Source organism: Rosa chinensis, chromosome 7 (genome assembly GCF_002994745.2).
Source record: "Rosa chinensis cultivar Old Blush chromosome 7, RchiOBHm-V2, whole genome shotgun sequence".
NCBI lineage: Eukaryota > Viridiplantae > Streptophyta > Magnoliopsida > Rosales > Rosaceae > Rosa > Rosa chinensis.
This window is the reverse complement of record NC_037094.1, coordinates 11,779,121-11,850,807: the sequence shown is the minus strand read 5'-3', so window position 1 is coordinate 11,850,807 and position 71,687 is coordinate 11,779,121. Positions and strand designations below refer to the sequence as shown.

Below are 71,687 nucleotides of genomic sequence, written 5' to 3'. Positions count from 1 at the left end.
TACCTGATGTCCAAGTCCAACTCTTTCACTTTTGGCTCTTTTCCAAAGTTCCTGGTTTAGCAAAATCTGGAATTATAATAGAACAGTATCTATCAGTACTAGCGTACTGCTACTGCTACGTAATTGTTTGATATAACCTTTCATTGTCTAACTTCAAAAAAGAGGAAGAAAGAAATGAAGGAATCTGCTTTATACAATTTCCAATGTTTTAGAGAATTGGAGCTCAGCTAGCAGCTAGCTTTTGCAGTGGGATTGGCTCTGGGAAAGAAAAGAGAAGGACAAAGGGTACGAATTTGCAGGTGATGAAGATTCAAGACCAAGACTAATATTTCACTTTCATGTGCTTTTGTTGCCTAATGTGGAATTCATAGTCATACAATTCATCTTTTGCTTTCTCCCCTCTCTGTGTTATCGGCCTTTAATTATAGGGGACCCGGATCAAAACTTTAACCAAAGAGCCACCCCTGTATTATTAAAGTTTTCCCTTTCATTATGAGAATATAATGAAGAAGAAGACATATCCTATGAAGAAGCATCACGGAAATGGAGTTTGTAGGTCTATTGTACTGAGATTCTGGAGAAAATAATTTTATGTGAGTATTTAGTTACCGACTTATTTTAGATTTCTCGTATAAATTGAATGACAAAATAATTATGAAGAACAAAATGGCATAGAGTGTGAATTAGTATTGAATTTATATATAATACAGTCCAAAAAACCATTGTCCATGATATCGGCTTTCTTTATCTTTCCCTGGTGGGTTTACAATGGGATGATCAAAGTCAAAACTACATGACATAATCTAGTTTGGGAATGAAAAATCAACTTGTGATGATGTATGATTGTGTAGTTTCTTATAAATACAAGCAAACTAGCCTAACTTGCTAGTGAATAGTCTTTCTCGTGTTAAACTTTGATATTGACTTTGTAACTTAGATTTGTATTGTATCAAAATAATAATTCTTTTAAGTTTGAATGTTTGAATAGTGGAAAATCCAACCACTATTTATGCCCTTTTCTTGGAGGACACCCTTCACTAGTTACAAGCTAATCAATTTACAATTAAATTCTTTTTCTTGCCCTATTTTTAATTAAATGAAGTAACATGCATCTAAGGCAAGCATTCCACCTCGTTTATTAAAAGACAGATTTTGGGTTCACATGCACCCGATGCTACCAACTCTATTTGATTAGCTACTTTAATTATCAAGCCTAGTCATTGACCTACAAATAAACGTTATCCTCATCCTCCGACAAATTGTACTCAAGGCATTTACATTTCTATAATATAGATAAAGTATCTCCAGATATTCGAGCGTGTATTTTCATATGTATAAAGAGTGAATTCTTTTTCTTTTTATCGGTTTTGTTAAAATGAGCGATTTTGTAACCTTCCTAAAATTATGATATTTTATTTCTATAAAAACAATGTGTATTTAATTTGTTATATAAAGTTTATGATCACATCCCATCAAAACCAAAAGGAGACACAGACAAGCGTATCTATGGCTCTTGTTTTCCCACCTTATCCTTCCAGCAATTTCTTTACACCTTTAGTCACCAATTAGTCATATGGATCATTCTCATCACCCATTAAAGTTTTCACACATAGGTAATAGCTTTAATTCTTGGAAGCTTCTACAAAAGACAACAGAAACGCGTGATGTTTCATTTTTTTTGTTTCCTTAAACAATTCATTATTTGTTAATCGAACTAACAATTAATTATTTATTAATCAAAACTCAATATTTATTTACTGTTGGATCAAACAATTTAAAAAGAAGAATTTAAAGAGTAAAAATTGACATAATATATATAATATATTCCACTAATAATTTACACAAAATGAAGAAACCAATTCTTTTGAGTTGATTAACCCAAACTATTAACTAATTAAAATTGTCTCCAAAATCACCCTAATGAAATTGAAATCCCAATAGAAACTCGCAAAGCCAAAAAGAGCTGAAAATAGTCATACATTTTTTTTTTTTTTTTCAGAACGGATGCAAATTCCTACTAAGCCCATTCACATTAGAGAAAAACCCCACCAGGTCCTGCCTGTATGGCAGAAACGACCGCCGTTTATCCCCATCAGCCACTGCTTTGCTGCTCTTCCCTTTCCGCGCGACTACGACGTTACTGCCCTCCTTCTCTGCGGTCTTGGTCGTCGTCGTCGGAGCAAAAAAGACGAGAGTGTCCTTGCCGCCGTCGCTACTGCTCCGAGAAAGAAGGTCCCGAAACTTCCACCGCTTCGACGACCCGGTCGAGCTGCTCTTATCGCAACCGCCGCCGCCGCCGCTTCTTCTGGAAGCCTTGGGCGGGGCCCACACGCAGTAAGTGCCAGGTGGCAAGTTCTCCAGGTCGTCGGCCTCGGAAGACGAGCAGGACGCGGCCTCGCGCTCCTCCTCGATCATGAGCATTCGTAGCGGCTGACGGCGCGGCTTCGTAACCGTCGAGGCTAACATCTCGGAATCTGTATTCACGGCATGAGAAGAGTCGGATTCAAGGTCGTCGTCGTTTTGGAGAAGCAAGCTCTGGTCGAAGACCGGGTATACCGGCCTGATCTGGCCGTTATAAAAAACCTCCTCCGCCGCAATCGGCGACGTCGGCGCCTCTCCCTCTCTGCACACAAAAGCGAACTCAAACTCCTCCTCCTCTTCTTCCTCATCGGCCGCCTCCTTTACGTGGTCGTTTTCAGCCTCTTGTTGAGCTTCCAACCGCGGCGGTGAGAATTGCGCGTCGTTGTTGTTATCATACAGATCATCAATGTCTTCCAAACCTGCCTCATCGAGTTCTTGACGAAACTCGCTGACGACGCGGGCGGCGATCTGAGCGAGGCTGTCGGAGGAAGAGTAGGCGTTGAAGCTGGGAGAGAGCGAGGTTAACGAACTCGCAGCGGCGCTACTGGTCTGCATTCTGAGGTCTCTACCTTCTTCTTCTTCTTCTTCTTCTTCTTCCTCTTCCTATATATGCAGCTTTTTTAGGAAGAAGATATGAAATTGAGAGAGAGAAAAAGAGAGAGAGAGAGAGAGAGAGAGTGAGAAGCGGAGTTGGGTGGAAATGACACAAAAGTATGGGGGTGGGGCTTTTTGGCTCTTCGTATTGGATTTGGGGCTCCTATATATAACAAAAATATAAAATTGCCAATAAAAAAGAATAGTGCCAGTGGTTGTGGAATTTGGGCTCCAATTTATTTCTTGGAATTCTGGCCAAAATTAATAAAATAAAATATTCGCTTTCAAATTTGCATGTACGCGCTTTCTACGGTGGGATGCGCGCGCCAAAACAAACAACGGCTCCACCATTTTGTTCATATTTCCGTTTTTTTTTAGAATATATTTATTCAATACTAATTATTATGACGTCATTACCCAGCCCCTAGGTGGTCTAATGACGTACGTAGAAACAGGTAAATTCGGTGACAAAAAATCTAAATTCACATAGACAGCCATTTTTGTATTTTTTATATATTTTATTTTATAATTGTTACGTATACTCAATTTATAAAATATTGAGTAACGGAAACAAGAATTTTTACAATTATAGAATTTCTTAACGTCTACTTGTATAATTACCTTTTACGGTCATTGTGTAAATAAGGTATGGGCAAGATAGGAAGGGCGGTGGTTAGCCAGGGCTACCTTTGATGATATCAATATCATGCGAAATTAAGGAAACCTGTTTTGTGTTCTTTCTAAAGAAGAAAATAAATTGGTGCACCAAATCTGTAGATGGAGAGAGAGCTACTAATTGACATGTGTTAATCAGGCGGACCTCCCACTCATCTGATCGAGTTATAATTATCTGCCGCGAAAGAGGTTGTTTGGCACAGCTGAGAAAACAACATAAAATTTGCTGGCCGGTTAGTTTGTTGAAATTGAGAGTTTTCTACGTATGAATCTTCTTATATACGTATCTCACAATATAACGTGGTTTTTAATAAGCAATGAGTTAATTAGTTTAGAAGTTCTTAATCCCGATTAACTGGGTTAAGTATCTGTGTGTGAACAAGTGAATACATATATGAGGGCGACGCGCGCCTGTGGTTCTTAATCATCAGAACAAATTAGCGACTTGACTTGTCTAAACCAATTAAGTTAATTGATATTTAATTTGCTGCAGTACTATTAATACTCTACTTCTTCTAGAAAGAAACAGATATCTGGAAATATCTGCAGATGGCAAGACCCTTGATTTGGAAAGGTGTCCAACCCCTTCGAACACGACAATCTTTCTAGTTCGTAAAAATATAAGGTACAATATCACCTAAACCCTAAATACAACCTGACATATTATTATTATAATTGTACAATCCTTTGATGATGATTTAATAAGCTAAATAGAATGAATGTTAATTCCTTTCTTCTGTGTCTTTGATGTAAGTACCTACCAATGAGGATCTGGCCAAACATGGACGGATCTAATCAATTCTTACTTTCTTTTTGGTTACTATGAAATTATTAATCCTAACAAATATACTTGCTAGCTAGTTTTTGGTCATTCATTGTGAATGATGTTTAGGTTTTGTCCAGTATTCTTCCTGACAGTAAGTTGTTACATATTCATGCATGATGCATTTCTTGCTGGCTACTACTTAATTTACCTTTAATTAATTACATATTTCTATGCAATTGCCCGCAAGCAATGTAAACGCTAGCTAGGTAACACGTTTAGTATTTTCTTTATAGATATTTATAGGGACTTACCAATTCAATGACTTTGGCAGTACTGGACGATCTCAAAATGGGTACTATTGGGTCAGGTGAATCCAATAATTCAATAATATACGCCCGTTCGTTATATGATTCACTCTTGGTGTAAATAGTTAGGTTGATAATTACCAAGCATAATAAGTACGTAGTGCATGCACAAATTAATAAGAGCTAGCTAGCCTTTGGAAGCAAGTAAAGTACAATACCCCAATTGCAATTATATGAACAGCAAGCTAGCGTGATCGAGTAAGTAAAGCTTCATCGATCTTTAAGGTATATATTTGCATTTTAATGAATTAGCTCTAGTCAATTATGATTAGCTTTATGCATGGTTGGGTTGGGTTGGCCTAGCTAATTAAGTATAATTCTTGTTGCACCTAGTCATAATTATAAATTCTTGAGCAAGCTATTTATATATAATTGCAATCGAATCATTATTTCTCTAATCTCATCATATATATCATGCTATCTAATTTTTTTGGTATTATGAACATGAACATTAACTTAAATGACTGCTATCCATTCTTTTTTGGATTCAACATATTTATTGGGAAATAAATAATTAGTATATATTAGTGAACGTACATTTCTATATCGATATGGGAATGAAGCAATGAATCTTCAAATTTGGTTGGATTTCAAATCGAAAGATAAAAATAAATACAGATATTAAGAGACAAACAATTCAATCCCATTCGACATCAATCACTTTGTGGAGTTCTAGATAAGTCAATGAAATGACCATTTTATTGCTTTTCATTCTAGAATTTATATTATCTTAGAGATCGATGTAGTATTACACTACTACTGGTACTGGATCAGCGGGGACCCTTGTTACCAAAACGAGTTGTCGATTCTACTATTTATATACACTCTGGACCGACCATCCTTTGAAATATAGCACAAGTTCTTAGAAAATGAAAGTGACAAAATGGGTAATTTTTGGATGGCTGGCCACGTTCATCGCGACTTTCATGGAAAATTTGAAGTAAAATCTTTTCGGGTTGTGGTAAGCTCACTGACAGTAAACATCATTGTCTATCACTCTATCCTAATTGTGATTCATAAATTTTCGGTCACTTCATATATTGGTGATTGAACTAGTCATTTTCCAATCACTTCAATCACTGCAATAATCAATTAATCGGAATCATTTAATAGTTTAACAGTACAAAATCAATGAGCAGTCTCAGTAAGTATTCAGGTTCTCATGATAAGTTGTCCATTCACTTGTTACGTATTGTTGATCATCTTTCACTTAGTTAAATTATTGTAAAAAATTCTTCAATGGATAGTTAGAGGGGCAATTTCGATTATATTTCTAAGATTCATTTTTCACAAATAGAGTGTACAAAGGAGGTTCACACATCGATTTCTATGAAGGGGCCCTTTCCACCATCACTAACATGACTCCGGCCCAAATTCTCCCAATTGTGTGCTATACAGTTCTATTCGATTTAGACAAAGGCCGAAGCCCAAGAAATTAACCATGTAGTTATACGCTTGAACTTCATTCTCTATTTGCTCACTCTTCACATATCCGTAACCCAAATCAAGGTGCAAATGAGATAAATTCGTCCTTGATACATGTTTGTGTTCATGTTTTCCTGCTACAAATAGGAAATATGGAATCCGCGGCCAACTCCAGGCCCTCAGATGTTTTCTGGTCGAAAGAATCAAACTTTTGGCAGATACAATCATCTCCGAAGGATCAAAATGAATCATTAGCTTCCGCTTTGGCTTGGGTTCATCAGCAGGATGATAAATCTTCGGAATCAGGAAACAAATCTCACGGTGGTGTTGAAAGAGTTGAGAGGAAAACACAGGAGAATCAACCTGATCTTGTTAACATCGTATTTAAAGAGCCCGAGAAGAATTCACCCTACTGGTGAAACTTGTTCCTCCCTGAAAGTGCAAAAAATACTAGTGAGTACTACATTGCCTACAGTTTGTGATGGCAAGGAAGTGCTATTTTATTTTTACCTACGAATTCTGATGTCTCATTTATGACTAACGCTTGTCAAACATGAAGGTTTGCTGGGGAAGCCTCAGTTATGGATTCAGACATTGAAATGCAGACATTGAACGAAATTCTACCTGGCCGAAACCAGAGTTCGACTAAGAGATGGTTGGATATCCAGAAGAATTATCTCGTGAATAGGTGACAGTCATCTCCAGAACATCTCGCCCATAAAATTGAAGCAGAACGCACTATTCAAACTAATTGGAAGTTTTAAATTATTAACAAAAAGAAGGGAATGTTTCTCTTGTTAGGAGCTATCTCAGTAAAGGAATGGCAAAAGGCCGAAAAGCTCGCACCAATGGTAGTTATATTTTTGCGGCCCCGTTCAGAAGTTGATATGAGATGTTGAAGCTGAACAATATGAAACTTCAATGGAGGTCAGGCCCAAGTTTCATGTGATCAGGGACAACGAAGAAGCAAGAAGACAGAATTGTCTACCTCATTTCAAAATCTGTAAATATATCTTGGTATTCTCAGGATCTGTAGACTTAGACTAGAAGTTTGGTTTTACGCCAAAACATTTGTCCAAATGAATCGTAAATAGGGGTAATCATGTGTTTTGGACCTTAGAAGCATTCATTCTAATCAAAGAATGGAACAAACACTCGGAACCTATCCAGTCCAACAAGCAGCGGATGCTCTTTCTTTGGTGTCAAGCCATTGGCCTGCAATATTCTATGAAATGAGTTCAAAGCTATATTTGACCTGTGGGGAATATTTCAAGGTAGCTCTAAAGAGACAAAGGGAGGTGGAAAAGGAATAACAAAACAAGACATCCTCATCAACCATTCATGGTGGAGACACCATTTCAATGTTCAACCAGTACAACAACTGCGTGATTAAAAGAAACTAACATCAGATAAAGCACTAAAACTTTGAAGTGCTGCAACCCCTCACTTGTGGTTAGAATATGTCAAAGCGATCCACCACCGTATTACCCTCCGCTTACAAATTAGATCTGTTTTAAGTTTACTCCAAAAAGCATAGGTCCGTCTAAACCGCCTGCATTGTTTTTGTACTCCATCGCATTCCTGCCTCCGTCCTGAGAAACCCCTTGAGAAGGTTTGAGTTGCTGCAATGAAAGATCTGCAATGAGATATGATTCCAAACAAATTTGCATAAAGAGAACCAAAATTGAAAAGGGCAGAATACAAGATGCTTGTCAAAAGCCCATTTTGCTCATGGAAGCTTAGTACTTAAGCTCAACTTCAGAGAATATAGCCAGTTGGGTATATGCAGAAAAGGCCAACTAAGCATGAGAATCAATAAAGTAGAGACTAATAAATAAAAAATCAACAAGACCAGGAAGGCAGCTTTTACACATATCGGCTATAATAGCATACTTTTTATTGTTATTGACAAAGTCTACTTTTGCAAAGTAGCTCTCAAGCCTTAGGAGGCAAGTACACGGGAATAATTGGCAAAGGCTCCTTTCTTGGAGAAAAAGATTCAGGTTTAGCAAATCACATGAAACCAATCAGAATAGTAGGCGCATGAGGAATTCAATCATAGCCCTATTTCGCAAAATAGTATACAGTAGACGAAACTATATCAACAAATTCTTTGATTTTTAACAAGACATCAATTCGATACCTTGATTCTGAAAGATTTGATGATTGTAGCCAGCAACTTGTCTCCTGCTATTTGTCTAATTCTCTGTATTAGTTCACTCCTTGAGATCTTCGTTTCCTAAAACAGAGAAAAGGATACACAAAAATAAGGCCAATGTCGTAATAAAAATAGAGAGATACAAATGCAAGGAGGATTGGGGAGCAAGTACTTACTCTGTGGGCTTTATGATACTTGATGATCAAAGCAATGCTAGGCTGAGGCAAGAACTTGGAAAGCACACTGATTAGAGTTGGAATTGGCATCCATGGTGAAGTTGGTTTTCTAATTGGTTCCCGAGTCTTCAAGAACTCTACAACCATGAATGAAACAAACAATCAGAACACAAGTTACGTACGAACTCAACAGACCCAAAACAAATGTCCAAATGTGAAAGTTTTGCATACCTTTCAGGCAAGTAGGAGCTCTGAAGCTGATGACATACTCCGGCAAGATATGAGTGTTCATGTGAGTACTCCACACTATATACTTCTTGGGAGCGAAAAGCCTGTCCACACCCGAATCAAACTCTTGCGAACTGGGATGATACTGTTCAGAATTACCAGGCAGCACAACTTCCGGCTTCCCCAAAATCACACGGCAAAGCAAAAGATGCCGAAGACCGTCTTCATCTTCACTCAAGTTTTCCAAACTAACAAAACGCAACCAAAACAACGTCAACCCAAATTTGAATAGTTCTTCCCACTAGAATAAGACCAAGAAAACTAAAAGGCAACGGAAATTCAAACTTTAACACTGAAAGGACGAAAAAGTCAAAACTGCGCCACACAAAAAATTAAAACTGTTCACATAACAACCAAGAAAACGTGACACTCACCATTCCAAAGGTGAATCATCAGGAGCAAGATAGACACCTCTACCATAAACCCTGTTGATCTTTTCACAGTGACCAAATCCATGGCCAATGATCTTCGAGATCTCGGCTTTCGAACTCGGAGAATACCAACCATATTTCACATTGGCGTTTCCACCACACTTGTCCTCCACAGCTTTCAAGTAAACCCGAAACGCGTGCAGCCGCGCTTGACCCGTAAAACCCGAATGGGAGTTTCTATTAATCGCCGTAACGGTGACGTGCGCTCCAAGCAATCCCAAACTCACAAGAAACCTTTGCTTGATGAGGTCGTGGACTCTGTCCCCTTCTCCAAGTTTCACTAACCCGGCGTCCAACACCCGGCGACGGTCGTCGCCGCCGCGGCTCGTGACGCTGCTTTCGCAATCGGAGACAGATGATTCTTGATCGTCGGAGCTCCCTGAGGACGTCTCTGTGGTGACGGAATCGGAAACCTGATCGGAGAGTTCGCAATCGTTAGGCGGCTGAGGCGGCGGCAGCGAGGCTGTGAATCCATCGGAGAAAACAGAGGATAACGGACGTTGAACACCACTGTGTTCCATTGCAACAGGACCCGGAAGAATATTGAGGCTGTAAAACTAAATGTACTGGGATTTACAAACCGAAAACAAAGTATGAAATTGGGATTTGAAACATAAAAGTATGAGGGATTTCGTGGAAGTTACGAAAAGTAAACCATATGGATTTAGAGGCAGAAAGTAAATTGATCTGAAACGGAGATGAAGGATGAAAGTATATAAGGGGATTGAAGAGAAGAGTCGGCAAATTTTAGACAAGGAGGCGAAAGCTAGCGGCTATATAAGTCTATACATTTCTAGTCGGTGTTAAGAGAAAGAAAAGGGTCTTGAAGAAAAGCCTAGAACAACTAGAAGTTACAGAGACGTGAAGAACCCAGCAAAGGAATTGGCATTAAGAATGAAGAAGAAGCGGGTATCATGCAAGAAGCTTGTACAACTTGACATGGGTGTAATTTTAACTGGCCGGGGAAGTAAAATTGAATTTGTATATGTGAGTGTTGTGTGTGTGTGTGTTTTATACGAAGGGACTTGTTTCTTGGAGAAGAGGGATTTCAACAATAAGAAGAAGAAGAAGTAAAACTAGAAAAACTAACGGAACCGCCTCTGAATTCGATCGTTTTTTTTTACAAAGGCGGTGCGGCGCTATTGGTTTTGCGAGGGATGCCAGGACTATAAAAAACCCAACCCCCATGGTATTTCATGCCTTGGGTCAATTACCATAATGCCCTCACACGTATGTCTTCCCTTTTTCTCTCTCTCTTTTTTTTTTTCCTGAAAAAGTTAGTGACTCGCTGACAAGGTCGGTGTGAGATAGAGAGATAGAGACGAAAATGTTTACTCAAACCGTCATGGGTTAATGGTTTAACAGATTTTTTTTTTTTTTTGTGGGATTGGATTTAGAGGGGATGAGTATGAATGATATTTTAATTTTGTGTATTAAAAATAATGAAAATTTTGTCTTTTATGAATTTAGGGTTTGAGAAATTTATAGGGACACGTAATGAACGTGTCCTGATTTGATCACGATTTTCTGCATATCCAACAATGTGACTGTGCAGATAAGAATTGGGTCAACTATGGATGGTTTTTGCATTGGCTTTTGTGCTGGCACCAGATTTGATTTTCGCTGGACGAGTAGGAAGACAATAGGGGGATGAATGATGAAGATCGAGTTATATAAGAAAAAACTAATAAGAGAGATCAAGATGACCTTTGGAACCCAGAAAAACTGGTGGGAGAGTCTGAGACTATGTGCTCTGGCCTCTGGGGTTTACCAGGCCATTGCTGGAAAGAGTAAAAGAGCTAGAGCTGCAGTAAGCTAGGTTGCCATTATTGGGTTGGGTGGGAGGGGGACCTTAGGTTAGGTAAAGCATGGTGGCTTAGCTATGGCCTATTGGTAGGAAGATACGATTCTTCTACCATTTGTGTACCACCAGAATTGCATGATGCGTGTTGATGCTACACACTCAGAGTCTCAAACAAGGGGAACTTGTGCTCTTCAATGATAAATTCGTTTTTGATACCAAGCTTCAAATATGTAACAATTTGTCTTTAAAGATATGCTTCGAGGTGCAATTTGTCTTAAGCTTGTGACCTTACTCTTTTCACATTTTTAATGGAACATTGTTTGATCCCATCATTTAAGAGTTTTTCAAAAAATTTCTTTTTTCGAATTAAAACTATGATCTATAACAGTATGAGATTTTTAAATTGAGTTATTTCAAAAAAAAAAAAAAATCGTTAGCAGTTGCCTAAATTTTTAACATATCTACACAAGAACAAAGAATAATTACTATTCTGTAATAATAATTTGATCTTATTAATTATTCTATAAATTTATTCTAAAAAAAAAATATTCTATAAATAAAAGGAGCAAAACGTAATTTAGCTCCATATCATCATAGCATACCAAACAAACATAAGTTTGGGCTCGTATGCATACGGGGGTCAAGAAACTGTGGGCTGTTCGTTCTCATCTGCCTTGAGGAGAAAGAAAAATCCATCTTGCTTTAATTCTTTTTCTTTTTACAAGACAACTATAAATAGAAAAAACTAGTTGCTTTAGCTCGGTAGCTCCCACTGCTTCGATGAAAACCCGAAACAAGCAACTAAATCATGACCCGTCCAATTAATTTGAAATATGTCAACGTTATTATCTCTTCTAAAGAAAAAAAGCGAATCCAATAAATGATTTCATCATGGGGCAAGTACAAATTGTTTTTTTGGTAATTTCTTGGCCTCTACGTTTTGAGGAACATGAAGCCTATGTACGTTATCACCGCAAAGTTAGTTTCTACAAGCAGCACGATCTATCATTTACTTCCTTGTAGATGAGGGAAAGCCTAAGCGATAAATATGTTGATGCGACCCTTTGTGCGAAGGGGCCTATTTTTTGAGAAAACTAGGCCTCAACATTAATTTATGTTTAAAGCAATAAGATTGATGCGACTATACATTATTTGAAACATTAGTCGTATACGTCTCGAGATGATTTATTTTGTATGATAAGTTTAAGAGAAGTTTTGTTTTCAATTCAAAGGTGGTTTTTATTAGCCGTCAGAATGATCTTATGTCATGATTTAATACCCGGTAAACGGTCAAATATGTATCCACTTGGAGCCATACATTTGTGCTTAGCATTTTGTCAATCTTTTTATCATTTTTAGTTTCTTATGATGTCTGTAAGGTGTTGTTAAAGTTTTCCTTTTAATTATCTATTAGTTGATATGAGCTCTATAATATTGGCAACGTGAATGCCAATGACGACGTGAATATTTGAAATTTAAAAAAAAATTGAATAACACAGCAAAAATTGTACAAATATTTAAAGAACTATTTCACTCACTCTAGACTCTAATTATGCACGACACAACGCAAAACGGATAGGGAAAGGCCATATGGGACTCGTGGAAAAGCCCCCATGAGCTCCTTCAAAAGGCATGATCCAGAGTGATTCACTTCACACCAGTACGGTGTTACAAGCTACCCGTAAAGGCCGTAGGAATGAGGTTTCAAGATCTCAAATAGGTTCATCATCAAGCAAAGCCCAATTAAAATTTGGGCCCCGGCTGGAGACAATTTTATGAGGGCCTTAGTAGTGTGATCTGCCATGGATACTCTTCATCAAAATGTTGGGCCCAGTTCATTGACTCAAGCCTTACAATGATTTGGATCCGGTTAATTTTCAGCACTGCAAAAAACTGAGGTATCAACTCCAAGAGAATTAAAGAGTTGCCAATCTGGTAAGAAAAAACTCAGTCTTGGAAAACCCTGAGACGAAGTCTTTCGACGTTTATACAAAATATGTTTCAACAGATCGAAACGAATTTCCACCACGTTTAGTTCAGTTTATCTTGGTTTGTCATCAAATTATGAGTCATTGTCCAAACCCTAGTGTGATCAAGGCAAAGGTCGCAACAACAAAACAGGGAAATTTGTCTTGATTCTGTTCTGATTAACGTGTTACCCAAAATATACGAGTCAGTACTTATAATATGTAATACTATACGCTTTTCAAGTGAAAATTTAGAGAATAGTAACTCAGCATAAGCCCACTATGAATTTTGATGTCTGACATTTCAAAACTATTACATTGATACCTGACGTTGTCACAGTTTTAGCATATGAATTGACATAATCCATTTAATTGATCGTTTAGATAGATCTAAGTGTGTTATTGGGAAGTTTTCCAGACTTTGGAAACTTTTGTTAATTTTATTTAATGAGTTTTATTTATGAGTCTCAATTGACCCTCTTGTGATCCTACATGAGGTGTAGGATAGATATAAATTGGACGTCGAAAATCAAATGAACATTGGTTATGGAACAATTTGTATGATCCAATGATAATATTCACTTTTAAAACACACACTGTTCATGAACACTGCGACCTTTGAATTTATCGACAATGTCAGCAAATCTTTGATAGAAACTAACATCAAAATTCTCATAAAAGTACGTAAGAATAAACTAAAATATACATCAAAACTAATTTTCCTAGACTCTTAGTAGCATTAATTTTTAACTACTTGAACAATTTCTCTCGATAAACATTTTATCAGCATTTCGTGTTCAAATTGAGTGGGCTAAAAGAATTATTATGCCCACTTGTTGGAAGTGGTCGCGATGGGGCTGGTGGGCGCGTAACTTGCTCTGGCGGAGTTAGTCTGGATCATTTGTCTTTTGGGGTTGTTGAAGAAGTCTTATTGGCATCCGTTGCTCGATACACTTGTGAATTATTTGAAGAGCTCATCTTACTTAAATTTAGCTAAAACAATGAATGTTATTGAATAAAATAGAGTGTGTTGAGAATAATTTGATGACCAATGACCCCTATATATAAAGGTTGTTTTTCCTTTCCAAAATACTTAGGGCTGTAAATAGGCTTGATACAGCTTGTTTTTCGACTCATATTCAGCTCTCGATTTTAGTTCGTTCGGCTCGTGAGTTCGTAAGTTAAATGAGCCGAGTTTGAGCTCAATATTTGGCTCGACAAAAAAACAAAGCGAGCTTAAATAAGGATATATTCGGCTCGTCTAGCTCATAAGTAGCTCGCAGGGGCGGACCCGTCATTCGGTCTGACGGGGTCCGGACCCCCCCTCAGCTTTTGGCATATATATAATATTATATGTCTATTATTAATTAAACTATTGATTTATGTGTATGTGCAACGGCTAACCCCCCCCTAAAATTGAATTGTACACATAAATATATAATATTCTAACCCCCACCTCTCCCACTCTCTAACCCACATGGTTGTCACTTTGTCAGGTTAAAAATAAAATATTAATATTCATTTAATTAGGAATTTAGGATAAGACAAGAAAATCAAAACAGAAATTAATAAATATATGAATCATTAGGATTTTGACAGCTTTTATTCTATATATTGGGGTTGGCGGTTTGCAAATTCTGTAACCTAATTTTTTTCTCTCTCGCACCGGGCAAAGCAAAAAGGTCTGATACCTATATTTATTTTTTGTTATATTATATTTTTGTCCATTCTTTCATTTTGCTTTGTTAGATTGATTTTAATTTTTTTTTGGCTTATTTTTTCACAATTGATTTTGTTGAATACTCATTGTTTATATGTATTTTTTTTTTCTTTTGATTTGTAAGTCATCCACACAAAAAAACACTTGATACATGGTTTACTAAAAGAAAAATGCCCGAAAACTCTGAATTTAGTACTACCTTACTACAATCTGGTGTTAAGACTCAAGATTTTTAAATTATTTTTATACTATTGTTTTTTTTTTTTTTGACTTTCAACTTACGTTATGTCTGGACCCCCCTAAGATCAAATCCTGGTTCCGCCACTGGTAGCTCGAGCTTGTTAAAGTTTTGACGTTTGTTAAAACTCGACTCATGAGAATTTATAGTATAAATAAAAATATAATTTTTCTAATCTCAAATCTTTTCTTTTTGTTACCTTGCTTTTCTAATATGAGAATTTACGTAAACTATATTACAATAAAGTCAAAATTGATTTGTGTGATGGTTAGACATCAAATTTTAGATTATTATTTTAAATTTTCTTTCTTCCTTTTTTATTTTTTGAATTTAAAGTCAAATGGGTTCATTTGAGCCGATTCAAGCTCGAGCTCGTCCAATAAATCGAGCGGAGCTGAGCCTAGCTCGGGCTTAAGAAAAGTATTCAAGCTGAACCGAGCTTGTGCATGGAAAAAAAAAATTCAAGTTTTAGCCCGACTCAAGCTTGATAAAAAAAACAAATGAGCCAAACATGATCATCCTAATATTCGCTCCAGCTCGGCTCATTTATACCCCTAAAAATACTAAGGGTGAGGCTATTGTCACCCTATAATTTTCTTTGTTCACCCTACTTGCTCATTACACCCTACATTTTAATTTCAATTATTAGATTTACTTATCCAACCCATTTCTCTTTCCAGAAATATAATCCATCATATGACATATCAAATTAAAAGAGAAATTTTGTTTAACGAAAATTTCTCATTTAATTTATATCAATTAAAAAAGGTCCTAAAATATATTAAAATTTCCTAATAAAATCCAAATTTTATTTACTTCCATTTTTTTATTTTTTCCATTCAGTTTCAATGTTCGTTTATTCAAATCCATATTAAAAAATTAGTAAGTGCTACTATGAGCAATGAAACAAAGGATTGATTTTTTTTTCGTGTTTTAAATTTTTTACTTTCGGTGTTTATAAAGGTATTATAAAGATTTTGATGAAGTTAACACTAATGGTTTTGTGAATTGAATAACGAATTAACGATGAGGAGGCAACAAAAAAAAATTGTAATAAATTGAAATTTGGATGGAGAAGATGAAGATTAATGTTATTAGAAGAGAAATTAAGTAGTTTTGTATTTAATTAGTTATGTATTTAGTTTTCCTTAAAGATTTAAATTTTAGAAAATTAGTGTACTTATTAGTCATTTTGCATTTGGGTAATATAGTCTTTCAATAATTTAAATATTTGTAGGGTGAACAAAGAAAATGGTAGGGTGGCAATAGCCGCACCCAAATACTAATTCAATAAGACTAGGAGTACAATTTTCAAAACATATATAATAGGAAACTTTCTTAGGGGGGTGTATTGTATATGGAATTAGTGGAACTTTTAAAGAAATCTATGGAATTTAAAAGTCTGGGTGTATTCAATATAGACTTTTAGCAGTCCATGAAAGTCATGAGGTATTCAATTATGATTTTTAAAGACTTCATGAATTCCACAAAAATCTAGGGGTATTCAATTATGACTTTTAAAAATGAATAAAAGTACATAGGTATTCAAAATATCATTCATACTTATGGAATTAGAAAATCATAGATAATTATGGACTTTGTAGTGTTAACTACACATACCAAACTCCAATAATTTTCCAGCTTCAAGACCAAAGATTTGAACAAGTCTATCAAAGTTTCCTCTTAAAAAAAAAAAAAAAGGTCTATCAAAGTTCTTCTCTCTACTCACGAAGAAGTTGGTTCTTCATCATCTCTCTTTCTTAATTTTTTGTCTTTTCTCTAATTTTTATTATATCAATGTTTTTTTGATACCCAATATGTTCATTGTAGTTGTTGAATGTGATTTTTTTTTTCAATTGTGATACTTCGAACCCTAATAGCAATAAAATTATTTAAGAAACCCTAATATTGTGGCCTACACCCCTAAGACCTTGAACAGTATTGCTATGGCATACTAAATTTTATCTTATTAATTAATTATTCTCATTAATTTGAATTTATATTATGGTTCAAAGAAAGGTTGAACAATTGAATTTCAATTGATTGATTATAGATCAAGACATGCATTGACCAATATTGCTATAATATATGTTAATCGGCAAAAACAAAATTGATAAGAATAATTAACCATAAACATCAAGTGATCTATATTGTATAGTTATGTTGTTGGGAGATTAGGAATGAGAACAAACTCTCTAAACAGACTAACAATCATTCATTTGAGTCAATTTCTATTAGAAGATACTTGAACATTGAAGAGGCAACGAGTTATTAGTTTGTTTTGTGTTTGGGCTGCATTTTTTTTATATATATTTTGTACATGCTAGGAAATCTGTAGAAGTCATTCATAATAAAGTATATAGATTTTCATAAATCAATAAAAGCCTGTTCCTAAAATCAATGGTTTTAAGAAATCCATAACAGTCTATCAACTTTTTAAAGAGTCTGTGGACTTTTCAAAAAGTCTGTCATTTAAAAAAAGTCTGCACAAATCCAAATACAATACACCCCCCTTAATCCAAAAGGAAAAAAGCTTTGACCCATATTACAATAGGAAAAATTAAAGGATCCATTTATGATGTTGGTTGAACCTCTTGCAATGATAATTTTGTTCCAAAAGACTTGATTTCTTGATTGTTTTCCTGAACCAAACAAAGAAGACTCTTCAATAAAAGGGATCAGCTGATAATTAAGAAAAACCTAATTAATTATTACCATTTCCAAGTTTGCCAGGTCAGGGTCTCATATTCAGAAAAATTTGTGATGATTATTATGCATACATGGAATATTGGTACGGTCACTACTACAAATCCCTTAATAGGCATCGCCTGATTGACATCAAATTAACCAAAATCTGATGTTATAAATATTTTAACATCGCATTCTCTTATTTCCGATTTCGAATATGACCATACACATCAAGTCTTACATCGACTGATATATAAAAAATAATATAAAAAATCTAAATTGCGGAACCTCAAAATTTAGAAAAGCTAAGCGCACTCCTTTATTCAAAGGTTTGGAGAATGAAAACTTCCCGGTTCCCACTTTCCATGATAAATGAAGAAAAAAAAAACTAAATTCCCACGTCCTGAAGACCTGAACTGATTCGTTACTAGAATCTCTCCCTTCTTTCGTTTACCTCTCTCTCTCTAATCTCTCTCGCCCTCTCCTCTTTCTCTCTCACGCTTCATTAACCCTAGCGATCTCTTCGACCTTCACTAAAGAGATAAATTTGGTGTGAGTTTTATCAAGTTCGTAAAAAGCACGGGGAGGTCCATCACCGAGCTTCTTTGCATGCTGAAGAAGGGGAAAGGCTTCTAAATCGATTGGGTCGAGCTGCCTATAGTTCTAATGTTGGCCACAGATCTAGATTTAGTTGGTAATTTTCAATTTATTTGAATTTAGAGGTCAATTTGAATGAATTCGATTCAATTTGTCAAGTCCTATTCTGTTTCTGATTGAATTAGGCAGTAGTTGTCAAAACTCAAAAAATGCTTGATAAACTGCTCCTTGTCTTTTAGGTCTTGAGGAATGAAGTAACTGAGACCTATTTACTTATTAGGATTTTTTGTATACTAGGTGTCAATGTAAAGTTGTCTCGTTTTCAAATTTGTTTTCTATTCAAATTTTGTTCAATTTGGATACTATTTGGAGCTATGGTTTTTTTTTTTTTGGCTTAATTGCATGTTTTGATTAATAATATTTGACTGTATTTCAATTGACTTTTATCATTGAGTATATTTTTAATTCTACTGAAATCGGTAGGTGTTGTTTTCTTTGATTTCTGCTATCATGATTTGTGAATTTCTATTCTTTGTTCTCAGAATCAATTTGGAGGTTGAGAAAGTGTGGATTGTTAAGTCTAGTTTTATTAATTAATTGAAAGATTGAGGAACATTAGTGCATTTTCTCTCTCTCCCATGGTTTTGTCTAATTTGATTTTTAATTTGTTTTGGGTTTCTTCAGTGGTTAGCATGAACTTTTCACATATGGATCATGAATATGAGAAAATTCACAGGAGAATAAACCCACCAAGGTTTGCAAGCTTATTTCCTTCATTGTTGCTTAAAGTAAATGAAATATTACCATACTTGTTTTGAGATTTACACCTCTACTGTCTTGTTAGTGTAGTTGATAATGAAGCCTGCAAGAACGCTATGGTGATAAGGGTATGGTCACCTTCTCTCATCCTTTTGTGGCTTTTTCACTTTGTTGAGTTTCTTATGCTTATTTGTTGAGCTTCTTTTCTTATGTGAGTTTGTTTTCACATATAAATTCTTTGTTCTTTCTTAATTTGTTTTCACATATTTTTGCATTGATTGTTAACTTCTCCTCGGCCTGTTTGACAGGTTGGCTGATGTCGCTTTTAGCAAGCGCATAATTTAACCCTGAAATATCGTTAGTAGTATAAGCAAATAGGGATCGTTCTATCCGGGGATTGAGGGTACACTTGTAATTGTGAAACAAATAAATAAAAGTATTATTTACAAAAATAAAATAAAGAATATAAATATATACAATTGTATAAACAAATAAAGAATTAAAATAATAAAGTATTATTTACAAAAATAAAATAAAGAATAGAAATATATACAAGTAACAAAAATAAGGGGGGGATTAGGATTCTTAACATTAAAATTAAAATAAATAAAATAAAGAAAACGTAAAAACATATATACAAGGGTGAAACATAAGGAACAAAGATCAAAATCAATTTCATGTAATCAAATTCGATTCAAACCCTATAATTGTTCTTCCAAGTCATGAGAGAGGAGTTGATCATGTGAAACATTCGAAAGCAAATGATTTCCCATATTTTACTTTTCAATGCTAATTAACCTAAGCGAAAGCACCTAGATTAATCCTATCAAACATGCAATCAAGCCCTAGAAAGCTAGTCAATCATGACATGTTCAACGCATTAGACATAGAGAAAGGCTATCAACTCAAGTGTACAACTTAGTTATGGAAAAGTCCACCTAATTGCAATCCTCTTCAATTAAATTCGATTCTTGTCCAGAACCTTTACTACTTTTGATTCAAGTTACACAAAACGAAAAGTCGATTTCATGTTCTTAAACCTAGCACCAATTACATGCAAATCCTATAAGTGTCGACCCAAATAAGATAAACATATAAAAGTTTTCTGTAAAGCAAATTTAATCGAACAAACTCACATAAGCAACTTAGAATCACAATTATAGAATTCGAAAAATTTATTTAAACATAGAAATTGGGCTTAAACTTTGCCCTAAACATTATTGTTAACTAGAAACAAGTTCATACAAAATCAAACAAGGAAACCAAAAAGGTTACAAGGAAAAGGAACGAATTACACCGTGAGGGGAGATGGAGATGGAGAGCTTGAACGTTGGAATCTTGAATCTTGGAAGCAAGTCTTCAAGGTGGATGATGGAGACTATGTCCTCACGGCTTCTTCTTCTTCTCTTTACTTGAAAATGCAAAACTAAGAACTAGAGAATGGAAAAGGAAAATGGAAAGGAAATGGAGAGACAAAGAAGATGAGATGGATGAAGGAATGTGACTAAGGAAAATGGAGAGGAAATGGTGAGACAAGGAGATGAAATGAATGAAGGAATATATTTTAGAGTGAGAGGAGAAGGTGTTTATATAGGGAAGAGAAAGAAGAGTGAAATTGGAAAAGATGGAGTAAATTAGTGTGAGTAATGATGGAGAAAACATGATGATTACACCCTAAAACATGGAATGTTTTTGGGTGATGATGATGGTGGATTAGTGTGAGAAATGATGGAGAAAACATGATGATTACACCCTAAAACATGGAATGTTTTTGGGTGACGATGATGATGGATTTCCTACTCATTTACTTCAATTTTATCTCCACCGAAAGTTTAGATTCTGCCCAAGACTTCTTCATAAAAAATATTCCCCCATGAATGTAGATTACTGTGGTAAAATTTCAGAATGTATTGCCATGTGGTTGGGCCGGAAATGCTGCTGGACCTCTTACAGGTCCAGTTTTCCAGTTTTGCTTATGTAGAAAATTGGGCTGATTGTTTGAAGGCCTTCCACTCATAGTTTGATCTGGCACTCTTCATAAGAAATGATCCTTGGGCTTTCTAGAATGAATCTGGAAAGTTTCAACTCATTTGAAGTTCGGATGGTTAGTCTGCCACTCCTCATTTCTTGTCTAGCTCGCTTTCTCATTGGCTCAATTTCTCCAAGACACGCTTTCTCAGGCCAAAATGCTCATTTTAGGGCCAAACAGCTCATTTCATCATCATCTACTCCAATGTACCTAAAAAAATAGAAATTGAGTTAAAAATCGATTCGTTAAGGAATTAACTAAGCAAAATGTGAGGAATTAACTATTAAAATACCGCATTAAAATGCTCCTATCAAATTCCCCCACACTTAGCTTTTGCTAGTCCCTTAGCAAAACAAAACAAAAAAAATCCAAAACAGAACAAAAACTTGACAAAAAGCAAGTAAATGACTCTATTGCTCCTAACTGTTGTCTCAGAGACTCCAAACTCATGGCTTTCACGTTAAACACTTAATCAAAATCACAAAGATAATTCCAAGGTTAATAAACGTGTGACACTCATATGACTAAGTAAGATATGGAGAACTTAAGTTATACAGTGAATGATAGCATGTTTCGAACAAGTCCAATCCAAACTCACAGGGCATACTCTCGATTTTTCTCTCAGAAATGGCTATGCTTAAAAGCTTCACACTCAAGTATATGCAAGAGAACAAATTGTAAGGCAACAAACAGCTTGCATATTTCATCAATAAACACATTTTGTGAAGAATTTTTAAAGACCTCATGAAATGACTAAGTGCACAAATGGACCTAAACCATAAGCTCGACTGCGTAACTGACTCCACTAACCAAAGACTGCCCATCTCAAGGATCAAGTCAGCACTTAAAACAGGTTGTAATGGCGCTAAGCTAGGGTTTTTTGAAATGAAGATTAAGGATACAAAAAATCCTAAGGACCTAGCAGAGCATATAAGGACCACCTTATGTCATCATTTTTGTAGACCAAATATCATTGTTTTGGGCCAAACCTTCACTCTAACCAACATGGGAATGGACAAAGGCATAATTTTCAACTTTGAGCCTTCTACAAATTTGCAAGTCCAAAACCACACTTCAACATTTTCCCAAGAGTTTTCTTTTCAATTTTTTCTTCTCTTTTGCCGCTTTTTTTTTTTTTTTTTCAAGGCAAAATTTTTTCTTTTCTTTTTTTCTTGGATTTTCCCCACCCCACACTTGTCTTTCATCGTCACCCCTACATACTATGTCATGCTCTACTAAGTCCTTAAGACAAGGCTAGAGATATCCTGTACTAAGCTCATGGTAGGGTAGTGAGGGTGATGAAACAAAGGTTTTCAACGTAGGCTCAAAGGGGTTCATTCTAAGGAGTCCCACGACGGGCACAATTGGGGACACATGCTTGTTTGGCTATAGTGGTTACCCTAATGCCTTCTATCCTATCCAGGATCAGTGCATATTATGGCATACAAGTTTTGACAGTCACAACAGCCGAGTTCTAGTACTCTCTAGTCCATTAAAATCTATGGCACATGATCATTGGATTTTCAAAGAAAGATGAGGTTTTGCAAATACAGCCACGAAATTCTAGAATTATCAATAAGCACTCGAAAAGAAAGTATTTTAGCTCAACAGCTCACTTAGGGTCAAATGAATCAGACTTAATCCTAGCATGCTTAATGAACCAAGTTACAATCCTATCTCAAATCTTCATACAAGTATCACAACGTCGATTAACCACAGAATTCAATTAAGTCCTATTTTGATTGTGAAAACCTTCAGCCATGAATTCGGAGACATGTTCATCCTAGACGTTAGGAGCATCCTAAGACTCAAACACACAAAAACACTCTAAAACCAACAAATTTTTTTTTTTTTTTTACAATTTAATTTAATTTCAACACTTAGGTACGGGAACAGGGAGTCTCGATGTGCAATGGGACTGAAACAGCTACCCTTTTTCAAGACTATGTTTAATCCAATATACCTTAGTGTATCACAACATCAATTAAAAACAAAATAAAAACACAATCCAACATCAACTATTTTTTTTTTTTTTTTATATACTAACTACTAAAAACACAACAAAACAATAATCCTTCCCCCATACTTAATTCATGCATTGTCCTCAATGTATAAACAAATATAAATCATGCAAAGCATAAATCAAGCATAGAAGAGAAAGTTAACACAACGAAACTTAAAACAACTTAAAATTCATGAAAATAAAATAGAAGGAAGAGTTCAAGAAAACAAATCTGCGTTTGATGTCTCCTCCACAGATACGGTTGAAATGGGTTGCCTCCCATGCAGCGCTTAATGTTTAAAGTCTTTCAGCCTAGACTTGTACCTCCATTTACTCCTTTGGAGGAGCGGTATGCGGGCGAGTGGCAGCCCTCTTGCTGGTTTCAGCTTCCTGAGGAGGGTTCTCATGGTGTGATGCAGTAGTGTCCTTGCGAGGAAACCCAGGAGGATAACTCTGTAAGTTATTGACTTCCTGAGCAAGCTTGTTTATTGCAGTGTGACAGCGGATCAAAGAGCAGTTCATCTCAGATATGTAATCGATCATGCAATTGACTCTCCAATCTGTCACCATAATACCATCGCGGAGAGAGGAGTGCAAATCATCAATCGAATCCGACAAGCTTTCCAGGGTGGCCACAGGCCGAGGAGCACGAGCAGCTGGTGAGGAAGAAGACTCTCCGGGATGCAGTCTGGGAGAGCGACGAGGCAGAGGAGGGGGACTGCGGGTACGCTCACGGATAGGACGATGGTCCCATGGACGAGTAAGCCCAGCTCTAGTGGCCGCCTGACGACCTTCTTCCTCCAAAGAGAGAATACGGTGTTGATTGACGCCCCTGCGAGGGGTAACCTTGGTTCGAGCCATGAGGAAGTAGAAGGAATTTGAAACTGCACGCTTAGACAAACCTTAGTAAAATCTGGAGGAGACAAAAAATGATGTATATGTAAAGCACAAAATAGGGTAGAAATCTCAACAGGCACACGGTTTTAACAAAGCTTCTCCGGGAAGGAGAAGAGTTATGACAGTTCACGGCCCAAGAAGCTCCCCCACGTGTAAATATTCCTTTCTTTTCCTGGATTTATGGCATGCTTTCGGCTATAACTTGTCTGTCACGGCTCCTCGAGATTCGTTTGATTCCCTCACGCGTCCTTTCTTTTCCTTGATTCACGGAAATTAAACCTGCTTTCGGCTGTAGCTTGTCTGTCACAGCTCCTCGAGATTCGTTTGGTTCCTCCACGTGTCTTCCACGCGCCAACAGCTTTTCCGTGTTTACGGGTGACTTTAATCCAACGCGTAGATTTAATCTCAGAGATCGTCGATCCAACGGTGGAGATCTGCTCACTCGTTCTATAAATAGGTGCATTCTGAGCGACTGTTCACTCCAAAAGAAAATTCTTCCGAGTTCCAGCCTTTCTCTCTCAACCCTTCAGCCTTTCTTTCGAAACTCAAATCCTTTCTTCATCAACATGAAACCACGAACTCTGCAACTAATGGAGTTACAAACCCAGCAACAAATGGAATTACAAGCCCAGCAACCAACCGAGGAGGGAGGAAGCATCCAAGCAGCCGGGAGTAGTGCCAACACGCCTATCAGGCCGACCAATAACCGGTGGACTCCCACACCAGATCAATTAAGAATCCTCCAGGAGCTTTACTACGACAGGGCGCTTAAGAACCCAACTCCAGAGCAGATTCAAGGGATCTGTCTCCATCTGAAACCGTATGGGCAGATCGAGAACAAGAACGTCTTCTTTTGGTTCCAGAACCTCAAGGCTCGTGAGAGGCAGAAGTTGAGGGAATTTCGGAACGTTCGGGTTGGTGGATCTCTCGATCTCAATTTTGGATCCACTAGTTCTACTGATGATGGTAGGTCCATTGATCTGAACTTTGGTTCCACTGGTTCTACTAGTACTGACAGATCCATTGATCTAAATTTTGGGTTACGTGTTGGCTATGGTGTTGATGGATCGATCATGGAACAACGAGGAGAATATCACCAGGAGATTGAAACCCTTCCACTATTCCCCATGCATGGTGAGGACATCTTTGGCAACATGAAGACTACTTCCGAGGGAGGTAGCGGCTATGGCGGTGGCTCTCGCATTTCCCTTGAGCTCAGCCTCAACTCCTACAGAGATGCAGACATGGCTTAGTATAGAGTATTTTAATTATTATTATTATTTTTTTATTTATTTATTTATTTATTTATTTTTGTAAATAGCTGAATTTAATAAGACTGAATGAATGCAGTTTTTTTTTTATTAATTTTTTTTTTATAAAGGACTCAAAAATAAAAGATATATAGGACTCAAAATGAAAGACAAAAATATAAATCTCTTCCCCCACACTTAAATATTGCATTATTTTCAATGTAATCAATTAAAAGCATGCAATGAAATAAGTAAGCATAGATAGAAGACATTTACGAAAACAAATCCTAAAATAAAAACAATAGAGAAAAATTGAAAAATAAAAAGAAATAGGGAAAGAGAAAGCAAATCTGATTATATTCTGAATTGGGTTGCCTCCCAAGTAGCGCTTGTATTTTATGTCTTGCAGCCAGACAGTACCTACATTAAATAAAGTTAGTAACTATAATTAACAAAGAAATACAAAATAAAAACAAGTATAACTATTAATTACAAACTACAAGTATTAACAAGTATATTGTACATAAGACACAAGTTAAGTACACAAGTGAGTAAAAAACGTGAAAAGTATTTTTACAAGTTTAAAGTGTGAAACAACAAAATAATTTACACGTATAGAGTATTCACAAGTATTTCTTTTGTTATAAACATTATTGATATCGAATCAAATTCCAAGCGGTAAATCAAGTGGACGTGCGGCCCAAGTATAGTCGCCTAGACACAAACTCCCTTTCAAATCGTTTGGGCAACCTTACTGAAATGGCCAGGTGGGGGAGGACGAACACGAGAGGAAAAATCCATTTTGGCATGAGCTACTCCCACATTGTGGTTTACGCCCATTTGCAAGCACTTCTGGATTCAAAAACCCGTCATGAACGTTGTCCCCTTCCTAGACACCATTCCACATAGGCTATACTTACTAAGATGAAAAAGTTCATAAGTGTGAAGACAGTTCAACAAGTGTTAATAAAGGCCGCCCTCAACCTTAAGGGACCTGAGCTAGGTACCAATAAGGGGTTTAGGCCAATATTAACAAAAGAGACTTCACCTATTCCTCTCAATTTACAACCTACAATTAAAATTCGTGTTCAATAATATAAATAATATTTAAACTAAGTTTCAAACAATTTATATACAACAAATATATACAATAAATGACACAATTTAACAAGTGATTTTTCAATCCCCGGCAACGGCGCCAAAAATTGATGTCGCTTTTGGCAAGCGCATAATTTAACCCTGAAATATCGTTAGTAGTATAAGCAAATAGGGATCATTCTATCCGGGGATTGAGGGTACACTTGTAATTGTGAAACAAATAAATAAAAGTATTATTTACAAAAATAAAATAAAGAATATAAATATATACAATTGTATAAACAAATAAAGAATTAAAATAATAAAGTATTATTTACAAAATAAAATAAAGAATAGAAATATATACAAGTAACAAAAATAAGGGGGGATTAGGATTCTTAACATTAAAATTAAAATAAATAAAATAAAGAAAACGTAAAAACATATATACAAGGGTGAAACATAAGGAACAAAGATCAAAATCAATTTCATGTAATCAAATTCGATTCAAACCCTATAATTGTTCTTCCAAGTCATGAGAGAGGAGTTGATCATGTGAAACATTCGAAAGCAAATGATTTCCCATATTTTACTTTTCAATGCTAATTAACCTAAGCGAAAGCACCTAGATTAATCCTATCAAACATGCAATCAAGCCCTAGAAAGCTAGTCAATCATGACATGTTCAACGCATTAGACATAGAGAAAGGCTATCAACTCAAGTGTACAACTTAGTTATGGAAAAGTCCACCTAATTGCAATCCTCTTCAATTAAATTCGATTCTTGTCCAGAACCTTTACTACTTTTGATTCAAGTTACACAAAACGAAAAGTCGATTTCATGTTCTTAAACCTAGCACCAATTACATGCAAATCCTATAAGTGTCGACCCAAATAAGATAAACATATAAAAGTTTTCTGTAAAGCAAATTTAATCGAACAAACTCACATAAGCAACTTAGAATCACAATTATAGAATTCGAAAAATTTATTTAAACATAGAAATTGGGCTTAAACTTTGCCCTAAACATTATTGTTAACTAGAAACAAGTTCATACAAAATCAAACAAGGAAACCAAAAAGGTTACAAGGAAAAGGAACGAATTACACCGTGAGGGGAGATGGAGATGGAGAGCTTGAACGTTGGAATCTTGAATCTTGGAAGCAAGTCTTCAAGGTGGATGATGGAGGCTATGTCCTCACGGCTTCTTCTTCTTCTCTTTACTTGAAAATGCAAAACTAAGAACTAGAGAATGGAAAAGGAAAATGGAAAGGAAATGGAGAGACAAAGAAGATGAGATGGATGAAGGAATGTGACTAAGGAAAATGGAGAGGAAATGGTGAGACAAGGAGATGAAATGAATGAAGGAATATATTTTAGAGTGAGAGGAGAAGGTGTTTATATAGGGAAGAGAAAGAAGAGTGAAATTGGAAAAGATGGAGTAAATTAGTGTGAGTAATGATGGAGAAAACATGATGATTACACCCTAAAACATGGAATGTTTTTGGGTGATGATGGTGGTGGATTAGTGTGAGAAATGATGGAGAAAACATGATGATTACACCCTAAAACATGGAATGTTTTTGGGTGACGATGATGATGGATTTCCTACTCATTTACTTCAATTTTATCTCCACCGAAAGTTTAGATTCTGCCCAAGACTTCTTCATAAAAAATATTCCCCCATGAATGTAGATTACTGTGGTAAAATTTCAGAATGTATTGCCATGTGGTTGGGCCGGAAATGCTGCTGGACCTCTTACAGGTCCAGTTTTCCAGTTTTGCTTATGTAGAAAATTGGGCTGATTGTTTGAAGGCCTTCCACTCATAGTTTGATCTGGCACTCTTCATAAGAAATGATCCTTGGGCTTTCTAGAATGAATCTGGAAAGTTTCAACTCATTTGAAGTTCGGATGGTTAGTCTGCCACTCCTCATTTCTTGTCTAGCTCGCTTTCTCATTGGCTCAATTTCTCCAAGACACGCTTTCTCAGGCCAAAATGCTCATTTTAGGGCCAAACAGCTCATTTCATCATCATCTACTCCAATGTACCTAAAAAAATAGAAATTGAGTTAAAAATCGATTCGTTAAGGAATTAACTAAGCAAAATGTGAGGAATTAACTATTAAAATACCGCATTAAAATGCTCCTATCATTGGCATGCTCAAATTTGTTTTCCATTTGTGTTATAGCCTTCACCTTCCTTTTCTTTTCATCATTGAAATAGTTGTTCACATCTTCTTGCTTTTTCTTGTATTTTTGTTCAGGGAGTGCTCCCCTCACTGATGTTCAGCTATTGTGGGTGAACATGATTATGGACACACTGGGAGCACTTGCACTTGCAATTGGGCCTCCAAATAATGACTTAATGAAGTGTCCGCCAGTTGGAGAGAGGCAAAATTACATCAGTAATGCAATGTGGAGGAATATTTTAGAGCAGTCTTTCTATCAATTTACAATAATATGGCTTCTTAAGGCAATAGGACAAGCAATATTTCATCCTGACTAACCAGATTCTCATGTGATCCTCAGCACTCTCATTTTCAATACATCTGTGTTCTGCCAGGTAAGTTATCTGAAATGTTGTTCTATTCTTTGTTGAAATACCATGTTTCTGTGGAGTTGGCAAGTTTCAAAGGTAACAAACTATCCTATTTTCAGGTTTTTGACAAAATAAGCTGGCGGGAGATGGTGGAAATGGATGTTTTCAAGGGCATATTGGATAATCCAATAATGTTCTAGTTGAAGTCCTCTGTTCCACAGTTCTATTCCAAATCGATATTGTTGAGTTCCTGGAAAACCTTTCCACTTCACCACTCACCTTGGCTCAATGGTTTATTACTGTATTGTTTGGATTTCTTCTGATACCAATTGCCGATTATTTTGAAGAAGTTTCCTGTTGGTTAGAGACCAGATTATTACTTTTTTTTTATTAGGCAGAGGCTGTATTATATTTTTGGGATTGTACATGAAGATTAAAAAGCTGTACAACTCTAGATTGGACAAGCAGATCAGTTGAAGTCTTCGCTCCTTAAAGGTACCTCGCATGAACTGATGAGTAGTTGTTAGCATTAAAGCCACCCTCAAGTGCAGGAGGTATAAGTTATAGAATAGGGGATTAAGTAAGGATGTCGAACCCACGAGGATTGGTAAATCCTTTTCTAGCTAGGGAAACCCTAAGGAAAAACTAGAAGAATATGCAAATGTACAATCACAAAAAAAGGCTCACAAGTGAACCAAAGTTCATGGTTAGTATGTGCAAGATGGTGTGTAGAGATTTGATTTTGATTTTGAGATTGGTTTCTATTCAAATTGAAACAATGAAAGTAAGTAATATAAACTAGGGCTGGGTTCGGTACGGTACCGGACCTTCAAGTCCGAAACCACATACCGTACCAGAACTTGTTGGTACTCAAAATGAAGTACCACTACCGGCCACCGAAGTCGGTATACCAACTGCTCGGTATCGGTTGGTTGGGCCTCCAACCGAGTTTAAGATTGGGCCAGCTTTCAGCTATGGCCCAACTGAAAATTTTAAATCCCTAACCTGTCAACAACTGAATAACTAAAAGCAAATCAAATAAGTGAAATAACATATCTGAATTTAAAGGCCCAGAGTTCATATCATCATCAGTTCATCAGTTCATCACACATCAAAAACAATCAAATAACAAATCAGTTCATCTCATCATCAGTTCAACACTTCATAGTTCATATCATCACTTACAGTTCATCACTTCATCTTATCATCACTTCATAATTCATATCATCACTTACAGTTCACACAAATGAATGAATCATACAATAACAAAGCGGACAACAGTTGAAAACAAAGTATTCAAACTTTCAAAGACTCAAATTTCATCTCATCGTCACTTCATACTTGCTTGTTGTGCTCCCTGCCTCACTCAAAGAGTCAAAGTTTCTACAAATAAATTTTAGTTGAAAAGAATAAGAAATTAAGAATGCTGGCAGTTGGCAGTTCTGCAAATTCAATCAATGAAGAAGATTGGAACACCTGAAAATTAATCAGAGCCAGTTCTAACTTCTAAGCCTTAATTGTAAGAATTCTTGAATTGTTGAGAACTTGAGATTGGAACACCTGAAAATTAATCAGAGCATGTTATACCAAATAAGAAAAGCAGCATAGAGAACAATGGATTTCTTCTATTCTTCTAATGCCTTACTTCTGTTTAATCTCACAGTCAAGTATAGGAACTAATGGATTTCTGCTATTCTTCTAATAGGAACTAACTTCTGCCATCATAGCTTCACAAATAACACTAACACTATCAAGGACAGGCAATATGCAATTTGAGACACAGGTTAAAGGATCCATCTCAATCTCCTAGAGCTAACACTCCATAATTACCTTAGCCTTTTCTAATATCTTCTTTTCAGGCTTATCAAGGGAAGGGCATCCTCCCACCCTAATGAAGTAGTCACATCGACTAGACTTGAAAAACCTCTCTTAAGCGGAGAATTTCTTTGCTATCTTCTTTACTTACTGCATCTAAGACAATGCCACAGTTTAAATCTTGGTTATTACATGTAATTTTTATGAGAATCTTATGAACAACTAATTTTATGGTTGAATCATTGAATGACATGACCTCAATACTTTGACAAATAGATTTCACCATTCCCAAAAGAGAACAACACATAGTCATGAAAATTCAAACAGAGAATTATCAATTTTTCAATTATGCATATATCCAATTTACCAATTATACCTTCAATTAAATATCTATCTTGCCTTCTTCAGAGTTCCACCATCGAGAGCCACAATTCAGAGTCCTTCACAGTTCAACCCTTTAACTTTGCCTTCTTCTCCCTCAAACTGTCATATCCTGCTCCTCCAACCACAAAAGAAAAACCATTAAAAGTGGCAAAACCCATAACAAATTGCTAAATCTCAAGATAATACATAACATATCCAATATCGAATTCAACAATAAATTGCTAAATCTCAAGATAATACACAACAATTCAAGAAATCTTACAGGTGGACCGTGGTTGTCCTCCTTCGAGTTCTCCAGCCTCGAGAGAGAGAGAGAGAGAGACTGAGGGAGTGGTCGAGAGATGGACTGACCCACTGAGGGATTAGGGATCAGATTAGGGATTAGGGTTTGCAGGTTGGACCAACTGACCAAGAGTATGACTGTATGAGAGTCTGAGGGTTCGAGAGAGAGAGAGACTGAGGGAGTGGTCGAGAGATCGATGGACTGAGCCACTGGGGGATTAGGGATCGGAATCATCGGATTAGGGATAATGGTTTGCCGGTTTGGACCAAGAGTATGAGAGGCAGAGGCTGATCTCGATCGGGTTCGAGAGAGAGAGAAACTGAGGGAGTGGTCGAGAGATCGATGGACTGAGACACTGAGGGATTAGGGATCGGAATCATCGGATTAGGGATAAGGGTTTGCCGGTTTGGACTTTGGATACTCTTGCAGGCAGAGGCTGATCTCGATCGGGTTCGAGAGAGAGAGAGAGACTGAGAGAAAGTGAGAGACGAGGTGAGTCCAGAGAGGCTGAACTCGATCGAGAATGACCGAATGAGGGATTATGGATTTAGGTCTTTAGGGTTTTCATCTAACGGTTGTTAGTAAATATGGAATAAAACAGAATAAAATCAACGGATAGGATTGATTATAAAATAAATATTTAAAATAATTAAATATTATATTAAATATACGGTACGGTACGGTATACCGTATTTTATCAATATTCAGTACCGATACCGTACCGAACACTATATATCGGTACGGTTATACCGTACCAAACTTTCGGTAGCCAATTTCGCTGGTAACCAAGCTCCTTGGTTCGGGACGGACGCGGTTGGTTGGTTTGGATCGGTTGGATTTGCCAGCCCTAATATAAACTATGCTAAACAAAACAAGTTGTTATCAAATGGATGAAATTTAGGGCATCGGGTTTCACCTTTTGCCTCCCTTGCAAGCATTAAAGCAATTGAATATGAATGATGCAAAGCTAATTGTCCAACTATCCTCTTAGCATCCGGATAGGACTACTAAGGCTTAAACCCCTTTCATTTTATTAACTCTAACTGGATAATTCTAGAGCTAACTACCTAGAGACAAATTCAATTACCGGATATGTCTCAATCCTTTGCCCCTAAATTCATAAATCTTAGAGTTTAGGTAACCAAGCAAGCAAACCAATCCTATCTCTAGGTGATTTTAGCTCACTACCCTCACATGCACACATGGTGTGCTTTCATGCTCCCTTTTTGGCTAAAGGTAATCAATCTCTAGAAAAAATTTCATGTCATGGCAAACAAATAACTCAAATTGATTAGGTATAAGTAATGCATTCAACTATTGACTTAGCATGTGAGAATGACAACATGAATTTGCATCAATTTATAAACAAAAGTATCAATACAAGCAAGTTTGGCTAGGGCTTTCAACCTTAGTCCCAACTAGTTCACTACTCACACATAGCTAGATACACAAGCTTCAACATTCTATTAAATATCAAATACATAAAGAGATAGAGAGTAAAGGGTGACTATTGATGATGCTGGAAGAGGTGGTGGAGATGGGTCTCCAAGAACATGGTGTGGTGGTAGTCACCTCCTTCTCCTTGCTCCAAGCTCTTGATATTGGTAAGAATAGTGAAATTTGGGATCTCTAAGATGAGTTGTGGTACGTTGAGTGGTGGAGGAAATAGAGGTTGTAGTGGAGGAAAATGGAGGTTTTAGAGGTGGAGATGGTGGTTTTAGTGGTGGAAATGGTGGTCTCTTCTCTAGTAAGAAAAATGGATCTCGGATAAGATGAAGATAATTGAATGGAGTCAAGAATTTTTGAATAATTAGTTTTTGGCCTCTCTTTGATCAGTTAGGTGTGTCCTCTTTGGTCCCCAAGTGTGCAAGAGATGCTCTTACACCATTGTCCCCCAAATGGTCCCAAATTGGCAAGGTGACAAAAGGACAAGGTGTAGGGAGATATTTGAATTTCAAGTTATGAGAAATTCTCACAACCATGGTCCTCCTTTGCTGGAGAAAAGACCTTCTATGAGTGGCAATTCACTGGAAAAATTGCCGGAAAAATTGCCGAAAAAGTCGATTTGCAATTTTCTTCCAATCTCCATGTCTTCTTCCCCTAGCTTCAAATCTCCACATTTCAAGCTTCAAATAGTCATTTTATTCTCAATGCAAGGTTTCCTACAAATAAAAGGAAATTGATTAAAAAGGGTAAAATAGCATGGAAGATAAATCAATTTTCATAATTATGGGGCACAATTGCATAAGTAATTTGTGACTCAACAGTAGTGTTGCCTTCATTATCCTTCCTTTTATTGGGTGTCCTCTATTGACAGCAACATTCACTGTTCCAGATTATCAGGTTTGGGGATTGATCAAAGCTTGATAGAGTTTGGGTTCTTCTTGATAGCGTTAACTCTTTGAGATTATCAGGTATGGTTATCGGTCAAAGCTTGATAGAGTTTGGGTCTCTCGCATCGTTTTTTTGGCTTAATTGCATGTTTTGGTTAAATAGTACTTGACTGTATTTCAATTGAATTTTATCATTGAGTATATATGTTTTTGCATTATCTTACTTGTTGCATTGGTTTCACTGGAAGTTTTTTTTTTTTCTAATCATGCAAGGAGGGGTTGCTTGCTCTGTTGGATTTGCACAAGGGGCTAGGATTTTCTGCTCTGTTTTGTGCAAGGAAGAGTTGTTCTTCTCTCATTCCAGGGTGTTTATATATTCATGTAACATTTTAAAAATATTAATTCTTAGGTAGCAATTTGATTTGGATAGCCAAGATATTTAATTTTGATCAATTGAACTTTTAGTGCTTTCCATTATGGAAGTTCTTTATGTTTTTTGTACTAAGAGGTCAGGCATCATGTCCCCCTCTCTATTGTATTTGTTTTTTGTGCTAATAAAGAATATAGCTCATTACTCTTATCTATTTTTGATATGAAAAATAAGAATAGCTCTTTTAATATGTAAACGGTTGTATTAATCTTACTTTGAAGTATAAATTTATTAGTTCTATAGTAAGAATTGAATGCAAAAAGGGATGCCAAAAAACTGGATAACAACATGTTCAAATGCATTTTGTGGTGTAAAGATTAATTTAGGGGGGTGAAATTTGCACACCCCTATTTGCAAATGGCACACCCTTTGATTTTTTTATTACTATTTCATCTCACAATTTTTGACACTTCCTAAAATACCCTAAAGCCAGATTTTAATATTTTGTTTTCCCCTTTTTGGGTCCTCTCTCTCTCTCCCTTTTCCCCTCCAACCATCTTATCTCTTTCTTCTCCATGTACGAGCCCAAGCTGGGTTCCTCTTTCTAGCTGCGAGGTTAAAGAACAGAGACTCATTTGCAGAGCATTGGAAGAAATCCAACAGCCATGGATCCGAGGGCGGCGTAGACGGCGTCGATTTGGGCGAATTCGACGTATCCAAGACCTAGAGCCCATTTGTGAATCTTCTGGCAGAGGTTGAATTATTAATTTCACAACTGGACATAGCTATTAAGGATTCATGAAGGTTTACCTCAATGAATTGGCCAATTACACCTCCAGAAGCATTTGCCAAAGCCTCTCTGGTAAACTAACGATTGTGACTTGTAAATGTAGTTAGTACTTACTGACCACCTGCAGCAAATTCCTAGAATCCCTGAATTGAAAGAAAAACTCTAAAACCACCACTAGAGAAAAGAAAAATTAACTGCTTTAGTCAAACCCAAATAATATTTGAACCATTCATTCAATTGACAACCTGTTTCAGATATGCCTCAATATCTTCCTAGCAGTAACTGCTGGCACATAAGCTGGGTTTCTTCTCCAAAAGTCATTTTCTGTTTGCATCACAGTCACAAACAAGGTTCAAACAAACAGTCCCACATGCTATCTTCTTTTTCTTTCAAGATTAATTCAACCCATACCCGATTTTGGCAGAGATCGGATTCGAAGTACCTCGAAGACTATCGACCTTGCAGAACCAGACCTGCCGACGTCAAGCAACAGAAGCTTCAAGCCGGAGCTTCAAAGATCTGAAAAACCCAGACAAGCACGTCGACGCGGATGACACCGGTTTCTTCTTCAGACTCCGACCGTCCCAACTCCGACGACCAGGACCAGCGACCTCTAATCATTCCGATGCTAGACCGTTCAATCAGACAACCTCTAGACCAGAAGTAGAAGCAACCATTTCTTAGTAGTGTTCATTCATTCTGGGGAAGAATAGAAGTTTATTCATATAGATGAACCAAGTTGCTGAGGGCAGAAAGAGAGCTGGAAAACTGATTGGGAAGTGTTTATTGATACTCATCCATGTTCTAACCAGCTTGGGCTCGTACATGGAGAAGAAAGAGATAAGATGGTCGGAGGGGAAAAGGGAGAGAGAGAGAGAGGACCCAAAAAGGGGAAAAAAAAATATAAAAATCTGGCTTTAGGGTATTTTAGGAAGTGTCAAAACTTGTGAGATGAAATAGTAATAAAAAAATCAAAGGGTGTGCCATTTGTAAATATGGGTGTGCAAATTTCACCCCCCTTAATTTATATACATAAACTAGTAAAAAACTGATGTTGAATTCTTCTTAGACATCAAATATAAGTGAAACACCGATTTGGTTTTAGGGTTACACATTAGGTTAAAACAACTCACTGATATGTTAAAATAATATAAGACATCAGAAGTTGGTGCTTAGACATCGATAATCTAGGTAGTCATAGGTTTATAGTATACATAGGACATCATTTTCTTGGAAATCTATATTGTCTAAATATGTTTAGACATCGACCGTTGACCGATGTCTAAAAGCATGACATTAGACGTCACTTAACGAGACATCGGTTGTTTATTGAAATAGATATCAGTGTTTAGCTGATGTCTATCAACATTCATGTACTAGTACTAGTGGGTGCTCAAATGCAACCATATATACTCGAAGTTTCAAAAGTAGATATTGGCTCTCATGTGGAGAGACATTCCCTTCTGAGACTTGTCAATTGATAGAGTTAGTTGTATTATGCTCCCGTGGATATTAATAATTGATAGAGTTAGTTGTATTATACTCGAAGTTTCATTGAGCTGCCTGAGGGTCTTAAGCTTTACTTCCCCTAATTCCAAAACACAACAATAGATGACTATAGTGTAGGAGAAAGTCCGGGAACACACTACCTAGTTGTGAGCATGATAAGAGGGCGTCTTCACATATTACTCTGCAAAATATGTTTGAACATATCCAAACGAATTTCCACCTTGTTTAATTCATTTTTATCTTGGATATTCATCAAACTAGTGACTCATTATCCAAGCCCTAGTGTGATCAAGGCAACGGTTGATAAACAAAAGAAGGAATCAATTCTGTTCTGATTAAACGTGTTATCCAAAATATACGAGTCAATATTAATAATCTATATAGTACTATATGCTTTTCAAATTTTTGTGGTACCGATATCCAAATATATAATAGGATCTGCTGTTCCTATATTGATTTGGTGTAGGTTATTGGATTTGGGAGCGACATATCCAGGCACTGCTTGCTTGTCGTTAATTAGAATCATTAGATATGCTTGAGCATAATACTATAAAGATTTATCGATCCTTAACGAATGTGATGTACGATCCTATGAAAGCTATATATATATATATATATATATATATATATATATATATATATATATCTACGTGACCCTCATGATGTTTGTTATATATGCAAATCAGCAAATCTATATTGCATGTGTACTCCACATCACTTGTTAATCTATTTAATTAGCTAGCTAGTTAGCCTACATTTGATATGACTCTCTAATTAAGGTTGAAAGCCATAAGCACGATGCATGGATCGAAGAGGGGCGCGCGTACGGTCGGCAGGTAATATTTATAGACAGGAATGTGATATATATATATATATATATGATTATACAGAAACCCTAGGAGATCCAAAGAGATCGAATATATATATATATATATATATATATATATATATGAGGGATAGCTGGAGAATAAAAAGATACGAGCATGCACTAGCGTCAGACAGAGAAATAAGTCGGGGGCTTAAGATTTTGTCCACCGACCCAGGATTTCGATTCTTCGTCGTCAGTTTGTTTTGCATATCTATTTCCTGCGTGGCTGCGCCGCAGGCACAGTTGGAAGTGTCGCGCATGCGAATAACAGTCTGACCTTGGTGTTCTTTTGTAGCAGACTTATGCATACCATTCCTTCTTGACCAAAATATATCGGCGTCTACAAAAGACAAGTGGCAAGTTGTAACAAAAAAAAAAAACTAGTGGCAAGTTGATGAACGAATTCTAAGTTGTAACTTTATCATTATGGAAGGATGGATGAAGAAATTCACACTATGTACTTATTTTACTCGTCTACTAATGATGAAGAAATACAGTGATGTTCACTTGATTAATCAGTATCTATTCAGGAAAACTATGTTATGATTAAATACAAAACAACTCAACTTAAAAATATATATATATATATATTTTTATTTGGATTTACATCCAATGGTGATTAAGCATAATATTTTTAGTCGGTTACTGACAAACATAAACATTTTCATACTTGTCTAATTAGTAAAACTAATGTCTGTAATCCATTCTCTACAGTGGTGTTCACCTGGTCAGTTGCTGATCAAAGAATTTATACTCAATAACCGTTAGATTTGCATCTAAGGGTGGAAAACGAAACACTTCAACTTAATAATAATTCTCTCTGCGATTGGATTTATATGTAAGGGTGGTTGAGCATTATTTTATTGGTCAGCAACTGACCAGGTGAACATTTTCGCCATTCTCCAATAGTTTCCTTTACTTAAAGAAATTTTATTCAACATATGCTTTCTATTACTTGCATTAAGAAAAAAGAGATTGAAGCACATGAAGTTAACAAAGACTTTAATACGATGAGTTTCAAGAAAAATTGATTGCTTTAATTAGCTGGCACTTTCTAAATAATTTCGTTATCATATATATTATTGTACATATGTTTGACAAAGTGCCTAACCTAAATTATTAGCCGTTGTATTTTAGGATAAAGAGAAGAAACTTCATGGTTGATGCATTTTTCTTTCAAATACAAAATTGTGAGCTAAATTTTTACTAAGATATGCAATATGATTTATACCAGTCTAACTGGAGTCATAAATCAGATGCACAAATAAATAAACAATTCACAAGAATACTACATTTACAGATTTACAGATCATCACACGTATTAGACCATCTCCAATTGAGTAGTTAAATCCACGTGGAGGCTTTTAACGGTAATAAAAGACACATGAAATGACTTAAACCCATATGCCAAATCTGATGTGGAAATGACCTCTTCACTTGGGTTGTCAAATTTGACAGCACCAAACTCATCTGTCTTTTATTATTTTATTATATCTCTCTCTCTCTCTCTCTCTCTCTCTCTCTCTCTCTCTCTCTCTCTCTCTCTCTCTCTCTCTCTCTCTCTCTCTCTCTCTCTCTCTCTCTCTCTCTCTCTCTCTCTCTCGTTCTTCCCACCCACACTGAAAGTTTCATATTCCTACCCAAATCTCTTCTCTTTAGAGATCAGCTTTGCCATCTCTTCTCTTACAGCTCCTTCTTCTTCATCTATGACCTCACCGCTGCACCTCTTCTCCACCGCAATCTCCCCAATCGACTCCAGTCCTCACCACCATCCAATAGGCATGTTTCACCGCCGGCCAAGACCCAGCGATCAACGCCCATAAATTCACCCCCCAAAAGCGCTAATCTTTCTGGGCATCTGATGTTTCTCGTAAAAAAAATAAAAAAAATAAAAAAAAAAACTCAAAAGTAAGAGGATAAATAAAGAATTAAGAAGGAGAAGTGGTGGAGGAGATGAAGAACCAGAAGGAGAAGAAGTAGGAGAGAAGAAAAAGATTAAAAAGTCAATTATTTGTAGATAAAATAATTTTAAAAAGAAATAAAATATTAATATTATTTGACACATCTATTGGAAAAGAAGTTGAACAAAAATAATATTACCAAGTCATTCTTCAAATTCAATTTTGACACGCTTCATTTAAATACTCTATTGGAGATGCTCTTATTAAGTAAATTCCATATTTAACAAAACATTCTCTATCATTCTGTCGTTATCTTTACTACTTTACCTAATTACCTCTGGAATACCCAAGACTATTACGAATGCAAACTAGGATATGCCGGAAAACCAAGAAGATCGAGCACTGACATCAGGAAAACTTTTCAAATCATTTATAGGGACGATGTTTATGGTCCCAAAACCAAGTTGGGGGTTTTGGCATCGAATACATTATACATCATTAGCTTACATGTGCCCTAAAAGACTTGGGGATCGACAGAACTCGTAGTGGGGACCCATCTCTTGGCCCAAAAGAACCTAATTGACTGCACCCATAACGAGGTTATGCTATGCTAGCTTGACTATCATGATCATCAAGAGGACCACCCCCACATGATCAAAGGCTAGGAGTGCGTAAGAAACTGTTTGGTATTTGGTATAATATAATAGTATTTTGAATGGAATTTGAATTTGAACTCAAAATTACGATCATGTATAATTTTTTGAACCGTGGCTAGGAGACACCAACATTCCATTTCATGATTGACATTCTTCGGTTTGAAAAAAAAGAAGAGATAAAGATGTTAAGAGAATTTAAGAATCAACTTTGTGATAATAATTAAGTGTAGTGTCCTTTCCAAAATTTTTAGTTGGAGTGTGGGAGAAGAAGAGAGATAGAAAAAAGAGGATCGGAGACAAAGCAATATGTGCATAAAGAAGATAAGATTATGAGTGTAGGTTTTTGGAGAAGCTTGAAGCTCAAGATTAACACGTCGACGCACTTATATATGTGAAATTGATGACTCAAAAGTGACCTGTCAACCCTAGCTAGGGTTCTTTCTTTATCGACTATTCAAAGTTTCAAACATGTAGTGCATGGCATGTGCAAAAATCCAGGACAAAATAGTATATCGTAGATCCTGCTTTTTTTTTTTTTGGCAATTAAAGGAATTTATCGTAGATCCTACTAGTGCTACTTTGTTAATCCTTAATAATCCATCACAACGTGTTCCATGAAGATCATAGAGCTAGCTGGAAACAGAAAGAGGATATATATATATATATATATATATATATATATATACATACACACAGTAAGTAATAGTTTGCTTGTGAATGAAGGGTTTTTTACTTTTTTACTTGATACTAATTCTCAGCATTTCTTCTTACACGTGAAACTTGGTTGAATAACAGAGGATAACCACTTTGATTGCATTTTGTGATCAAACTTTGATTAAGAAATGAAATACAGATATATGAAAAGCTAGTCTCTACGTGGTCCTTGATTGCTCAAAATTTTAGCAAATGATTACTTACTTTCAAAACCCGGCATGCAAGTTCCTCACAAAGTAATGAAAGTTTCTTTGGTTTACCAAAAAAATAAAGGAATAAAACGATCAATAACGAAGTAGTTGATCGAGAACGGTGATGATCATCACCAGAAGGATCGAATCGATCGATGTTGTGGTCATCATTGAGATGATAACAAAAAAATAAACCCTAAATTTCAAGGAACGAAAATTAAAGGAAATGATTACTGAATAACAGATCTGATAGAGCTTGCTAGCCAGACAGATTAATTCACTATCGGGTGTACGGTGCATTTAACGTGGGCACACAACACAAGTCGCTTTATTCTCTCTGAACTTTAGCCCCCCCCCTCCCTCTGGATTTTAAGTGTCTTCTTCACGCTGCCAACCTCGAGCTTCCTAATGGCTGGCAAGCCAAGATGGAGAATCCTCTAGTCATTTTCCAATGATGTGAGAGCTAGCTTCGGATTATATTATTCCCGCCAAGCTTTTCATTTGAGTTGTTAGGTTTACCCTCAATCTGAGGAATCCAATTATATAGTCTAGCTTGCCTTCTCAATCTTTTGCATGTTATAGTTTTTAAAGTATGAATTATCTATTTTTACTTTTTTAGCAACATATTTATTATCGTGACCAAAGAAATATACAAAGAAACTCAACATGATGTAGTAATTCATGATACTGTCTGTGTCATGTTTATCTCACGAACCCCATATTTTACAATACCGATTTTAAGTCTTTATATGTTGTGGCAAATTATTGAACAAACAAGTATTACATGTACGTTGAAGATTCAAATTTTTTGGTCACTCTAGGATAAAAATCTTAGGGAATTAACAGTAATTGAGAATGACACACAAGGCTGAAACGGGGAGCAATGGCCGATTTTACTGGTCTGAAAGTAAGAAAAATGTTTTATAAATGTGAAAAGGGGATTGAAATCCACACACCTTCTTTCCTTTTTTGATCAAAACTCTCATAAAAAGACAAAATTGAAATTGCCAAAGAAGGAAATGAGTGTGGATTCCCAATGTTATAGTGTGGATTTCACTCCCCACGTGGGAATTGTTCTATATGTCGACGGTGGAAGTAATTCAATACTTATAAGATAATCTCAACCATCGATATTTATAAACAATATTTAAAAAAATGTATTTGATGTAATCCAGCCATTAATTAATTCATTGCTCTGAATTCTCCCATTTTTAAACGTTTTGTACCGGATTAGAGTGAGGAACTTTGAAGTCCAAACAAACCGTTCATGTAATCATGCATACACCGAGTAGACTAAAACCTAGGTTGATCAAGTGTCAAAGAGCCCTAGAAGAGGGAGTGTCACGTGACTTACGGGGTGGGAGGAGGAGGGAATCTATCCTTTGCTTGTAGGAGGAGGAGAACGATCGGGTCCTACCGGTTTTGGACCCCCAAGTTAGAGTGCTCTTTCGGTATGCTCTTTATCGAGGACCCAAATATTCTCCCTCTCTCTCTCTCTCTCTCTCTCTCTCAGTACAACTCTCTCAGCTCCTGTCACTGTGTCACTATATTTGGGGTGACGACCACGCCGTGATCTATGACGTCTGCACTATCAACATCGACGGCCCGTCTTGTCCCGTCCCAACAGCTCTGACGTCCATCACGGCCGTTCATTTTCAACCAGCAGGAGTGTTAGTCAAGCTGAGCTAAGCTGTGGGGCCTGTGTTGGGCCTTGTGCAGACACGGTGGGGGCTCACTGGTTCTGCTACCGACGGTGTTTACACCCTAAACCTTGAAAGAGAGAGCTCAGCTCGCTAGAGCAGAAGAGAGCTACTCTCTCTCTCTCTCATCCACTGCCTTTTTCTTCCCTTCTTATAGCTCCACCAACCCAACCCCCCACTCAAACACCATTCTCTCATTTCCTCCATCACTTCCTTCTTCTACTCATCTCTCAATTCTCATCTCTCATAGAGTAGTAGAGGTCTTACATAGTGAAACTGAGAGCCAACTCTAACTAAGCTAATGAGATGAAGTGTGTATGAAGGAAAAGCTTTGTTAGATTTCTTCCAGCTGTTTCTTCTCATTCATCAATCATCTGGGTTTAGTTCAATTCGCTTTGTTTGATGGGTCATAATTCTCTACAAGTTTGCATGGATTCATCTGACTGGCTTCAGGTACAGTCCATCGATCATCCTAACCAGTACATTTTGTTTGCTTGGTTAAGATCTCTAATGCTAGCTAGAGGCTAGAGCTCATTGATCGTGAATTCTCACCTAATAAAAATGTAGTGGAACAGTACGTATTTATTATATACTGTTTTATATATATGCTCAAAATGTCATAGATATATAACAATCCCATACATATGCAATGCCATTAGCTAATCCTAGATTACATGACATTCATAAACAGAAGGGTATTCTTTTGGTCATACACCAGAATGGTATTGGTTAGAGACATACATCTTTAAGGCCAAAAATACCTTCTTCTTTTTTCTGTAGCCCATGGAAATTTTGAGACATAGCTCAAATATGATAAAAAGAAGAAGTTCAAGTTCAAATTTAATAAAGTAAAGCTAGATGTTACTTCTAAACATGGAGCTGACAGAAAAATATCTAAATATGGAAGGTAAAGGAATCCATCTCGGTAATTCAACAAGAATGTCTTCTTATTTTTTATCGTATTTTTGGTCCGGTACATCCAAAATGTTAAGCCCATTGTTCGATTAATTGATATTTATCTCAAAGGAAAATAATGTCCTGTCCTAAAGATTAGAGACAATAATTCTGACGCAATCTCTCTATGACTCTATCTGTATATCCATTTCAGGGCTCGATTCACGAGGACCAGTCTCCGATGGACTCTTCGTCACCACTATCCGGCGACATCTTAACATGCTCAAGGCCCTTGATAGAGAGAAGGTTGAGGCCACCACATGACCAATCCCTCAAGTGCCCTAGGTGCGACTCCACCCACACCAAGTTCTGCTACTACAATAACTACAGCCTCTCTCAGCCTAGGTACTTCTGCAAGACCTGTAGAAGGTACTGGACCAAAGGAGGTACACTCAGAAACATTCCTGTTGGTGGTGGTTGTAGAAAGAACAAGAAGGTTGCTTCCAAGAAACCCAATGAAGATCACAGTCCCTCCATGAACCCTAACCATCTTGGGTCGTCATCTTCGTCTTCTCAACACAACCCTACTGATCTCCAGCTCTCGTTCCCCGACCAGATGCAGTTTTCGCATCTGAATAACTTGATGCTTGGTGCTCAAGGGACAGGAAACCCTAATTTCATGGATGGCAGGTATGGTAACATTAACAGTATGCTTGAGAATTCAAACCAGTTGAGGCCAATTGACTTCATGGAGAGTAAGTTGGAAGCTATAGTGGGGAATGCTAGGAACTATGATTTCATGGGGAGTGGTGGTGATGGTTTGGGTATGGTAGGTGGCCTTAGTAATATGGGGGCTCATGGACTGGAATCTGGCTTCCATGGTTTTTGTTCTAGTTCATTTGGATCAATGTCTCTTGATCATCATGGGAATAACAATGGGACTAATTTCATGGACACTTGCCAGAGGTTAATGTTGCCATATGAAGCAAATGAGGATCATCACCATCATCAAAATGAAATTCATGATGTGAAGCCAAACACTAAGCTCTTGTCTCTTGAGTGGCAAGACCAAGGCTGCTCAGACGCCGGAAAAGAATCATCATATGGGTACCTCAATGGTCTCGGAACATGGACAGGCGTGATGAACAACTACGGGCCATCCACGACGAACTCATTAGTCTAATGAAATTACTGATTTGTGTGATTAGTGACTTTAATCAATTATGATGATATGCATTAATCAGAGAGTAGGTTAGTTATTCAACCACGTACTAGCAGTTTCTTCCAAGTCTATGTAATATATGTATGCCTTTGTTGAAAAGGGTTTTAATTTCTCTATGTTCTTTTTTTCCTTCCTTTCCAGGTATGAAGGTGTTCTAGTCCCCTTTCATGATGTTTATTGACTTAGTTAACAAGGTGTGTGTGTGAATGAGAACCTGGAGAGTCCAAAAATGAGTACTGCCTTACTTTGGTTGATTCATTATTTATAATTAGTTTGTACTTTTGTTTCTTTTGGTCTTTCTTCTACTTTGTTGTACTCGATCTTAGTCTTGGCAGCAAGTGCAAGCAAGACATTAATTCAAAGGTCAAAGATTTTGTTGTTGCAGTACCGAGATTGATATACTATCCTCTCTTTAGTGTAGCAGACTGTTATTTTAGTGCTTAGTTAACCCTTCTTTATATAATTAGCCCTTCTTTATGTAATTAAGTTATTATGATAAACTGTTTTAGACTGTCTTCGCGATTGGAATTGAACTTGGAATGCTTTATGCTTGTGAGATATACAAAAGGAGACCAAAGCCTTTCGATCGGTGAAAGCAAACCTATTCTTTCAAGATTTATCTATGTTTTCTTCATAAGACAGCAGTTAATTTGCTTCTCTTTATGCATGTTTGTGCGATCTATATGTAGCAATCCACAGGCTGCTTATAACCACCTCTTGATAGAAACTGGTGTTGGTGGATGATTTGGTTTTGTTAACTTTGTCAAAGTGTAATAATGTCTTTTTGACTTCTTCTCTTTCTTGAGGGTGAATTTTAGTTTAGTACCTTGAATTTTTCACCATAAATTATGTTTTATTTTAATTTTTCAATTTAATGGATCAGCAAAATTTCTATGTTGTCAATCTTGATGAGTGTATTTCAACTAGAGGTGGCAAAGGGGCCGCTAAGCATGAGCACGGCACTGGCTTAGCAATCTTTAAAGAGGCCTGACACTGTCCAAACCCGTTAGTGGCCCGGCACGACCCCAGCACGTTAGAATAACGGGCCGGATTGGGCTTGGGAATATTGGCACATTGGCTCGGCACGGCCCGAGCACGACATATTGTGGGCCGGCCCGTTACAAACACGAAATTTCATTTTGTTTTTAAAAATGATGAGATTTGAATAGCTCATGACAATTCCACCAATACTATTTCTTTATATTTTCAAAATAGTGAAATAAAACATTATATCCTTGTTTTGACATAAACTATTTTTTCTAATCTTTTTTTTTTTTTTTGAAAGAAGGACGACAAACTATATTAAGTGAAACTGAGGAGTACATGGAGCGATGCATAAAACATTGAAAGAACTCAATTAAACATAATGAGATGCACAAACTCATATATTATAATTAACGTAAAAGTAACGCAAAACTGGATGCACAATCGCATTGAGATGAAAGGTAACCAGGTAACCATATGACTTGATACCATAAGGCATCGCTGCACTGCATATGTCACTAAAGCAGTGTAAATAGAAGAGTAACCATAACTATAGCCGATGATATGACCACCTAGGAGAGCTGATTCGCTCACCAAGAGAACGAAAGCAACTGAGGGTGTCAAAAACTCGGATGTTGGCAGACGAACTCAAGAACCAGAACCAATACTAAAACAATATGAGCAACTGTTTTGAATCCAAGATCCGAATTAGGGTACGACCTGAGTCCCAAATGCGAATCCATATCCGACCCGAAGACAAAATTGAACCTGATGCAGCAAAAAGGGCCCAAGCCCAAGAAGCGCTGCTCTGTGCACCCAGGCAACTGGGCACCCATTTGGAAATACTCAGGCCACCCATGCAACTGGCCACCCAACCATCACCGATCTGAGTAGCAACCCCGCCATCCCCTCTTCAATCAACTCGTCGCTCCTCCAATGCTGATTGAAGAGATCGATATGGGAAGAGCAGTCGACCGAATGACCTGGAAATGCACATCTCCGAGTCGATCTGCAGACGATACCAGAAACGCAACACCTCCACCCCTCTCCGGAGAGGACTCAGTCACCGCCTCGCCTTCTCGCTTCCTACGGGGTCACCCTCGCCCTTTACCTCCTCGGTGATGTAGCCGCCTAACATCGCCTTCAGTCGCCCACGAATGGATCTGACCAAAAACTCCTCCTGGAAAAGCGCAATAGGAAAAGATCTCCCATCGAAAGCCGATTGCATTGGCAAAACCAAGGCCCCAAACTGAGAGGATCAGAAAGCATTGCTGATAGAACCCGGATCCCAAGTTTGGTTAGGGTCTACCAGATCACAGCGCTGCCCTCCTCCACCATCATTGAAACTGATTGCAGCCACAGTAGCACGAGCAAAACCAGAATGGGGTGAATCCCATCGCCAAAACGACTAGATTAGGGTGCAGCAACCCGAAGGTTGAAGAGGAGAGATTCTCGAGTCCAAGAGACTCGACAGCCAAGGACCACAGACACCGATGTCGCAATCCAAGAATATCGCCCGGTGAAACCCTAGCCGCCGCCAAGAGGAGAGAGCGAGAGCTCTCATGACACTTTCTTCCAATCCGTTCAATATTATTATAATATTAAGTTTAATATTTTTTTTCTAATCTCATAATAATACAACTATAGAATGAAGGAAAGAATAATATGATACTAAATCTTCATTATATATATATATATATATATATATATATATATTTTAAAGTTAATTTTATTGAATCAAATCAACGAGTACACTCGCTTAAGATGGCATCCCTTATGGCCTTATGCATTCGGGAGCAGAACCAAACCAGGTTTGGCTTACATTATATTAATAAAGATTAATCTCACAATAATATACTACAAGCAATATATTTTGAGTAATTTTTTTCTTTCTTTCTTTCTTGTAGTGGAATATAAAAAATATTAGAAAACTAATCTTAAAAAGCTAAGATTAAGAAAAATATTGTAGTGTTCAAGTTAACCCTAATTTGTATTTGGCCCAAACTTTAGGTTACTTGCTCTAGTGGTAATATAGTTAAATTAGAAGGATTTAGATTCCTATTCAATGTACGATTACTTTCCTTGTATGATTAGATTCTATGCATTGTAATCCTTTATATAAAGAGGCCCATATTATCAATGACTCAATGAGAATACACAGCGATTTCCTCTCAATTTCAGTTTCTCTACAACACGTTAACAGCATGAAGTCCTAACCCTGAAACCCTAAATTCGTAGCCTTCAAATCCCAGAAACCACTGCCGCCCTCTTTGAAGATCTCAACTCCAGGAATCCAGAACCGGCCGAAAAACCACCGAACCGACCACCGGAAGTAACGAAAGTCCCTCTGCCGGGTTCAAAGCCTTCCTTCCAGCCTCCTGCTACCATTTTCTACCAGCAGCAGCACCATTGTTCCAGAACCCCAGAACCGGAAACTTGAATCCTTGAACCGGCCTGAAGTTACCTGAACCGGCCACCAGAATAGACTGCAGCCGAACCGGCAGAAAGAAAGAAAGAAAGAAAAAAAAAGGAGGCAGAAGCAGAGCCCAGCCCAGCAGATCAGCCCTAGGCCGAGAAGCCCAGAAGCAGACCTCAGGCCCACAGTCGCTGCTCTCGGCCCAAATCACATCAGCCCAGAACTCGTCCACGTCAGCAGCGCCCAGTCAGCCTGCCACATCAGCATTGCTGGTCAACCCTCCAGTCAACCTTTTTCCAGCCATTTTTCGGCTTATTTTCGGTGACTTTTCCGGTCATTTTTCAGGCAGATTTTTCGACCACTTTTCCTGTTGATTTCCGGCGACTTTTCCTGCCACTTTTCAGGCGACTTTTTCAACCACTTTTCCGGCCAACTTTTCCTGTCAAGATTTCCGGCAATTTTTTAAGGTAAGATTTTCTAAAAGTTCCCGATTTTTTGAAGTTTTTATTACTTTCCTCTTGTTTTTCTCAGGGTCTTCCAACATCCCTTCTTCTACACCCCCTTTCTTCGTCATAGGGGAGACCAAATTAAGCCGAATTGTGGGGGTTCGTGCTCACTCCAAGCTTGGAGCTTGTAGAGTCCTCCAAACTTAGAGTTTGTTGAGATAAAACGATCGACCGCAAACATCATTGTTTTGATCTAATCCAACTCCTCTTGGAATTGAATTTCTTGGAAGCGACTACGCTCATAAATTTTTATCCTTTTCGTGGTAGCCTTTTTCGCTTCGAAACTAACCATAATCTTTTGTTGTTTTTTAGGATGAGTAACCTGAACAAGTTGGGCTTCGCTCCACTAGAGACAACAGGCACAGGATACCACAAGTAGGTCCGTGATGTTCGCCAGCATCTTAAGGCTGATGGGATCCTAAGTAAGATCCAAGAGCCAAGTCAGAACGTGCTTGCTCCTCAAGAAGCTACCGCTTTTGAAGCGAATAGAGCTACGAGAGAGGCCAATAAAGCTAAAGCCATAATTCTCATGACAAGGAACATGAATGACGCGCTCCAAAATAAGTACCTCAATTAGGAAGACTCCAGAAAACTATGGTAGAACTCGAGCAGCGTTTTGGCAACGTTCGTGACTCTCTGCTTCCTGATTTAGAAATGAGATGGCGTAGCCTCCGCTTTTGTGATTTCAAGTCTGCACTTGACTACAATTCGGAAGCACTTCGTATCAAGTCTTTGATGGATTTCTATGGGCAGAAAATCACTGATACGATGTTGATCGAGAAGACTCTCTCTACCTTCTCCGTCTCTGCATTAATGATAGCCAAGAACTATCAGATTGATGTTAATGCTGGATGCATCACAAGATTTCATGAGCTTATTGGAACCATGAACGTAGCTGAAAAGCACAACATACTTGTGAAGAACTATAACTCTAGACCCGTGGGAGAAAAGCCAATTCCGGAGTCTAATTATAATCGCGCCCCTAAGGGAGGGCGCCAGGAGCGAAACCCTAAGGTAATGGATTATTCTGGACTTTTTTGTCCATATTCTCGCCCCCAAAGAGGAAGGAAATCGCCAAGATAGGCGTGCACGGAACCATAGAGGTCAACGTGTGAAGAGAGAGAGAGGTAGAGCCTCCAGCTATGGTGGTGGCACCACCAAGGATCATAGCCATCCTCAACGCGCCCTGGGCGCACCTCGATCAAGGGAGCCTGACCATGATGATGCTTGTCTTTAGTGTGGAGCGTTCGGACATTGGGCTAAAGCATGTAATGCACCCCAGAATGTTGCTAACGCGTACAAGATGTATCGTGAAGCAAGGGAAGCAAATTACATGGAGCAAGAAGATCAAGATGACGATCTCGCTCTAAGGGTTAAAGACTTCAAAGGCCAAGATCCAGAGACTGGCAATTTTGATTAAGTCTTTTTATTTTCCAAAAGATGTAATAGGCAATTGCCATATATTTTTGTAATAGATGCCAATGGTTTAGTATTTCTTCAAAGTAGGCTCACCCAAAGTAAGTGTGACGTCTGGGAAGGTTATGAGATTAGAGGTACTTAAGCGAGCCTTGCTCGACCGACATCTCTCTACTCACTTGGTCACATTTATTTTGGAATTACCGAAAAAAGTTAGACGACTACTATTGTTTCGCATTAGCTAGCACTTTGGATTAGATTTTCTTTGGTCAAAGAGACAATGATGTAACTCCATTGGCTTATGAATAAAATTTCGAGTTCCTTTCATTATGACTCCATTTTGATTTTGAGCATATGAATTTTTTGACTACAATGGCTGGGCCATCAGTATTAATTAAAGGACATGGAATAGCCCAAATTCCACTTGCCAAATGACACCTTAATTACTGTCACAGAAACTCTCTACGCTCCTAGGGTGAATCACACCTATGAATAACCAACGGATTCCATAAGAAATGTAGAGAAAGGAAATGAGTTCCTTTGCAATATCTCTAATGATTGCGAACAAATGCACATCTTAGAGAAGTTTATGTGTCTCTCTAGTGGACTTTATGTCACTATTCGAGCTATTAAATCCAATAAAGTTACGAGGGAAGAACTCTTGGATTTAGACACATATTGACTTTGTCACGACATGATAGGTCATCCTGGTCATGATATGATGATCCGTCTACTAAAGGCTTCACATGGACATCATTTCTTTGGAGAAGCATGAATCAAAAGTTGATTTCTGGACTAAGTGTGACTGACACAGCTGCTTAGGCCACCGCCTCTGTCCACCACCAGTCTAGGGCTAGCGCAGTCCCTATCCATTACGCCATGGATAGCGTCCATCATGGTGATGGCTTCCCAGGTGATGCTGCAATCACCAACTTGCTTTGAATAGCATTTCAGAAGCTCAGGCCTAACCAAAATACTAATTGGTTGCTTCTAAAGCCTCTCGCTCGTTTTACAAAGCCCGTTCCTTAGGGAAATTAGGACTAAGACAGTCCTATGCAAAGGAAATGAACATACTCATTCTGTTCTTACATAGAATCCATGGGGATTCTGTGGATTGATTCAACCAACTTGCGGACGCTTAAATATTTCATGATGTTGGTTGACACGCAAACACTCTGGTCACATGTTGTGCCATTGTCCACCTACAAATGCTGCTTATGCTACACTCCTAGCACATATCATATGACAACGGGCTCACTCCCCAGATCATCTTATTCAGTCAATTGGATTTGACTATGCTAGAGAGTTTACATCGAAAGACTTTCGATGGATATTGCAATGGGACTGATGTTGGACATCACATTCCCATGTACACACCCAAATGGTCTTGCGAAAACGACTACGATGGTAGTCCGGATATTGGTAATGCTCATCAATCTCCTTATATCCGCTTGGGGTGATGCAATATCGCATGCAGCTATGCTAATTCGTCTACGACTCACGGCCACTCAATGTACATCTGCGTTACAGTTAGTGATTGGGTACAAGTATCGTACTTACGCATATTTGAGTGAGCCATTTATGTGCCAATTGTGCCGCCACAGCGCTCTATGATGGGTCCTTACAGATGAATGGGCAACTACGTTAGATTTGAGACTCCAACAATCGTCCGCCACTTAATGCCCTTGCAAGGCGATCTCATTACAGCTAGATTTGTGGGTTGTCACTTTGATGAGTCAGTCTTCCCGTCATTAGGGGGAGATAAGAATACGGATGTTCAGCAGGAACGACAGGAATTGTCGTGGCCTGTCCCCACTATGTCTCATCTCGATTCCTGTTAAAGTAACGAGATCACACAAATATGCTGCAAACAAGCCTGCAAGGAAGGACGTCCCTACGAGAGGACCTAGCGCCACCCTACAAGGAGGTAGGCATGGCGCCAATGCCAAAGAGAGTGGCACTCTGGCGTTATAGGCCATGGCCCCATCTAGGATGCATGGGAGGCCCATAGGTTCGAAGGATGCTTTGGCACACTGCAATCCTTTGATCATCAACACTCAAAACCCATCTCATGAGAATCTTCCGGGTTATGGTTATCATTGGGGGACGCCTCAACGTCAGAACCTATTCCTGAGAATATAGAGTTCTATGAAAATTACACAAGTGTACATGAGACGTGGGATAGAAACTCCATCATAATTGATGATGTAGTCGCGCATTTCGTTGCACATGAGTTTGTTGAGTCTGATGATATCAAACCACGCTCTGTTGATGAATGAATGCCAACGTAGAGAGATTTGGCCTAAATGGAAAGATGCGATCCATGTTAAGTTGGATTCTCTAACGAAGAGGAAGGTTTTCGAGCCAGTGATGCCAACACCTCTTAACATAAAACTTAGTGACTAATGGGTCTTCGTTAGAAAACATCATGAGAAAAAGAGATGGCAATCTAGCCTTATGGCGCAAGGCTTCTCACAAAACGCCCTGGAATCGACTACGATGAGACATGTTCTCTCGTAATGGATGTCATTGCACTCCACTACCCGATGAGACATATTCTCTCATAATGGATGTCATTGCACTCCACTACCCTGTCATTTTGGTAGTTTCCGAATAACTGAACATGCAGCTTACAAATATGGTCACTACGTACCTCTATAGGGATGTAGATATGGAATATATATGAAGGTTCATGGTGAACTTCATTTACCCAAGTCAAGTGGCTCTAGACCACATAGAGAGTTTACAAAGAGGTTGAAACGCTCGCTAAAATGACTACTTGATTGGGAAGGGATATGCCCACGTGTTTCCATAAAAAGTTTCAGATTTCATCGCGATTCATGTTGGACATGATCTTCATTAGAAGCCCTTAAAGAGTTAAGGGAAACCGCTGAACACTTCAAATCTGAGTTTGAGATGGAGGATTTTGGGAGAACTCGATTTGGAACTTGAGCATCGTGTTGATAGATGCTTAGGCATTTTGACAAGGTCAAACCTTCAAGCACCCCCATGATCGTCCTTAGTCTTGATCCTGAAAATGATCCTCTTCATCTGAAGGATGATGACGAAGATGTGCTAGAGGCAGAAGTGCCTTACTTGAGTACAATAAGCGCATTATTGTACTTAGCTCAGTGCACAGGACTGAACATTTCGTTTGCAGTGAACTTGTTAGCTAAGGTATAGCTCTGCGCCAACGCGACGCCATTTTAATTGTTGTAAAAGATATCTTTCAGTACTTGAGATGTATGATTGATATGAGCTTGTTCTATCCTTACAGAGAGAAGATGGATTTGGACCCATCACACACCAGAAACGCCGCCAACGCTGGCCTACGTTCTCTATCCCCATCCCAAAATGATATAAGTGTTTTGGAAGGTTTTGCTGATGCTGGGTACCTCTCTGACCCACACAAAGGTCTCTCCCAAACTGGTTAAGTGTTCACCATGGGAAAATACCTTGATATCCTGGAGGTCTACATAACAAACCGTAGTCGCTATATCTTCGAACCATGCAGAGATTATTGCTCTTCACGAAGTGGTTCGTAAATGTTTATGGATTGGATCCATAATCACGCATGTTCGACCAATTGTGGTTTGAAGTCTACCATAAGGTGAGCCTACGAGCATTTAGGATAATGCTGTTCGTTTTGAACAAATGAAGCAAGGCTACATCAAAAGCGACAACACCAAGCATAATCAGCAACAACAGACTCTCCTCAAGATCAAAGTAAATTAGGTTCAATCTGAGGAAAATATGGCAGACTTGTTTACTAAGTCATTACCCAAATCCACGTTCGAGAAACATGTGGAAAGAATTGGCTTGCGGAAATTATCTGAACTCTCATGATCGTAGTCATCAGGGGGAGATGCAGACATCAGCGGGAGATGTCTACATGTTCACCTTGAAACGTGAAGGGTGTGTTGTGCTCTTTTTCCCCTTCGACCGAGGTTATTTTTATCCCACTGGGTTTTTGTTACTCGGCAAGGTTTTTAACGAGGCAACGAGAGAAACACCGCGTTTGGGTAACACAAGGGGGAGTGTTCAAGTAAACCCTAATTTGTGTTTGGCCCAAACTCTAGGTTAATTGCTCTAGTGGTAATAAGGTTAAATTAGAAGGATTTAGATTCCTATTCAATGTACGATTACTTTCCTTGTATGATTGAGATTCTATACATTGTAATCCTCTATATAAAGAGGCCCCTATTATCAATGAGAATATACAGCGATTTCCTCTCAATTTCAGTTTCTCTACAACATGTAGAACTTAATTTATTTTAATTTTCTAAATAGTTAAATATAATTAATTTTTGTTTATTCAAATTAAGATTTTAAAATCGTGCTTTATAGTGGGTAGGCACGAGCTCGGCCCGGCACTATATGGGCTCGAGCCATGGCCCGGACCGGGCTTAATGTTTAAATAAATTGGCCGGCACGATAATAAATTAATCAGCCAGCCCAAGCACGGCTATGCCCGCTTAAAATGGGCCGAGTCGGCCCTGGCCGGTCCGTTTGCCACCTCTAATTTCAACCATTAACTAATTCATCAATTTTTTCTGTTAACTACTAACTAGTGTTATTTCGTTGAGATCGAGTTCTTTTCAGACACAATCTTGAGCCTTTTTTTATTTTAATTAAGTCTATTCTTTAATTTTAAATAAAAAAGTGAGTTATAAATACTATTGGAGTGGGGTTTGGATTTGGAGATGGAGATCAAAATGCATATCTCCTGCCCAGTATCATTTGGTCTAGTGGCATAATCCTCCCCTTAGTTTGACTCACGAAATATAAGTTGTATCGTTTGAGAGTTGTTTATCTGAGAAACATTTCTCTTCATTTAATAAGGATTGAGGATCTCGGTCCAAATTTCTCAATTGTCCCTAAATTCCTCTCCCGTTAGAGTTGGAGATCCAATGGAGACCCTGATGAGAAGTGTCCCAACGTACAACCGAGGTTCCAAAAAAAACAAACAAGAGAGAAGAAACATTTTTGCGTAATTGGGTTGGACAATACTGGGGTAAAGAGGAATCTGAAGGCCCAAGATTTTCTGTAAAACTAGATCCACACCATAAACCCGACCCGAAGATGCATGGTCATCCCTCTCGTCTCTCTGCTCTCTTTCCCTCATTTCGCTCTGTTGGATCGGCGGCTGTTATCCCCCTCATTTATAAACCCACGGTGAGTTTCTTCGACTTGGGTTTTGTTAAATCTTGTATTTTCTATATAGTTTTCTTCTATGGATTTCGGATTTTCATGATAAACCCAGAACTACTCGTGTGGTTTTACAGTCGGAAAGGCTGGGTTTTAGTTTTAGTTACGGAATCGCTTGTAATGATGGAGTATTTTGATTTTGAAATGGGTTCGAAATTTTTCCTATCCAGGAAATTTATGTGTGTTTCTTACTAGCCGGTAACATCTAGTTCAAATTTGCACACCATCTGTTTGAGTAAATGCCCCAATGAATCTGGAAAATCTGTATGTTGAGTCATTGACATATATTATATGCACAAAGATTGAATTTTGCATTCGTAAAACGTATAAAAGAGACGTTAGGCTTTGAAAAGCAATGTTCTTGCCTTTGCTGACTGAAGTTTCTTCCTTTTCTTTTTTCCTTTACAGACGATAGAGTTCTCAGCATTGATCGAGCAGTTCAAGTAGTTTGAAAGCAAAGGAGGCCCTTTTTCGGCTGCAGAATTTGTATGAGGCATTGTTTTCACTGACCCAGAAAAAATCATGAGGATCATTGCAGTTGCCAGATCTTTTCGTGCTCGTCCCACACGACCTAAAGCAACTGGTCATCTGCAAGTTCGTGCGTTCCAACCCGATTTTGTTCCGAGGGATCCCAAGGCCAAGCCGATACGCTACAAATATCCGGAAGTCTATAACCCCTATGGCCCTAGACCCCCACCCTCGGATAAAATTGTTCAGCTTGCTGAAAGAATTGCAGCTCTGGCCCCTGCAGAACGGTGTCAACTTGGTCCTGCACTTGTGGAGAAGCTAAAGCTTCCGCAGCTGCAGCCCATATCAACAGAAGGCATGGACTTAGGTCCACAGGGAGGGGCTGCTGGTGGGTCAAAGGCTGAGGAGAAGAAGGTTGAGAAAACTGCTTTTGATGTCAAATTGGAGAAGTTTGAAGCGTCTGCAAAAATCAAGGTGATCAAGGAAGTGAGGGCTTTTACCAGTCTCGGATTGAAGGAGGCTAAAGAACTTGTTGAGAAGGCACCTTGTGTGCTTAAACAAGGGCTTACCAAAGAGGAAGCAAATGACATGATTGAGAAACTAAAGGCTGCTGGAGGAGTTGCTGTTCTGGAGTAAACTTCTAGTTTTATCTTATAGTGTTGGTTATCCCGTGTCTCTCAAATGAGCTACATTGTTGTTTCTGTTTATGATTTATGGAAGTTCATTGCAGCTTTCCATATATTTTGAATGTAGGAAGTAATAATTATGTGGATCTACTTTGCAAGGCTTGGTTCAAACTAAATTTTGTAGTTGAGGCAGCAAAATTTGTCAGTTCATTATTGTCGTTGTCCATTTCAAAAGTATAAGGTATAAGCTCCTATACTAAAAAAACAGCATAACCTCCTGTTGGTCTTGCTCTTGTTAACTAGGGCAAGTGATTTCTTTGAAAATGATTTGCTGACTATCGAGCATGGCGCAAGAGACTTTGTTACTGATTTTGCGCTTCTGCAATGGTGTGTCATGGATATTTTATAGTAACATTGAAACAATTTGGAGTAATTCCCATGTCTAGAGCAGGAAGGCACAAACAAAGAAAAGCAAATATAAGAGGTATGATAGGGGGAAAACTGTTAGAATTTGGATTCAATTCAAATTTTTTAGCCCCTAAAGGGTAGGTTGAAATGCAATAGACATTCGCTCACGCTCTCTCAATGCAATAAGAGCGATTGAGTCATTTTCAGGCTACAGAGGTATTTTTTAGGCTTGAAACAAGGTACTGCCTACGACACTTAATTTGTGTCTGTCAGAACCAAATCATCCGAAATTATGAAACTCAAGAGCCAAACACACTGAAATGTGAAATTGATGAGTTTAGTATTCCAATTCGGATCACATCACAGATAAAATGCCATCGTTCATCTCTATATCGTTTCTCAAGCATTTTTTCTTTGCAATCTTGTGAGGCACTTTACAGCATTCTTGAATGGAACTTACAAGTGCGCTTTGCTTTCTTTGCTAAAGAAGCGAGCTGTGTTTTATATATAAGCAGACTCTCCTTGTAGTGCCTTTAACAAAAGTTTGTTGAACTTTGTCTTCCTTTGATACCCAAATGAATATTTAGGCTACGTACTGAGGTACTGGAGTAAATTCAAAGATGATTTAAATTTCAAACATAAATCCGCATGCATTACTTGGATCACCAATCTGTTGTAGGCATGGTTAATATTGAGTTCAAAATGATCTCAGAATCAGTTACCACATTCAATAGGATTGGTTCAATAACCATTTTTCAATCTCAAGGAAGTCGTGTTTGGAATGATTCCAGATCATTTTCAATTTTAAACGTTCTTCATTCTTGTACTTAAAAATTAAATCGAGAAAAACACTTGGAAAACTTGTGAACCATAATAGGAGTAGTACGTGAATAGCCATGAGAGTGTACAGCAAACCAAAAATTCATAAAATAAAACAAAAAATTAGAACTCACACTTTCGGCAACAACCATGAGAACGAAGTCAAACAGCTTTGCAATAAGGAAAACCAAAGGCATCTAATTGCACTAGAGAAATAATCTCAGAAGGAGGAGAAGCATGCCAGACCAAAGAGGCAAAACTCAAACCCAAGTTTTCCAAATTCATAAATTTTTCAGGAAAAAAAAAAAGAACACCAAAAAGCTCAAATCCAATGAATAAAATGATTGACAAATGATATTTCTCAATAAAGCGGCTGCTATTTAATGCATATGATAGAGTGGAAGAAGAACCTTGTCAAAGATTTGACTTGTTTAGATTTTATACATGGGGTAAAATTGAAAAATAAAGGAGATATAGTTTTTTTTTTTTGAAGAGCCCGAGGGCTAAAATATATTCATCATAAGCCAGATAGGTTGTTACATATCATTCTGCTGCCATCTAGATAGACAAGAAGATAGTGGTAGTACCCATAGTGGTACATACTCATTGTACAATCAAATACCTAGACATAGCGGGATCCCCCTTTGGTACCACGTCGAAGGCGCTAAAAGGATCCGGCTCTCCCAACCTAACTCTTAACCAGCAAATCGATGACCTCAATCAGCGTGCAACTAGAGACACTGGATAAAGGGAAATATTGAAGACTAACCAAAGTAAATAGGGTCTAGGTCAAAACCAACCCAGCCCAAAATAGCAGCCCAACAGCCTCAAGAAAGAAACCCAACTCAGGCCCAACAATGAACATCTTGACCCAAGCCCACATTCCATCTTCAGCCTCACTGGTCTACCGCCACCACTCGACACCAGACCCCGCTGCCGCAACCTATGTCAGCCCTCACCACTGCTACTGATGCCAGCATCGTCGCCACTACAACGCAATGCCCGACCTTGCTGCCTCAGCCCACGTCGAAGCCCGACCTTTTTCACGCCGAAACCAATCTGATGCAGTCTGATCCAGCACGCAGCCGCCACCGTCCAACCCCTCCATCACGTCACCGATATGGAGATCATGGAGATACCTCGGCTACGCTCGACCCACGTTGTATGGTCGCCCACTGAGCTCAAGATTTCTTCCAATGCTCGTCGCCAAAAAACATCCAGAGTCGGACTCTAGCCAAACCCCTCTCCAAGAAGCTTCCGGGCCTCTAGTTTTTAAATTCTCGTCCAGCAGCAGCCTCTAGCCAGCGAGGCGAGCCAACGTCACCCATGAGCGCCACAGGACAAGAAGAAAAGTGCAAACCCTAGACCAAGAAACTGTCCGAGTTTTGTGGAGCTCTACCTCTTTTGGCTATTTCTTTCTTGATAAGAAACATATAGTAAAATTTGTTTTTTGTGTGTGTGTGTGTGTGTGTGATAAAGGAGATATAGTTAGTATATTGGATATTTGAAAATGTATATTCAAGGTCTAATAAGAAAAGGAGTTCCAAAATAACAATTTTGAATGTACGAATAGAAACTCTCAAGATACATATTCTGATAATATACCGTATCATGTTTTTTTTTTTTTTTGATAATAAGGAGGTCAGAAATTTTATTGGAATAGGAAGATTACAATGATATGATGCAAAAATGCATCAACAAAGAAGATAAACCGAAAATACAAAGAAATATTAAAGAAGCAAGAGCAGCCACAACGTCTAAATGCAGAGCTGAGTTTACACTACGGATTGCAACTGTGTAGTGAATTGAGTAGTCGATAGTTTGACTACCATGCAAATCCAACGCACAAACTGACAATAGTCAATTCGGCAGAACTGAGGTAAACTTCCACCAAAGATTGAAGCCGGCCATGTTGGCAACCGATCTTTCACAAACAAATACCATAAACTTGGGTCCTGAATCCAAAACCAATAACGCACAGGAGCCCGAGGCCAATCTAGCATTTGATAAATAGCTTAGGGAGCCTTTTGCAGAGTCCGCCCGGATCCCAGACCAGGATCCATTTGCACAGTCGGTTCCAGGTTTGAAGCTTCGAGCTCAAGCCCAGGCAGTGCCCAGCCTCACCATGAGTCCAACCGTCGGCGCGATCCCTTTCTGCCAACTCACATGCGAGATGGAGAGCACGATGCAGAAGATTGGATCAATAAACCTGCTTATTCAAAACTAGAGAGAAGTTACCCATCCAAATATGAATCAATCCTTGTCGGCTACGTACTGCGCAAGGCGGTGATATCCCCATCGAGGTAATATAAACCGCTGAGACCGTCGTGATTGCAAGGCATCCAATCCAAGTCACCTAGATCCCATAAACCCTAATAGGTTCCACCGCCATTAACCAGCGCCCATTCCAGCCTAACGCTTGCCAAACGACCCAAGCTAGAGCAGCCACCATTAATTAACAGCTGTAAACCCTCAAAACTCTCACACCACACTAACCCGTTGCCCTAAAAAACGACAAGGACAAACAAACAAAGGCCAAAGCCTGAGGAAATCTCCAAGAATGGAGTAGATTCAGGCCGCGACGACCCCATGAGATGCGCCACTCCCCAAACCCTAGCAGAGAGCACCAGGGAGGCTGTAAGTATTTTACCATATCTTAGTAGAAAAACATGAAATAATGAGTTCTAGAAGATCAAGTGTAAGAACAAAATATTCTATTTTTCTATGTTTATTAAATAATAATACTGTAAGTTCAGTTTTTCAAAAGATCAAGTGTAAAATCTTCTCGTCAACGAAGGTTTAGAGGAAAGTCGTGTTTGGAATGATTCAGTACCATTTTCAATTGTAAATGTTCTTAAGTCTTGTACTTAAAAATTAAATTGAGAAAGATACATATTCTGATGAAATATACCATATCTTTCTAGAAGAACATGAAATAATGAGTTCTCGAGGATCAACTGTAAGAACAAAAGTGTAAGCACAATATATTCTATTTTTTCTATTTTTTTAAATAATAATATTGTAAGTTCAGTTTGAAAGATCAGTGTAAAATCTTCTCCCTCAATGAAGGGTTAGAGGAAAGTCGTGTTTGGAATGATTTCATACCATTTTCAATTTTAAATGTTCTTAATTCTTGTACTTAAAAATTAAATCGAGAGAAAGATACATATTCTAATGAAATATACCGTATCTTTCTAGAAGAACATGAAATAATGAGTTCTCGAGGATCAACTGTAAGAACTATATATTCTTTTTTTTTTTTTAATAATAATATTGTAAGTTCAGTTTCAAAAGATCTAGTGAAAAATCTTCACGTCAACGAAGCGTTTGAGGAAAGTAAAAATAGTACTTGATCACTCATCATTTTTTGCTTCTCTACAACATGAACACCCTTAAATCTTCAACCGTCAGACTTGGTCAACATCTCAACATGTATAAAAGTAGAACTAGTTAGCGGATGGATTGCACATGAGGTGGGTAGTGTTGAAACTTTAGTGTATAAGACTTCTTTAATCTTTATCTTGATACGTTGAAGACATTTTTCATTTTGGCATTATCTTGACTGGGTTAGACTTAGACATGCGAAAAGCCATTTGATCCAAAATGGCTAGAGTCCGTGACATGATTATTATTCAACTCACTGGCTCCTAATCGTATGAAAAGAAGGAAGTGAAATGAGTTTCTACGTTGAAATGGCCTACATTCCTTGGTATTGTATCAAATCATTTTTCTATCAGCTGATGCTTCCATTGTGAAATTCAGGAAGAGCACCTTATTCTTCATTACAGTCGGGGGAACACAGAGAAAGTAAGAGCCTCGTTAAAGAAAATACACAGCATCTCCGGCTGAAACTGAACCTGAGATTATCTCTGCAATTCTATCATATTTTTTTTATCAAGTATCAACATACAGTCATAATCTCGTTTCTGTATGATGTTCAATATACAGGCACCTTTATCGTTTTCATATGATGTAGCACAGTAGCAGCCTCTCCGGAGAGTCAGCCCACACCTTTCTTTAGACCCTAAAACTTGTATATGAACTGGAGGTTTTAACTCGCTGGTTCATATCTGCAAACACAGTCGTATATGTTTCCTTTAATCAACTTCTCTGCCAACCTTTGATTTTTCACCATTGCAAGCTGCAAAAGAAATTGTTTGTGTTAACTTGGTTTTTACTCAACAACATAATAATTTTCAAGGAAACAGAGACAGAATACATTATGGAATCATCGAAACATGGGAGTTCTGAACTGGCGATCAAGAAAAACCAGTCCCACATTTCAAAGTAGACAACCTCAGAATCTCACCTTCAAAGCATCACATTTAAACCTGGCATTGAAGTTGGTATGAAGAGCTCTACCCATGCCTTCCAAGATAATCTGCATACATAGCGTATGATAAGTATTAAGACAGAATTATTGATTTCAAAATTTTTATTTTCTTTTATAATTTTATGTTATATGTAATGCTACGATTTTAATAACTGGAGCAAATATCATACCAAATCAGCCTCTTTTGCAGCAGCTGCTAGCTCAGAGCTGACCTGCCTCAAGTCTATGCAAGGACTGCCACAGCCGTTCTCAACAACCATTAATGGAACCGATGATGGATTTCCTTTAGAACCATCTAAGTTGCTGATCATCGCATCCACGAGCAAGCCTCCCGCTTCAGCAGCTCTCCGAAGAATGTCACAATGCTGTTGACGAGAAAAATCAGTTTCTTGTCTATGTAATATGTATTAAGAAAGAGAGAGTTAAATGACTTGATCTGTTTGGATTTCAAAAATATTAATTAGTTTGAATATTTGACGGAGGAATCTAACTTCTTGTGCGTAGTGAAAGTAGGTAAAATAACAAAATTTAATACATAAGCCACAATTATCTTGTAATGGTCAGCAACCTAAACACTGTCAACAGAAATGGTTGGACGAGGAATAGAGAGAGAAAGAAGACAAAAGGCTTGACATTATGGAAACCCGGGAAGCTTTTACTTCCATTGGGAATTGGAATCCAAATGCAAGATGGAAACAGAAACATAGTGGTCATGCATTGAGACCAACCTTGGCAGCTTCAGCAACGATCTCAGGAAGCTCCATGGCAGTAACATCATTTAAAGCTGGAAGGGAGTTGGCAACCAAAACAACCTGCCAAAACAATCTCATTACACTAGTTTTACGAGAAAATTTAATTATATGCAAAATAAGCTATCTTAGTCAAGCAATGCAGAAAATGAAGTTTGGAAAACAAAGATCACAAAAAAAGACCGGTTTTGTTTTATTTTGCTCTCTCAACCGGTTTTGTTCTCTCAGCTAGAATTAGTTTGCTCTCTCAGCTAGAATTATTTTGCATATATGTTTTACACTTTAGTCTAAGACCTAATAAACCAAACAGAGATAAAAAAAAATTATAGTACGTGGTTCCATAGAAGACAAACAAACCAAACAGAAATATAAAAAATAATAGTACGTGGACTAGTCATCCAACAAGGTGATTAACAGCTTCACCAATTAATGTAAGGGAACTTACCTCTGTTCCACGACGGAGAAGTTCCCGTGCCAGGGGAAGCATTCCTAGAACAACGTCAGCACCTGAGTTATCGACAAAGAGCAAAGCTCTTTTATGTGGGCGAGGTTTCTTGTCTCTAGATCCAAACATTCTCTTTTGAAAGACATCAAAATCATCCACCTAAATAAAGATGAAGAGCTCATTTACACAAGATTGAATAATAATACAAATAATTGAGATGACACAGGAGTATTGTTTGGATCCACTTACCCGCCAAGGTCTGTGCATTTTATCACGACTCATTCTGTAAATTTCAATAATTGTTCCTTTGTGATAGAGATCCACACAGGCACGTGACCCCCAGTCAAAAATGTTCGCAGCAAGAACACCTTCAATAAGGGAAAGCATTCTTGTTTCCTGCAGATAATCACGTTAATGGTTTGAAAATAGGCAGGTAGTGGTAACTGTGCTGGAAGTATAAAAAAGAACTTGTGTTTGCCAAATGAAGAATTAAAGTTCAACCAGCCGCCCACTCAAACCATAATACATAGTTTATCTACAAAGAACTGGCTTTTCACACTTTCAGGTAAGGTTTTGCAAAGATAAAGCATGAAATATGAACACATAAATATCAGGTGATGCCATAATGATGCATGTGGTAATTTGAACTCTAATCTCTATGCATGAAGTAGGGAAAGTGTACCTCACTCATACTATCAAGTTCCATGAGCAGGTCAGGTAAAACAGCAAGCGACGCCTCATTTTCCCTGTTAAAAGAGGGGGGAAAGGGTTAGAAAAAGGGGAGACATGTGTCAGGTGCACCACCAGTGCGGTATAATGTCCTCTAAACCCAGTAAATCTAGGTTTTTTTTAAAGGTTTTTTTGTTTACTCAAAATTACATTCCAAAGAGTATACTTCTTAAGCTCGCAAGGAATAAGCTAGCCTCAGATGGAAATTATCTCAACAGCTTCACTAAATAAAGTGCAGCAACCTTTGTTTTATACTTCTATAACAATCAACAAATTGGAACTCCCTTAAGCATTCTTCTCTGAGTTCCAGTAGATTGGCCAACCCTAACTTTCCATATGCAGCAGGCTCCTCCATCAACCTACACAGCCAGTTGTAAGTTGTTAGATGCAACAAGTACAACAACAACAAAAAAAAATGTTGATCTGTAAGAACAAATTATCTAATCATCGAGACAATCAGATCAATTGATTTGTAGATAACTTTATCTAGGAATTTGTAAGTGTTTCTCACTATGAAAGTCGTTGTCAATACCACTAACAAATAGAGAAGAAACATAAACCTATCCTATAATCATGATACTGGGTACCAAATGGGAACCTCAATCCAATAGATCCCGAACCAAATTACATTTTGCTTTAGAAATAATATATATATATATATATATAAGATATAACTTTTCAGAGAGCACTGTTACCGTGCCAAGTGAGCAGAAAAAGCTCGAGCAAAGGCATCACCCCTTCTTTTAGCATCTTCTGTCCCACCTTCACTTGCCACTGCCTGCCATGTTTCACATCGACCTCTCAAAATCATAAAGAAATGATAAAACATATCCAATCTGATTTTGAATATATATGAGCATAAACAAGCAAGAAACTTAAAACAAAATGAAATAACAACAAAGGACAACCAGAACAAGAACAAAAACGTGAAGAACCCGAGTCTGGCAGATAGTTCTACAGAACAGATTCTCTGATATATGCTCATGCTCACCTTATCAACAAGGTCTGGCAGATGCCCGGACAGAACAGTGAACCAATACCTAAAGTATAATACACAACCCAATTAGCCACCACAGGCAAAACGTCAATAGTTTTTGGATTCATAGTTGCAGATTATCCACTATAGAGAAATTAACTTTAAGGATTTGAAAAGTATTAACATGTACTCAGTACTCACTCTAATTCACTGTGATCTGAGAGATCAATAGTGTTAGGCTCATACCTGCAGGTCAACAGAAGTCGGAAAAATGACAATGACAAGCTTTTAGTATAAAAAGACATGGTTTTCTAACAATTGTAAGAACGTAAAGATTAACATATATTCAATATAGTGCAGGTGTCAGTATAATGAGCATGAAATGCAATTGGCTAAGTAAAGCACAACCAGTGTGCTTCCTCAAACATTGTCTTACTCGTTAATACGGTGAAAATAAAACAGACATAGATGACAAGAAATGTTTCCATCTCAAATTTAAACTGAGTTTTTCTTTCTTTTGTTTCTTCAATGAGAGATTATACCAGTGAAATACGATCTGTTAGAAAAATTGCAGCTAAGGATATATAAGATTGAGATAAAAAGCATAACAATTGGCTGGGAAGTGATTTAATGATCACAGTATAAGATGTGGCCCATGACAGCATCAAGTACATAATCCCACTGCCATCACTGTAAGGGACGCAAATTACAACGGAGTTTTTCATTCTTTTGTTTCTTCATTGAAAGATTATACCAGTGAAATAAAATCTGTTAGAGAAATTCCAGCTAAGGAAATATAAGATTGAGATAAAAAGCATAGAGACTTAAAGTAACAATTGGCTGGGACAAGTCATTGAATGATCACAGTATAAGATGTGCCCCATGACATCACCAAGTACAAGTCTTGCTGCCATCACTGTAAGGGACACAATAGTTCCATAAAAGCAAAAGCTTGAAGATGATATTATCTCAGTTTTTCGATCTAAAGTATAATTTATCAGTTGTGACATTTGAGGGAGTATTAAAACTTGGAACCTCCTCTTTAGATTAGAGAAGTGCAGTTACCAATTAAATTATGTTCCGTCCACAAGAATATTATCTTTGCATAGACAGCAATACCAATCTGTAAGTTAACTTACGATTTGGGATCCACCAATAATGGAAATACTTCCAAAGTGGGTACCAGATGGAGAACCCCAATGTTTAAAGCACTTGCATCAGAGCGCAGGGTACCTCCTTTGGATGATGGAACTTCAAAGCCTCCAAGTCCAGTAGTTCCAGGTGGATCCATTGGCACTGGAGCGGTGATCTCAGTCCCCTTCCGAACAAACTTCTCCATCCATGAAATCTGGATTCAAAGTTTCGGACCCTCATAAACTCTCTAAAATATGTAACATTACTCATGCAAAGACTACACCTCCAGAGAACAACAAGTATAATTATACATGTATGTACATATTTTGACCAATATCTTTAACAAATCAAAACTAAACTATAAGAAAATGATGTAGGACGAAAGAGAACACTGTCTAATACCAGCTGCCAACATCAACCAACAACCCAAATGTGCCATCAAATGAAAGCTCCAAAGGACAAAATGTTTGATAAATAAGGGTAAACTACTTTTCCAATTCAATGTGGTTACCAAAATGAACTAGTAAGATTATTTTCTCAATAAGTCTTCACAGAAAACGCATGCTCATTTATTCTCCAAAAAAAAAAACGCATGCTCATTGAAAAGGAGATCAACAGTTATTTCAAATCTATGGTGAAAGAAACTCACAAAAAGCTCCCTAACCCTAAGCAGATAGACAAGTATCACATCTATATCCTTAATGGCCCTAATGGATTCAATTAGGCACACGAACATTGGTATAGAATTATATACAGGAGCATTCAAGGTGAAGACTAGCCACACACAATGCTTTGTCCAAACTTAGCAGCTCTTATGGCCATTCATGTATAGATTCCAGCATATTTGCTTTTAAGCCAAGCTGACCTTTATACAGAATATATGCCTGTATAGTTGTTCCAATAATACAATCTTGTAATATGCTTGACACTGTTCAAAGTAACGGGCCGCAAAAATCTTGACCCAAATTTTTTTCAGGATTTTCCTGGTTTTGTGATTTTGGAAAATCGTAAAGATACAATTGCTCAATATTTTTCAGTTCCGTCAATTCTATAATTGCAGCAAAATCATTATTTGGGTGAGAAAATAAGAACATGAGATTTTGTCCAAAAACATGAATAGTCCACAATTTTGGGTGAAATCATGGTCTCGGATAATTAATTTTTTTTTTCAAAGAAAGTTCCAGGGTTGGTTCCCGCGGGGTCGGACAACATATAACATCTTCCGGTGTGCTCAGCCTCGCTTGATGTTGTGGTTTCTTCTTTTGGACTCGGATGACATGTGTTCTACTGGTTTAGAATTATACAAACATGTCATTCTAAAGAATCATTTAAAACTTTACTTTGTTTCACTACTGGGAATATTCTGGGAAAAAATGGGTTGACACACACACAGACATCTTATCTAACGGTTACTTTTTAGCCAATAATGCCACTACTGTAGCTGGATTCTTTGTATATTAAGATTAACGAGATTAAGTCAATCAACCCAGATCCGTTAAAATCAGAGGGTCAGCAGCTGAAGGTCAGTTTTCTAACTCTGACAATACTTACCTTCTCATTCAAATCCCCTAGTGGTGGACCATGAATCTTTCCTCCTGTATATGGTGCGCCCATGGGAAACCTTTCAACTAAGTGATGGACCATCAAGTCATCAAGGCCATGTTTTTCATAGCTCATAAATGCACCTAACGCTCCCAGAAACCCTTCATGTCTCAAAAACATTGCCTGTGCCTCTCCTTTCGACCTGGAAGAATAAATACAAACTTTATAATGTCAATGTAAAATAGCTAATTAATTACGCTCAAGATAAAATTGACAAATATGAGAAGAACAGCTAGGAAAGCAAGTCACACTCAAGATAAAGAGAACTAAAAGAGAAACAAACATCTTAATCTCAATGCTGTAACACGTACCAGAACTGAACTGCAAAGGAGATGGTGTCCATGGTATAAGCATGGCCTCTAATAAAAAACCCTCCAAAAAATATCCGTTTGAGACCGAATCGTAGTGCATTTAAATAAGATATCTGCAGAGAAGAAGAGTTCAGTTAGACCTACCACAATCAGCATATCTATGGGTTAGCTTGATTATTTATCGGATCAGAAGATAGAAGAGAACAAGAGAAAGTTACTGATTGTAGTACATTTACAGCCACAGCTAACTAATTACTTCTTCTCAAATACATAAATAATAAATAACCTTTTAAAATTATGATTCCACAACATACAAAACAAATGCCAGCAAAATTTCTCCTACATATGTTCAATTATTATTCATATACAGAGTCTACTAACGCATAAAGCAGTGTAGGGTTTAACTTCATGTACAAAACACGTCATACTTCTTTGTAAGCTACTAAAAGTGGAAATCACCAAAAAGTAATCCCGAGTACATAAAAGCAACAATAAATTACAATGTAACCTGAGCTAATTATTTGGAAGAAAAATACAGACGCAGAAATAGAAGGAAAGTTCGTTGCATATTCGATCTCACATATTATAAGGTACTGAATAGATTGCATTCATACATAATCTTGTAGCTGCAGAACACACCTGACCAATATTGTAAGAAATCATTCGTAAGAGAGAAAGGGATATATCTTCAGGTCTGTAGTCCTCAAGCTCCTTGTTTTCTGAAATAGTCTTCCCAAAACTAGAAGCAATGGTTGAAGCTGAAAGACCAATCTATGATGTGTTTTATGATCACGAGATGATTAGTCACTCCAATAGATGAAAGAAAATCAAATAGTTGATGATAGTTTGATATATCATAATTCCTGGACTATTCTACAACTACAGATCTCAACAGCATATGCATGTTACATATCTGATTTACAGCAAGAAGATGAAACTAATACATACCTTTGAGTAATCCATACCGCCATAAATGTCCCCTACAAGCATGTCTATAGTCCTATTATCTCCCCTTTGACTAAGCTCTAACAACTCGTCAAAACTGATATGAGAAGGAATTAGTCAAAGACCTTGACAAAAATTTAAAAAGGAGATATGATGAAGTATAGAAAAACAGAAAAATCAATTAGCAGAACCGAGTACCTTTTGCATTTTGTTAACAGCCTTCCTAAGCCCCAATAGGTACCACCACCTACATTTGTTCCACTTACTCGCTGAAATTTTCCTTCTCCATCAACCTATACCAACATCATTACTTGATAAATAATACTCAAATAAGTCTCCAGAATTGGCAAACATATATACATAAAAATAACTAACCTTAATCATACTAACACCGGACCCAATATTAACAAGAAGATAGGGATATAATTCGTTCTGGTCAATTTGCACAAACTCTTTCTGGCCCTCCATATGTGTGAAAGCTTCATGTCGAATTGCCTACTAGAAACATGGTAGAACATCTAGTTACCTTTCTGAGATGTATGGTTATCATGTAGAAAAAAATGTAAATGACGAAAGAAAAGTGCAAACAAGGGTAACTGTAGTATACGTTAGACCTTTTTAATGTCCTTGGTGTAAATAATGGACAAACAAGTCCAAGTAAATACCAGTTATTTCACAAATGATATTATGCACACGGAGTAAAAAACAAAAATGTTTCTTATAAAACATCCACCTTGAGTAAAAAATTTGCTCCAGCTACAAGACAATTCATTTCATCTTCTTTGTCAAGACCAACCCCAAGCCTTTCTTTAAAAAGGTCTGCAAACTTGTAAGCTCCACCACCTGTTGCCTTCAAAGAGGAATAAACTCATTAATATCAATATGAGTAAAAAGTACACAGACTAAAGTGATTCTGAAATACAAAGATGTTTGATAAAGCACATATAATACCTTAATTACAGCATTTTCATTGGTTGGGGCATCAGGATTCCAAATACGAACATCCATCCCTATTCAGTGTTGAAATACAATCATATAGTTGCCAGAGACTTAAGAAAGTTACATAAACTCATATGCATCATAAATTTCATGAAATTTCAAAATATATACTGTGTTTAACAAAACAATTAAAACAGGGGCAAAAGACAGCAAGAGGAGAATACCTCCACGGTGAAGTTGTTTAGAATAAATGAAGTCTAAGCACTCATTAATCTTGGTCGTCTCAAACTTCACAAAATGAAGCCTTCCACCAAGAACAGGGTAGCTTCTTCGACCACCATTGGAAATTCCCAGTCTCTCCTTCAAAGTTTTCTTCCTTTTGTCATCAATTGATTGGTCTTCGTGTCTAGAAAAATACACCAACTTGATGAGAGATCCTGCCAGTAAACCACAGAAAGCTTTAAATGCAGAATATATATATAAAAGGTTCAAACAATTTTCAATCGTATTACAATTGGAAACATTCAAATAAGAGGCATTCCACGATACACAGAGATAACTCTCGCAACCTGTACGTTGATATAACTAAGAAGATAAATGCTGAACTGAAGAGTTACAATAAGTTCTATACTAGCTTCTCATTCATCAACTTTGATCATAGTGAAGTAATTCTCACTGCTCTACACGAAATCAATCTCCTTGGTCCCCAAACATAAGAAAATGAGTTACACCAACACAATTTCATGCAGTGAAAAGTTGAAACCTTTAACTGAATTACCAAAAACACAATCAACAAAAGCACAATTGAATTGATGAGTTATACCTCCAATGTCCAAAGCCAGATGAGACAAGTGATCAGACTGATTAGGCAACAGAATTGTAGGGTCCCTCTCTTCAAAAGTTCCCTGAATAGCAGCTTTGCTGAGGTCCAACTGAGGCCGAGAGCCCGACCGGTGAATCGAACTTCCGGTGACCGGAGCCATGTCTTTCTCAGTTTGACCCTCAAGTTTATCTAAAGACAAAGGCTTTGTTTGGTCAACTTCTTGCTTCTTCTTCTCCTCCTCCTTTATAGTATCGTTAGTTCCAAGAATTGGGTGCTGAGTAAGACCAGCCATTACTCCAACACCTCCCAAGTCCCAACACACCACCCACCTCACAACAGTTTCTTTTCCTTGCCCTATTACCTAAAAGCAAACAATTATTGGACGAAACTAGATTGAATTCTGGTCCAACTTTGAATTTATTAAAAACGGCGACCCAGTTATAAAAAAATTAGGTACCTTTTGGTGGTAAACAGTGAATGATTACAGCAAGCACATAATAATGGACCCAGAAAGCTATAAAGATTCAAACTTTTTTATATATATAAAAGAGAATGAGTTATGTGAAGTGGGAAAGAGAGAGAGAGAGATAGTTGAACCGAATATGAAACCAGAACTAACTGGTGAAATGTGAAGCCTTAATGAAACACCAACCTTAAAAAGTTTGAAGCTTTTGATAATTGCGGTGGTGGTGAGGAGTGTGAGTACGAGAAGAGTTAAGGTCGGTCGTCCTGTGTTGTGTAAAGATTGGGGGAAGTCTTTGTGATCGGGTTGGGTCTCCCTTGGCGCGCCGGGTGTGGCTGTGGGAGTCCTTACTCGCAGAGGCAGCGCGTGAATTAGAACTCGAACTGTTACATCATAGTGTTGGGATTTGTCCGGGGATGTTTTTCTCTTTCAAAGAAAAAAAGAAGAAGGAAAAGCCCCTATCCAATCTCTCTAAAGAAAAATTGAAAAGTGATAATGTTCCGAAATTCTAAGTAGTGACAATCATCTTTAGAAATTCCGTTAAATATTGAAATGATTTTGGGTGAAATTGGCCAAATTGGAAGAAAATAAGCTTAAATAAGTAATTTTTTTTTAGAGTTTCTATTGGGACCTCCAAATTTGCTCACTTGACCTCACTCTATTATGAATTATTAAATTACATATATAACATACTATAAAATGACTATTAAGGATAATAATTATACTAAAAAATATTATATTTATTTTATGTAGACTTTCCAATTCAATAATATTAGATTGTATTTCTTATTATTTTCCTTATCTATTTTCATTTTCCAATTTCACAACATACTCATTAAAACGTTCATATATATTTAATAAGAATTAAAAATATAATTAAGATCATATGACATAAAAATGTATGATATATATGTTGAATGCATATTGGTGAGTTTATGATTCATGACC

General features: G+C 37.5%; 5 protein-coding genes and 1 long non-coding RNA gene across 9 annotated transcripts in view; 3 read left to right on the top strand and 3 right to left on the bottom strand.

Annotated features, from left to right (window-relative positions):
* Window positions 1–383, top strand: part of LOC112180667 — a 1,809-nt gene extending 1,426 nt beyond the window's left edge. The window contains exon 4 of the long non-coding RNA XR_002928396.2: window positions 213–383. This is a non-coding gene — a long non-coding RNA (uncharacterized LOC112180667). The remainder of the gene's footprint in view (window positions 1–212) is intronic.
* Window positions 384–1,980: 1,597 nt separating this feature from the next.
* LOC112180164 lies at window positions 1,981–3,117 on the bottom strand. Its single transcript, XM_024318670.2, has one exon. It carries the CDS (start codon window positions 2,914–2,916, stop codon window positions 1,996–1,998), a length of 921 nt encoding a protein of 306 aa, XP_024174438.1. The 5' UTR covers window positions 2,917–3,117; the 3' UTR covers window positions 1,981–1,995.
* A 4,174-nt stretch (window positions 3,118–7,291) lies between these two features.
* On the bottom strand, window positions 7,292–10,392 carry LOC112176725 (probable inactive poly [ADP-ribose] polymerase SRO5). 2 transcript variants are annotated; one of them, XM_024314786.2, is made up of 5 exons: window positions 9,183–10,392; window positions 8,752–8,996; window positions 8,521–8,657; window positions 8,330–8,425; window positions 7,292–7,822 (listed from the first exon to the last, which is right to left on the bottom strand). In XM_024314786.2, exons 1-5 carry the CDS (start codon window positions 9,758–9,760, stop codon window positions 7,730–7,732), a joined length of 1,149 nt encoding a protein of 382 aa, XP_024170554.1. In that variant the 5' UTR covers window positions 9,761–10,392; the 3' UTR covers window positions 7,292–7,729. The 2 variants fall into 2 exon arrangements, with proteins under 2 accessions (XP_024170554.1, XP_024170552.1); XM_024314784.2 differs by having other exon boundaries at window positions 7,292–7,808; window positions 9,183–10,391.
* Window positions 10,393–42,418: 32,026 nt separating this feature from the next.
* LOC112179018 (dof zinc finger protein DOF5.6) lies at window positions 42,419–44,895 on the top strand. 2 transcript variants are annotated; one of them, XR_002927613.2, is made up of 3 exons: window positions 42,419–42,776; window positions 43,432–44,468; window positions 44,581–44,895. XR_002927613.2 is itself a non-coding variant. In XM_024317316.2 (2 exons), exons 1-2 carry the CDS (start codon window positions 42,726–42,728, stop codon window positions 44,398–44,400), a joined length of 1,020 nt encoding a protein of 339 aa, XP_024173084.1. In that variant the 5' UTR covers window positions 42,420–42,725; the 3' UTR covers window positions 44,401–44,700. The 2 variants fall into 2 exon arrangements, 1 of the variants encoding a protein (XP_024173084.1); XM_024317316.2 differs by having other exon boundaries at window positions 42,420–42,776; window positions 43,432–44,700.
* Window positions 44,896–54,595: 9,700 nt separating this feature from the next.
* LOC112178660 (50S ribosomal protein L7/L12) lies at window positions 54,596–56,276 on the top strand. The gene is made up of 2 exons (XM_024316829.2): window positions 54,596–54,936; window positions 55,378–56,276. Exon 2 carries the CDS (start codon window positions 55,492–55,494, stop codon window positions 56,071–56,073), a length of 582 nt encoding a protein of 193 aa, XP_024172597.1. The 5' UTR covers window positions 54,596–54,936; window positions 55,378–55,491; the 3' UTR covers window positions 56,074–56,276.
* Window positions 56,277–61,000: 4,724 nt separating this feature from the next.
* LOC112176781 (pantothenate kinase 2) lies at window positions 61,001–71,087 on the bottom strand. Of its 2 annotated transcripts, none has more exons than XM_024314861.2 (23): window positions 70,929–71,087; window positions 70,277–70,637; window positions 69,678–69,890; window positions 69,466–69,524; window positions 69,248–69,364; window positions 68,890–69,009; window positions 68,713–68,807; window positions 68,518–68,611; window positions 68,209–68,340; window positions 67,570–67,682; window positions 67,208–67,400; window positions 65,662–65,870; window positions 64,724–64,768; window positions 64,538–64,586; window positions 64,242–64,324; window positions 63,789–63,905; window positions 63,500–63,563; window positions 63,067–63,213; window positions 62,818–62,976; window positions 62,352–62,435; window positions 61,794–61,988; window positions 61,600–61,671; window positions 61,001–61,431 (listed from the first exon to the last, which is right to left on the bottom strand). In XM_024314861.2, the coding sequence occupies exons 2-23, from the start codon at window positions 70,566–70,568 to the stop codon at window positions 61,342–61,344; spliced, it is 2,742 nt and encodes a 913-aa protein (XP_024170629.1). In that variant the 5' UTR covers window positions 70,569–70,637; window positions 70,929–71,087; the 3' UTR covers window positions 61,001–61,341. The 2 variants fall into 2 exon arrangements, with proteins under 2 accessions (XP_024170629.1, XP_024170630.1); XM_024314862.2 differs by lacking the exon at window positions 70,929–71,087 and adding an exon at window positions 70,734–70,885.
* Window positions 71,088–71,687: the final 600 nt, after the last annotated feature.

Excerpts from the sequence above, each read along its gene's own strand:
- LOC112176725 (XM_024314784.2), bottom strand. The coding sequence starts at position 9,760 with ATGGAACACAGTGGTGTTCAACGTCCGTTATCCTCTGTTTTCTCCGAT. Across the intron at positions 8,997-9,182 it reads GATGATTCACCTTTGGAATG|TTTGGAAAACTTGAGTGAAG; the intron begins GTGAGTGTCACG and ends GCGTTTTGTTAG. Across the intron at positions 7,809-8,329 it reads TCAAATCTTTCAGAATCAAG|CAACTCAAACCTTCTCAAGG; the intron begins GTATCGAATTGA and ends CTTTCATTGCAG.
- LOC112179018 (XM_024317316.2), top strand. The coding sequence starts at position 42,726 with ATGGGTCATAATTCTCTACAAGTTTGCATGGATTCATCTGACTGGCTT. Across the intron at positions 42,777-43,431 it reads ATTCATCTGACTGGCTTCAG|GGCTCGATTCACGAGGACCA; the intron begins GTACAGTCCATC and ends TATCCATTTCAG.
- LOC112178660 (XM_024316829.2), top strand. The coding sequence starts at position 55,492 with ATGAGGATCATTGCAGTTGCCAGATCTTTTCGTGCTCGTCCCACACGA.
- LOC112180164 (XM_024318670.2), bottom strand. The coding sequence starts at position 2,916 with ATGCAGACCAGTAGCGCCGCTGCGAGTTCGTTAACCTCGCTCTCTCCC.
- LOC112176781 (XM_024314861.2), bottom strand. The coding sequence starts at position 70,568 with ATGGCTGGTCTTACTCAGCACCCAATTCTTGGAACTAACGATACTATA. Across the intron at positions 64,587-64,723 it reads TCAGATCACAGTGAATTAGA|GTATTGGTTCACTGTTCTGT; the intron begins GTGAGTACTGAG and ends ATTATACTTTAG. Across the intron at positions 63,214-63,499 it reads AACTTGATAGTATGAGTGAG|GAAACAAGAATGCTTTCCCT; the intron begins GTACACTTTCCC and ends GATTATCTGCAG.